General features: G+C 46.2%; 1 protein-coding gene and 1 long non-coding RNA gene across 4 annotated transcripts; one reads left to right on the top strand and one right to left on the bottom strand.

Annotated features, from left to right (window-relative positions):
* The first annotated feature begins 38476 nt into the window (after positions 1-38476).
* TMEM273 (transmembrane protein 273) lies at positions 38477-71228 on the top strand. 2 transcript variants are annotated; one of them, XM_054035430.1, is made up of 6 exons: positions 38485-39275; positions 45235-45288; positions 46284-46394; positions 49121-49145; positions 66084-66110; positions 70042-71228. In XM_054035430.1, exons 1-6 carry the CDS (start codon positions 39221-39223, stop codon positions 70058-70060), a joined length of 291 nt encoding a protein of 96 aa, XP_053891405.1. In that variant the 5' UTR covers positions 38485-39220; the 3' UTR covers positions 70061-71228. The 2 variants fall into 2 exon arrangements, with proteins under 2 accessions (XP_053891404.1, XP_053891405.1); XM_054035429.1 differs by lacking the exon at positions 70042-71228 and having other exon boundaries at positions 38477-39275; positions 66084-66145.
* On the bottom strand, positions 59042-67023 carry LOC128840894 (uncharacterized). Of its 2 annotated transcripts, XR_008445725.1 has the most exons (5): positions 66854-67023; positions 66027-66117; positions 65763-65916; positions 63168-63270; positions 59042-59510 (listed from the first exon to the last, which is right to left on the bottom strand). It is a non-coding gene; the product is annotated as an uncharacterized LOC128840894 (long non-coding RNA). The 2 variants fall into 2 exon arrangements; XR_008445724.1 differs by lacking the exon at positions 65763-65916.
* Positions 71229-71731: the final 503 nt, after the last annotated feature.

The following is a 71731-nucleotide window of genomic DNA, read 5'->3' as shown; positions in this document are numbered from 1 at the left end:
GCTCTCAGTGTCCCTAGCCTCTCTTCACCAGAAGCTGGGAGTGGATGACGGGATGGATCACTCAATGATTGCCTGTTATGTTCATTCCCTTTGAAGAACCTGGCACTGGCTACTGTCAGAAGACAAAATACTGGGCTAGATGGACCATTGGTCTGACCTAGCATGGCCATTCTTAAGTTTTTATGAAAAAAATAATTATAATATAATAACAAAAATGTTTAGTACAGAAATTCCCCAAGATAACAACCTCTTGAGATAGTGACAATGTAGATAATGACCTTGGAAAATAATGTATTTAAAAATCTTGGCCTACATCCAGTGCAGTTATGCAAACAGCACCACAGCCTTTTAAGGGATGGCATTACAGGCTTAACATTGAACTGAAGGGATTTAAAAATACCAGGCGTCCAAACAAACTGCTGATGTCCTGATGTCCTGAAATGGGTCAGGGTGCAGCAAGCCAAAGGAAATCTCACCTCCTGACCCAGGCATGGGGCTGCCACGGAGCGGGAGGCACAGGCCTCCTTCACAACCCCTGCACAATGGGTGCTTCTGCTAGCTCGCTATGGCCAGGGGTGTTGGGGTAGGGCCACGGAATCCATGCGTATGTAGATGCAAGTGGTTCAACACCCCGTCAATGGGACATGGGGCAGTATCTGCTCCTGCAGCCCACAGCCTGAGATAGTGATGGCAGGAGGTCTGCAGTGCAGCCTGTGAGTCAGATGGGGAGGGTAAACACCAGTCGCACCCATAAAAACTGGTACATGAGCTCTCCTAAGGGAGCAGTGACTCTTATCCTAGCAGCATACAGGGGCAGACATCCAACATTGCACAGTGACACATTTCAGGACACAATCTTTGCAAATCGTTCTCCGTTCACTTCCCTGCCAAGACACTATTCCAGAGCTATCCCCGGCAGGTACTTGGATTTATCCAAGGCATTTTACAGTGGACTGTGTGAAATTTTGATTAAAAATTATATGGAATTAACAGGGCACACATTAGAGGCAGGGCCGGCTCCAGGCACCAGCCCACCAAGCTTGTGCTTGGGGCGGCACCTGGAGGGGGGCGGTGTGGTGCTCCGGCTCCGGCCGCCGGGGAGAGCAGAGCCGCAGCTGGGCTCTCCGGCCTCCCCCCGGCACTCTGGCTGGTCGGGGAGAGCGGCCTGTGGCCGGGCTCGGTGCCCTCCCCTGCCACGCTGTGGGGGGTGGGGACGGCGGCGGGAGGCTTTTTTGCCTGGGGCGGCAAAAAAGCCAGAGCCGGCCCTGATTAGAGGGATTAAAAACTGGTTTACAGATAGATCTTAGTTGTTAAGGGGGCGATATCAGTGAACAGGGCCATTTCTAACAGGGTCCTCCAGGCACAGGCGCCGACTCCAAGGGTGCTCCGGGGCTGGAGCATCCATGGGAAAAAATAATGGGTGCTCAGATAGGAAGAGGTGGGGCAGGGGCCTGGGGAAGGGGAGAAGAGGTGGAGCGGGGACGTGGCCTGAGGCAGAGCAGAGGGTTGAGCACCCGCTGGGCACTCCGGAAGTCGGTGCTTCTGCCTGCAAGGATTGGTGGTGGGTCCAACCTACTTAATGTTTCTATTAAAGATCTAGACAATGATATAAAGTTTTATTGCTAAAGCTTGCAGATGAGACAGAGATTGGTGGGGTAGGAAATAGTAGGGCAGGTTACTGTTATAGAGTAATCTGAATCACCTGGCTAAATAGTCACAATGCAACACAATGTGTTTGAACACAGCCAAATGCGAGGTAATACCTCTGGGAGCAAAAGATGAAGGTTACGCCTACAGGAACGGAGCCTCTGTCTTGGAAAGCAGCGACTCAGAGACAGACTTAGGAGTCAGCAAAGATAGTTGCCTTAACTTGAGCATGCAGTGCAATGGTGTGGCAAAAAGGGCTTATGTGAGCCCTGGAGGTGTAAAGAGGGGTGTAGGTAGTAGAGGTAGGGAGGTGATTTTGCCTCTGTGCACAGCGCTGGTAAGAGCGCTTCTAGAACACTGCGCTAAGTTCTGGTGTCTGCACTTCAAGAAAGTGGTGGAAATATTGGAGAGAGTTCAAAGGAGGTCACAGAAATGATCCAGGGGCTGGAAAACAGCCTTACACTGTGAGGTTAAAGGAGTTCAGCTTATCAGAGAGAAGGTGTGGGTGGGGATCACGATGAGTAGGTCCTGAGACATGGGGAAGAGCTCTGAGAGCAGGGGGCTTTGCTACCTTGCTGACAAAGGCAGAATGAGATCCCGCAACTGGAAGCTGAAGTTAGACCAGTTTAACCTTGAAATCAGATGCAATTTCCTAGCCATGCGGGTGATGAAATGTTGCCACAGGTGGGCTCACCTTTGCTGGGAGTTTTGAAGACAGGATTAGATATCGTTCTAAAGATGTGCTTTAGGCCAGTTCCTCTGCGGCCAGTTTGTGTGGGAAGTCAGGCTGGATGGGTGAAACGTTTTCGCAGAAAGCCCTTGTGTGGGGATGTATCATCCCTACACCAACCTAATGAAAAGTTCCATGAGGAGGTAAGGGTCACGATGGGACACTTGCCAGGTAAACAAATCATGGCCTTATGTAAGGCCCCCTGGTGGTCTAGGATTATATAAAATGATCATGGCCTTATGTAAGGCCCCCTGGTGGTCTAGGATTATATAAGATGATCATGGCCTTATGTAAGGCCCCCTGGTGGTCTAGGATTATATAAGATGAGGTAAACAAATCATGGCCTTATGTAAGGAACGGTTGAACCAATCGGTGTGGGGCTATACATGTGATAAACACATGATTCTCCTTCTTGTCCAATTGGTAGATGTGTGATTATAGCCTAATTGTGTTATGTAATGTTAAGAAAAACTATAAAAGAAAGCTTGTAATAAACAGAATCGGATTCAGCTTGCAACCACATTGGTCGTGTACTTTATCTGCTCCGCATGGAACCCCACACCCTTGGGAGACAGATGCACCCACTCCATTAGAGCTGGTTTTTGTCAGGGCTTGATGTGCTCAGGGCACGCCGACTGGATCGGGCCCTGCAAACAAGATAGGTGGGAGGAGCCTTAGTTTGAGAACCGCACTGGACAAGAGCAGTTCTGCGTCATGAAAACTTAGGCGTGTTGCACATGCCCACTGGTGGAAATTTATGCATCCTGGGGACTTTACTGTCAGATATTTAGTCAGCTATGGGGTTTAGGCAGCAGCTGAATGGGGGTTTGAGGATCTCAGGAGAGCCTGCATGTCAGACTTAGGCACCTAAAGTGGCAGGTAGGTGCCCAAGTCCCTCTGTGCATCTAGCTCTTAGACTCCTAAATCACTTATGCACATTTGAAAATGTCACCTTCAATGTTTTTGTCTATCTGTCTAGCTGTTAATTGTTTTAAAGAAAACAACCTGAACTCTGAATTTCCTTCCGTTTATGGGTTTAATTCACGGCCTTAACAACAGTAGAAGGCAGGTTTTTGTGGTCAAATATATTTCCACATTAATAATTTTCAGAACATTACATGTAGCACAGAAAGAAAAGAATAAATTAACAGAAGAAGCTGGTATGGCACACTAGAGAATTTAAGTGCCATTTTATTACATATACCGTAGAGTTAAAGTTTTAATTTTCTTTTAAAAGATAGCAATGTATCATTTTCACCCACTGTGTTTAAAAAGAGATAGGAAAAGTGATTTGTTCTTTGTCTTAAAAGCAGAGTAAAGGGAAAAACAAACCATGCTCGAGTGACATTAACCAAACCCCTGTGATTGCACAGTAATAATAAAATAATTATTTTCGATATTATTAATTACTGCCCTTATATGGCACTTTTCTCCCACAGAGGAAGCACTTCCTCTAAGGATCTTGAAGCACTTTCCAATTCTGATGAACTATCCTCACAATTCCCCTGTGAGCTATTATCAGCTCTATTTTACAGATGGGGAAACTAAGGCACGGAGAGTTTGATGGCTTGATTTTCATAGGTGCCGAGCACCTGCTGTTCCCATTAAGTGGTTTGGCCAAGGTCACATAGCTAGTCATTGGTAGATCCAAGAATAGAATCCAACAGTGCTGACTCCCAGCCCCCCTGATCTAAGCAGTAGATCACAATGCGTCAGTATATATATCTAAGTGTAGCAGCACATATACACCCAGTGCAAGTACAGTACAAGCTGCTGCTTCTTCGTATGTTTCACGTGGGCTGCTGTGCAGGCAGTGGGGAGCTTTTAAAAGGGAGTCATTCAAAGGCATTTTCTCTTTACGAGCTGCAGACACTTGCCTCTTAGCAGAGATGGTCAAACCCATGCTGAGGATCTCAGTGGCTAGAAACCCAGCACAGTTTCCAAATGATTCTTCAGTCAAGCTGCTCCCCCCCCGCCTTATGTTGCAGACTGGCAGGGCTATAATTGGAGGTGGGCATGGTAGATATTTTTCCAAGAGCCTCCGGTGGAATAAGTTCAGAGTGTGTTGTCATGATGGACACCCACATGTGTGCCCTAGCAGAGGGGAGGTCAGCCATCGCTCATTAATACACAGAGACTCTTACAATCTAGTTACAGCATATGCTTTGTAACACATGTTCCCCACTTTCTCCCGGTAAGCGGGTACATTTAATAATGCCTGCATTAGCTCTCACAACAATCGGTAGCGCAAAGCCGTTCTCTGGAAGCGCTTATGCTGTGTGGAAATGCCATGCTGTGTGTAGCTTTCTATCAAACACCCAACGGCTGAGGATTTCACTCTGACAGTTCAGTTCCAGTAGAAGAAGTCTGCTCTGCCACCTCCACACCGATTATTTATTATTTATCCAGCACTGTAAATGTACATGGCTCCTGCAGTGCAGTTCTGCTCAGAAGAGTGACTCTGTCAAAATGGCACTGGGGGGGCTCAATGTTTGTCAGCTCTCAGCAAGTCCAGATTAGAGCCGCAGAGTGTTTCCGACTCTTGTGGTTTTATGGTGAGGCTCGTGAGCTTTGGTGTTTCTCAGAACCTCAGCTCCTGGAGTCACATGATTATGCAAAAATCTGAGCTTTCCTTTAAAAGGACAAATACATTTACCCCTTTTGATTGCAGAGAAGAGCCTGAAACTGACTATGCCCCAAAGGCTCAGAAACCCAAAGTGAATCAAAAGAACCCAAAATGTATTTTTTTAAAATAATCATGATTTTTAAGGAGCTGTTTCTGAGCAGACCAGGATTCCAGGGATTGACTTTGTACCTCTGTGGTGAGGGAATGCCTATCCACTGAGCAGGTGCCCCTTGAAAGCAAGGATGGTCTTGTGCTTAAGGCACTGGCTGGCAACTCAAGCAATCTGAATTCAATTCTTGTCTCTGCTATAGACTCAAATAAAGGATCCTCAATCTGAGAAGCTGCGCTAGAGGGACAGCCCAGTTACCTCCCTTACTTGAAGACTGAGTGTTTGTTGCTCTTTTGCTCATGGACCATATTGTAGGGTGTCTGAAAGCAAGTCGGCCCTAAAATGGGTGGAATCTAGCTAGACCTGAGGTAGGGAGATCTCTGGTTAGAGGTTGCCTCCTTGGCCTCAAACACCTAAACCATCCTCGGTTTCCCTCTGTGGCAAGGTGTGATCAGCTGACTCACCATTCTATGCACTTTGGATGTGACCTCACATGGGGTAAATTGATGAGGTAGTTTAAGTACTAGGTAATTAACTAATTAGCTGGGTGATTCCACTCATCAGCTGGAAACAGTTAAGAGGCAGGAGGAGACATTAGGAGGAGGTGGGCTGGAAGGAAGGGTCAGAGAGGCCAGATTGCCCATCCTGTGCCTTGGTAGTGTACGGGGAGACTTTGGCAAACCAGTAAAGTGCCTAAAACCACTATGGCTTATTGTTAAAAAGCAACCTAGTCAGCAAGCTGTAAATTGGCCATTCAGCAATCTCAGCTTGACTAAGGCAGGAGGGGAGGGGGTTTTTGGTGCCACGGAAAGGGTAGTTTGACCCCACATCCTTCCTGATAAAAATTGTGTTGAAGTTGCTGATACATGCATTTTAAAAGAGCAGTAATGTCTATTGGGGTCTCAGAGCGGCAGACTCTGGAAAAAACCCACACCTGGTTAATCAATAATCAGAAGGAACCTCTTGCTTGAAATGGCTTACTTAACAAGCAACAGAGGGTCCTGTGGCACCTTTAAGACTAACAGAAGTATTGGGAGCATAAGCTTTCGTGGGTAAGAACCTCACTTCTTCAGATGCAAGGTTTCTTTAAGGGACATGTCATTCTATTACTAATGTATAAATAAGGGGGAAAAGCTTGAGATAGTTGGACTCGTTTGGGGACTCTTTTGGACTCTCCCTCTGGATACATCTTGCGGTCGCCACCAGCAGACAGAAGATTTGGCCACCAGAAGCCTGCTGCTGTGTCACTCGAAAACCACACTTAGCTTTGGTAATTATCAAGGATTGGGGGTGTTTTACTAATCTTGTTGCGGACGAGTGTAAGTGCTTGAGACTAGTAAAGTTTAGCTTTAAGTGAAAGCACTCTTGTGTTGTCCTGTTTGTGCCAGCCATCTATTGGTCGGACGGCCGTGTCTCCCCAGATTTATTTCCTGACACCTCCTCGCACAGAGTAAAGTTACCAAGAGCTTTGGGTTAAAAGAACCCCAGGTAACAGTAGCAGGTAAAGACTTGAGGGAAAGGCCTTATGCTGTGGGTAATGAACATTTATAAAGCTCCTCAAATAAAGTCCATGGGGTTGAACTTGCCACTGGTGTGTGTGTGTGTGTGTGTACTGTTTGCAGAAATAATCCAGGGTGAGGGAGCCCTGCCCAGTGACAAGTGGGGGGGCTTGTCTGGGATATCCCAGTCTCCGGTGTTGGAGAAGGGAGCTGATGAGAAGGTTTGGTGGACTGGGCAGCATGGAGGAACTGGTGTGCTGGGTAGCAGATTAGCAGGAGGAGTAACAGAAACCTCTTCAAGAGTTTCTGCAGACTCGGTGACAAGAGAGGCAGTCCTAGTTATCCTGGCGGGCAGAACAACCACAGAACCTCCAGTGATTTATTTCAGGCCAGGTGCAGGTGCCACAATAGCTCTTGGAGAAGCTGGTGAGTCCCCTGGCAGGGGGTGAGAACCGGGTGGTGGGCACAGTTCTGTGTAAAATGGGCCTGACAGACAATTCTGGTGCCTTTTTATTAACAGTTGAGAGGGAGGCATCATGAGTGGGATGGGAGAAGAGGGCATGGGGCCTCCGATTGGCTCTCTACTGTTTGGGTGAAACCCACACCTCTGATCAGGTACTGAGTGATATGCACATAGCTGATTATGATATTATAGAAGCTCCCATCCTAGATCGAATGGGGCTGCCTATAGAAAGGTCTAGACAGAAGCTTTGAGTGGCAAGGTGGTCAGAGGAGATGTAACTGAGGGCCTTTGCCCAAAAAATATCAGATGGGGCAACTAGGCAGCTGAAGCCAGATGACTGAGGTATCAGGGAGGTCATGGACTCTACCATTTTGGAGCAACTGTTACAGAGTCTCCCCAAGGTCACTAGGGCTTGGGTGAGGAGACACCAACTTCTCACCTTAGAAGCAGCCATGGAAACTCATGGAGGCAGAAGTCCCTAACAATCACTGGTCTATTGCAAGGACACAACCCAGGAAGGAAAGGTGGAGGATCACAGATGGTCAGGCCATAGGAAAAGCGAGAGGGTAAGGAGGAGACCCCACCCATACACTGACAAATTATATGTGACCAGTGTGGGGGTGCAGGGCACCTGGGGGTGAAGGGTCTGGCCAGGAGCTAGAATGAGGGAGGGGGCTCAGGGTTGGGGCAGGAGGTTTGGGTGTGGGGCACTTACCTGGGCAGCTCCCATTTGGTGCAAGGGGTGCAGGTGGGAATGTGTGTGTGTGTGTGTGCAGGAGCTCCCATTTGGTGCTCAGGGTGGGGATGAGGATGTGGGGGGTGCAAGAGTCAGGATGTGGGGGGGTGCATGAGGTGTGGGGGGCTGGGTATGTGGGGGGTGTGCAAGAGTCAGGGCAGAGGGCTGGGGGCATGTGAGGGGGGTGCAGGTGTCAGGGTGGGGGGGCTGGGTATGTGTGGGGGTGCCAGAGTTAGGGCTGGGGTCGTGGGGGGGGGTGAAGGGGTCAAGCAGAGGTCTGGGTGTGTATGAGGGGGGTACAGGGCTCAGAGCAGGGGCCTGGGGTGTGTGCAGGGCACAGGGATCAGGGCACGGGCCTGGGGGGTGTGCGGGGCTGCGGAGCTCAGGGCAGAGGGCTGAGTGTATGTGAGGGGGGGAAGGCGGGGGAGGGGCCGGCAACTTGCTGCGCTCAGCCGGGCACTCCGGCCAGGGAGTGTGGACCCCGTGGCTTGCCGCGCCAGGAGAGTGGGGCCATTTGCCCACCCCTGCATCAGGGTGTGCCTGGGCACACCCCATGCGCATGCCTATGCTTCTGCCCCCTGCCCCCGCCGGGGGAGCGGATGGCGGAGAAGAGCAGGCCGGGCCGGATTTTTAATGGCACACTGCTCCAGCAGGCAGTTTTGATCTCCTTGACTCTCCTTCTCAACTTCAGAAAGGTAGAGGTGAGAGAAGGTGTCTCAGGGCAGAGTTCCCTCACCCTGGATTCTTACCCCAAACAGTCCTCTCCTCCTATCTGCCAGTGACCGGTTCAACCCCAAGTGTTTTATTTACAATGTGCTTTATATGTGTTAGTTCCTTGCAGCATAAGGCTTTTCCCCAAGTCTTTTACCTACTACCAAGGCACAGAGCAGGGGGACTGAAGATCTGTACGCTTGAGTTTCTCTAGTCCTTCCTTCCAGCCCTCTCCCTCCTACTGTCTCTTCCTGCCTCTCTTTTACCTGTTTCCAGCGGATTAGCTGAATCACCCAGCTAATTAGTTAAACCCTTAGTACTGGAACTACCTCATCAATTTACCTCACGCGGGGACACTGACAAAGTGCACAGAGTGGTGAGTCACCATAGGCTGCACACACATCTCCCCCCATTTTTTTCCTCTACCAGGGTCTTCTCTCCTCCCTCAGGCTCTACTGTTCCTCTGGAGGCTACTGTCCCCTCTCATGAACTAGGCTTCTTTCCCCTGGCTGTCTGGCATTTCTGTGGAGGCCACCTCCACCTTCCATCTGCACAAGGTGGACTCTGGCAGCAGGGTAACCCCCACATCTCCATTTCTGTCCAGCTGTCCTTATGCCAGGGCAACCCTTTCCCCTATGGGACTCCTCCTCTGCTCAGAAAAAGTCTCCCTTTCTGCTCCCTCACCCAGGTTACTTTCAACATCCACATCCGCTTGACCTTGTCCCAGGTCCTTCTGGCCCTCACTATTTTTGCCTCCTCATAGACCTTCTTTATTTGCTAAGTCATGTTCTACATTTACCCCCTTTTCATTCTCCTCTACTCTGGGGTCTTCTCCCAGGCTTTTGGTTTCATGGCTTGTCCGCTGTCTAGTATGTCCCTTTTCTTCATTCTCTAGCCCTCCTTGTGCGCTCTGCCTTATTCTTTGGCACCTCGCCTGTTTTGGTTTTGCCCTTTCTAGCCGCTTAGGCTCACAGGGGTTCTTCCCCTCCCTTAAAGGAAAAGGGTCCCAGTCTGTCACAATCAATACCAGTTGGGGCAAGGTCTTGACCACCCCAACTGGCTTCCATCCAAGTGTGTCCCAAGTCTCCAGAGGTACTCTGGCCACTGGACAAGTTTGCTCCTCCCCATGAGTATATGCCACTCTTAATTTTTCTCTCAGCACCATCCAATAGGGCTTCACCCAGTCTTTCCTGACAAACGAGGTTCATCCCTTGCCTGCACCCCAGTCTCACAGAGACAGTAGGTGTCTGTTTTGCCTGCCCCCAGCCCTGTGCGCAGTGCACTCCCACCGTCAGCTCAGTGCAGAGAGAGGAAGAGAATGGGCCAGAACCAGGGAGAAGGTAGGTACCCACTGTATGTGGGCAGGGCCAGGACCCCAGACCAACAACGTGCTGAGTGGGTCCGGCAGCCTGGATCCCGGCTGGCAGGAGCCAGTGGATGGAACCCTGAGCGGCAGTGGGCTGAGACGCTCAGCCCACTGCTGGTCTGGGGTCCCAGCCGCCGGCCCCGCACAGCCTGCTGCCGGTGTGGGATTCTGGCTGCCAGACCCTTGCCAGCCGGGGTCCTGGCTGCCGGCCCCGCTCAGCCCGCTGCTGGCCTACATGAACAGAACCCCAGACCAGCAGCGGGCTGAGCAGGCCGGCGGCATAAGATCAACCTTTTTTTATTTAATTTTAAATAAGCTTCTTAAACATTTTGAAAACCTTGTTTATTTTACAATACAGCACTAGTTTAGTTATATAATATATAGACTTCTAGAGAGAGACCGTCTAAAAAACATTAAAATGTATTACTGGCATACGAAACCTTAAATTAGAGTGTATAAATGAAGACCCGGCACACCACTTCTGAAAGGTTGCCGACCCCTGGTCTATACTGGAAGAGTCTGGTTCTGAAACTAGACTGCTTTAAATTATGTTGTGCAACTTCTGCAGTTAGCTCTGTGTCACACCAACTCCACAAGGAAAAGGAGAGTGCCTTTCACAAGGACTCAATCTCAGACCTTAAGCAGGTGCTAAGTTACCATTTCTCTAGCTAACATCCTTCAGCATGAAAGATCCACAAACTATTTACAAACTGCATACAAGACTCTTTTCACTCACCACTAAATATGCAGACGTTCACTAGGTGGAACACAGATGCTATTTAATAGTGCACAGCATCGCTACATGACAGAGTTAGGATGGGAAGTGCAGAATATTCATTGAAACTAGTAACAAATGAATTTGGCCACATTTCTACCCTTGCAAAAACTGCCAAGAGACCTTTGATGGCCATGACTCTCTGTCTTGTATCTTAGCTGGAAGATGACTCCCCTAAGGAGACAGTGACCCTAAAGCCACCTGGGGCATAGTTACCGCACTGAGTCAGAGGGGAGAGCCCCATCTACTGAATAACCAACACCACTTCCAGCAGTGGTTGGGCTTTTCCTCGAAGGTCCCCCATCCAAGTACTCTCCAGGTCCAACCATCCCTCCTTTACAAAATCCTAGCCCAAAGTGATACAACTGCAGAATCCCAGATGTGCTGGGGGGCAACAACTCAACAGGGGGTGACAAACGTCTTACTGTCTCTGATTGTCTTTTGCTCAATGTTTCTACTAGAGAGAGCTGTGAGCTGGACCCCCGTCCATTGGGACCTGGTGGAAGAACTTTGGGATGCCTGGCTGGTAGGCCTGTGCTGGGAATACTAGGGCATATGTTTCTGGGAGTCGCTGATAGCTGACTGGGAGCTGGTCTATTTGCTGCTGATAGTGGGTAACAAATTATGAATTCTTGTAATATGAATTACTGTCTTAATGCCACAGCATACGTATGTCCAGAGAAATGTGCATACTCTTCATAAAGGTTGATACTGTAAATAAATGAAATATTAATCACCATCATCGTCAAAACCGTGGAGTGATCCATCTTTATATTATTTGGATGAGGCTGTGTGATTAGTTCGACCCTGACATTTTGGGAAATGATGAGAGCTATATAGCAGGTTGGAAGCTCTAGAGCAAGTGAGATTGTGATTTTAATGCATATTAATGGCCCAAATGGGAGTGGGGGGAAAGGAAGTTTGTGTGAGTCCCTTATAGAGACAGAATGCTAAATAAGAGGATTCCAGCTGTGCAACAGGAAAGTTAAAATGGTTTGTTTGGATCATTAATATTGCAATGAAAACTAATTAAACCTAGAGCTACAAGGAGGAGCTCATCAGAGCTTTGAGCAGAGGCATTTGGAGGCCTCCAGTTTTAACGGTTTCTTTTATTCCACGTGTGATAGCAAAGCCCGTTGAATAGCTAGAGGCTGGGATGACCTGAGGATCTTAAGCAGGGGGTCTCAAACTCAATTTACCTTAGGGCCAGGGCCAGTCCTCAAATCCTCCCAGCGGGCCAATAATGTCACTGAAGATGGTGTTCAGAAAAGAAAACGTTTATATTGTATTTTTTATTTCGAATTTCTTAGAAATAATAAAACTGTCATACAACTGTATACAATTCTTTGTCTGCCAGAGAGTTTTTAGTGTTTGCCAGTCACCTGTCAGTTTGTTGATGTTTTGCCTCAGTGACTGAGCAGTTGAAAGCTTCAGGATTGCAGCAAGGTGTGCATCAGATAGTTGTGTTCGGTATTTAGACTTGATTATAGTCATTGTGGAAAAAAGTGATGCTGCTTCCATGGCTGACTCTGCCCGGCAACTAATGATGCTGCCTCCATGGCTGACTCTGCCCAGCGACTAGTGATGGTATCTCTGGCCCTCTTCCCCAGCCAATGGGAGCTGCAGCGGGCAGCGCCTGCAGCAGACATTGCCAGCAGCAGGCTGCTGTGGGGAGGTTCTTGGGCCGCAGATGACCCGCGGGATGGGACTTTGAGACCCCTGATCTTAAGGGAGTTAGGTGCCCAGCTCCTGTTGGAATTCAGTAGACGTTGGGTGCCTAGCTCTCCTGAGCTCCTTTGAAAATCCCAGGCACACGCTATGAAGCTTTCTAAACATTGATCCAAGCCCCCCTTACTGGGTCTCTGCTCTGACTCTTAACACAGCTGACAGGTCAGATTTATAATCTCTGTCTGTAGCCTTAGTGTGCACTTTGGTGCACGATCCTGAATGTTCTATATGCACTGCTTCCTTTGATGCCTCCTCCCCGCCTCACTTGGCCAAGGGAACATGTGGCTTCATCTTAACTTCATCTTAACTCCCTGCAGCTAAAGCTCTCCGAAGGCTGGGAGAGAAGCACCTTCCAAGAAATTTCTATCTCCTCTGTCTGCCTCCCTCTTTGACTTGGTCTTTCCATTGGACTCTACTGTCTATACTCTTGATGTGAATCTCAACCCTGTATTTTCTGGCTCCCACCTCATCATATCGCCACCTTAGCAACATAACCCACGAGTGCCACTGCCTCCACTCCGCCATACTGGTGTCCTCGTCCAGGCATTCATCTCCTCTTGCCCTAACTACTGCAGCTCCCTTCCCAATGGCTTCCCCACATCCCAGCCCATAGCACCCTGCTGCCCACCTTCACATAAATACAAGGAAGCATCACCCACCGATCTCACCATCAGACTTTCACTTCAGGAGCCAGTTCAAAATCACCTTCACTGTTCAATGAACCCTCCAGCCACTGCGTAAATCTTCTCTCTCCTTCCCTTCTCACCCATCTAGCTAAGGTCTCCTGTGTATCTCCTCCCACAATCCACCTTAGCCTTTTCCTCTGCAGCTATCTAGAGGAACCTTCCTACATCTCTCGCCCACAGTGGGTCTCCTGGTATTTTCAGATCCCATCTGAACATATCTCTGTTCCCCCTAGTTGATGTCTCCTACTTGCCCTTGACTTCTCTTTTATTTTATGTTCTGTTTGTACCTGTACTGTTTAACTTTGTGAAGGGGAGTTTTCTGAGGAGAACCTAGTGTGGCCATGCCCTGCCTACTGTGGAAAACAGAGGTGCAAGGAAAGAACCAGAGGCTGCCCAAAGTGTACTTAAAAGCATGATGTCCATGCACCAAAATGGGGAGAGGAAGACAACCTCTCCCCCAGCTCTAATAGTGAAGATCTTAAGAAATGTCTTTGCAGCAATGCTTAACCCTGCAAGGTGCGGAGGGCCCTTGGCTCCCATTGAGGTCATATTGCACTGAAGCGCATTCACCAGCTTGTGGGACCAAGTATGTTGTGCATCACTTGGCCAGTGCAAGCAGCAGCTAGGAAAAAGCACTGCCACGCAGGCATCTAGGAGATAACAGATGCTGCCTGCCTGGTTAGCATCTTGTTATGATTCAGGTTGAACTATCTTGCAAAGGCTGCCAGGCAGAATCCAGAGCTGCATGCTATACACACCAAATCACCCAATAGCAGGGGGCTCCTGGACATGCTCTGAGAGGAGCTCTTTTCCTGCCTCTTGGCAGTGGCTGCTGCTGGCATTGCAGGATACCAGTAACACATGGGCTGAGCTATTCTTTGTTTTTTTCCACTGCTGATACCCACATTCGTGGAGGTGATCTCAGTCACAGCCCACACAGTCTCCTAGGTCCACCCAGCCCATCTGAGACCTCATTCTTCAGGGAGGGGCTCAGGTTACAGTGTGCCTGCAGAGAGAACCTACATGAGACAAGAGTGTACTTGGGATTGCCCTTGGATATAGGACACCTGACCTAAATTTAGATGTCTGGATTTAAATTGACCCATGCCTTCATAAACCATTAACATTCATCCTGAGAAATCCAACAGAAGTTTATTGCCTTTGTTCCCACCCCTATCCCAGGGAGAGGGAGCCAGATAATGCGGTGACAGCAGACTCTTCTTGCTCTAAATATACTGGGATTCTAAGAAGCTACATTCCTGTTTTCCATTTGCTTTTCTCGCTTGCTCCTCTGATCCAAAGCCCTTCAACACCATAGTTTTGGGATGACAAATACCTGCCTAAGCTTGATTGAGTGGAATAACCTCGCTTCCCCTTTTCTGGGGTAGCTCACGTGATGTGAAGATCACTTAGTTTAAAAACAGCCTTTGTATATGTGTCATTCTGTGTTACCTTCTCATCAGGCAGCAGCACTTTTGAAATAGCCCCATATTGCCTCCTCACCAGCATAGCTCATATATGCCTTGCCAAGGAATCGGTAACACATGAAGAGGAGCAGGCGAACAAGAGACACATTGCTGTGCTCATCTGAAATTGAAATTGATGGAGATATCCCATCTCCTAGAACTGGAAGGGACCTTGAAAGGTCATCGAGTCCAGCCCCCTGCCTTCACTAGCAGACCAAGTACTGATTTTGCCCCAGATCCTCAAGTGGCCCCCTCAAGGATTGAACTCACAACCCTGCGTTTAGCAGGCCAATGCTCAAACCACTGAGCTATCCCTCCCCCTGCTCATTTCCTTTTTACCTCCCACTGCAGTTTGTATAGAGCCCTGAACATCAGGGAGGCTTTGTGTATACCCCTCTCCACCTTGAACTTGGTGTGTGACACAAGCCTTGAAATGTGGAAGAAACAGCCAAAATGTGGAATACCTAGGTAATGTTGCGTGTTGCACAGCAACTGACAAATTGTACTGGTTTTTAAGGCTATATTCCTGCAATCTGCCATGTAGGAGGGCAGGGTGAGGAGCGGGGGACTGTGTCCAAGTGGCTAGGGGGATGGAGGGTTTGAGATGGGGGTCCCTGCCAGGGCTTCTTTTGAGGCACCAGAGCGAGGTTGGGTTAGCAGATTAGGGGGTCCCTATGCACTGCCCCCATACAAGTAATTCAGGCTGCCCACAGCCAGGCGTTAATAATACAAACAAAGCTGGACACTGTGGCTGTCACTAGGTTATGGATAGTGATGGTTTGATGAGCAAGTAACTGCAGTGAGACAGAGGTTACGGTCATCACCCACTATTGTCACTGGCTCCAAAGGCTTGACCAGTGGCCAACAATACAGGTCACATTTTCAAACCTGGGTGTCTGAGTTAGGTATGTTTAAGCACTGAGATTCTTATGGAGGAACCTAAAATGGGTGTTTAGATCCTTAAATGAGCACACAGGAGTATGTAGGTGGCTAAATATGGATTGAGGTCTCTAATTCTAGGCATGCATAGTTGAATGTTGGCCTTCTCCTGCCTAGCCTACCCACCCACAGGGCTGGGAAACAGAGCAGAATCCCTGCTGTCCCACCACCAATTCCCCCAGCCAAACAGCAGGGCCAGAAATGAGGAGCAGCAGGAGTGTATCTGAATGAATGGCGTGCTGGTGAAAGGTGCTTCTGGAAAATGCCATCCTCCATTTAGCCACAGAACAGCAGCAAAACAAGTTCCCACTCAATATGCCTCAGCCCTACCCTGTAGGAAGCACCTCTGGGCTCCAAGGCTCAGTTAGGGTGGACCTTTCACCCGCTGATGAGACAGCTGACAAGGGGACTGGCTAGCCTGAGTAGCAGTGGTGGTTATTGTCATGTACACATCTGTCTCATTGGGAACCAGACTGAGAGGCCATCTTTATTTTCCATAGGCCCCTGAACAACCCTCGTCTTGTACCATAATGGAAGTAGCATTGTGGGGCTGGGAAGGAGACGGAGAGAGGAGTATTTCAGTGCAGAGAACAAAGGGAAAAATAAGGAGAATGAGCATGAGGGAAACCAAAGGACCCCATACTTGTTGCATCTGATTGAAACATCTTATTCCAAAGAAGTCAGATTGTCCCCTCAGGCAGCTGCATTCAGGTCTCATTGACACCAGTGGGAGATGAGCTCTACTGCTGAGGGGACGATGGGCCTCAGGTATGTTAGACTATTTGACTATTGTGTCAGCTTGGCTAAATGCGTGTTTCTTTCCCCAGTGGGCTTGTGTAACCCATGCCTGCTTGGTGTGGCACTCTGTCCCCCTCTAGTGGCCTGTAGCCAGTTAGAGATTGAGCCTGCTATATCCTTGGCTAAGAGTCATGTGGCTGTTAGCTCACGCAGTAGAGGCTCGTACACTAAACTTCAGAAATTCCAGGGTCTATCCCAGCTGATGGCATTACACTTGCTCCAAGGTGAAACATGTACAGCCCCCTCCTGAGAGGTTCTTAGGAGATGATGAATTCCCTCAACCTCCACTGATGTGAAGGTTTGAAAAGGAGCTCAGACCCATGGGCAGAATGCCTGCTTCTCAGGACAAGGCAGTGTATTTTAGAACACATGCAAGCTTTTGTGTATGAGAATGAATGATTGTTTTATTTTTACTTGGTGTTTATGGAGGAAGCCTAATGGCTTCTAGTGCTTTTCTGTGTTCGTTAACTGTAAAAGGAGAAAACCCACAATTCTAATCTCATAGCGGAGTGATTGGCTTGCTTATGCCTATTAGCTCCCTTAAAAGATGCAATAATCTGCTTTGTCTCAGGAGAAACTCCAGTTTATGTATGCTTAGTCTTAAGGCAAATGTTAATTAGCATCAAAATAAGATGCAGTTAAATCTAATCCAATGTCACCAGCGGAGCTCAAATTAAACAAAACAAGTGGCAATTATTTTTAAGCAGAACTAATAATTTGTTAACTGCCTCTGTTTTTAGGTGAATTCAAAAACTTCACTTCAGTAGTAGGAGTTGGAGGGGAAGGTGAAATGTGATCTTTTATTTAAAGAGAGAAATTAATGTGATGTGATTTGCATGATCTCCTTTACTGTCCACTGGGATGTTTCCAATAAAGGAAATTTTTGCCATCTTTAGCTAGCATTTTAAATCAATTTGTTTTCTTACCATTGTATATGTAACAACTAGAACTGGTTGAAAATGCTATATTTTTACATGCAAAATTTTGACTTCTTAGCAAAAAGTCAAAAAATGAAATATTTTTTATTCAGAAATGCTGCCACGGTGACTCATGAGAGTTGTAGTTTGGGTCCTGCATGACCCAATCTCTCTACTGGCTCGGCTTCCTGGCTACAATGCATCTCCCATGACACATCACTATTGGTCTCCCCTCATGAGAGTTGCTTGCAATCATGCATCATGGGAGTAGTAGTCAAGCATGGGAACCCAGCCCAAAGGACAGAATTGGGTCATGAGGCACACAAACTACAACTCCCATGAGGCACTGCATTGACATTTCCAAATTTAAACTTTTTGGTTTTCAGATGTTCATTTCTGACAAATTCAAAATTTTCCACCGAAGGAAGAAATTTTTCATGGAAAATTGGGTTTGTCAAACCCAAATTTACATTGAAAAACAATTTTGGCAGCAAATTTTCAAGTAGCCCACCTTAACTTTCCATCAGCGTGGCTATTTACATTTATAGTGTCCTAAACAATGGCTAAAGACTGAAGCCAAGATCTTGAATTAGGCTCCTAAATAAGTTGGATGATTTTTCAAAAGTGATAAGCAAAGAGCACCATTTTAGGTTAGGAAATGGAGAATACTGTGTCCCCTGACACACTCCAGAGGGAATTTTAGGTAGGCAACCCACCCAATTCTGATCCCCTCTGAACTCAGGAGCTATGTTTGTTCAAGAATCCAAATGTGCATCCAGACTAGAATTTCATTATTTCTATAGTAGGCCAAAGTAACCCTCCAAATTAATTAGGGGACCAGCCAGCATCTATTTTAAGAGATGCCCCTTATTTGGTGCATATTTTTCTGTGATCTATATCCAACAAAGAGCTACCGGGAAATATTGGTTCGGATTACAAATATGTTTTAAATGCAATAATAATTCACAGATAAAAAACTTTATTAGACTGGAGTGAAATTAGAAAGTCCATATCATTCATTAAAGATATGCAAGCCTTACAAGACTATTGTAACAAACAAGCACTAAACACCCAGGAATTCTGTGTTAACATTAAATTTAAGAATATTTATATGTATGGAAACAAACAGTTAGATCACCCAAACAGCTTTAACTCGGTCCCTGGACAGATGTGCTGAGGGGGAAAAAGAAACAAAAAAAACCAACAACTCTGAGACAGCTTTATCCATCTATTACAAACATGGGTGACTACAAGAAGCAGAGTTCTTTACTTGTAATAATATAGTAGTCATATAAGTCTAGCTTTTTTTTTAATCTAACACAGTCTACAGACAAAGACTTACTCTTATCAATTCCTGATCAAAAAGCACACAGAAGAACATCATTTCCTATTCCTGTGCTAAAAGCCTGATGTGATGCCCACTGAAGTTACCAGGAAGTCAGTGAGTGTTGGATCAGACTCTGAGACTCGATATGCTACTACTGACACCAGTATCAGTAAATACAGGGCTAGTATGAAGTGGCAAAAAACTCTGTGAAAATAGAGTTAAGGTTGCCCATTGATAGCTCATACCCTTCCAGAATGTCAAGTTCAGCAAAACACAAGCTCTCGAAAACAAACAAAAACTGAGTTAAGATACACACCCACATAACCTTAACTCTGCTCCTCTGGAGCTAGCAGTAGGCACTGGGAATTATCCATATGCACTGCAGCTGCAGTCAGTGTGTGAGCTGTAGCTGTATTGGATGGTGGAGGCAGTCGGTGGGTCAGGTTGACAGAGGTATGTTTGTGAGCTGAAGATACAGGGATTAGTTTAGGAGCATCACAGAGCTGTGACTGTGACATGAGGAGATCAGGGTTTGCCCTCCACCCCATGTGTGGAGGTAAAGGAAAGGGGAATATGTGCCTCTTGAGAAGCCAGTCTGCATCATTTTATTGCAAAATTGCGGAGGTTGTCTCAGTAGCAAGGCATGGGGTGGTGGGGGAGGGCTTGTCAGTGGTGAGGTGTGGGATATGAGAGCAGTCTGTGGGCTTTTGGCGAGGAAAGGAAAGCCTAGGTTTAGCTGGTATTGTGTGCAGTGGTTGTCACATTTCACAGGTGTGGTGTTCTGTCAGAAGAGTGGGCTGTGTCCGAGTGTAGAGCCGGCGCAGCTGGCTCCTTTCCTTTACAGTGGAAAGGCAAAGTGCAAGTTGGTGTCTTATGGATGCGTTGGACATTGCTCAGAGATCTCAGAGTTAACGTAACATGGGCATTTACCTAAACTATGTATTTCCGGGCTTTCCAAAGCTTGAGTTGTGCTGAGCTCGGTGTTCTGGAAGAACACAAGCTATACCTGGGCTACCTTCTCTCTGTGTTACCGAGGTTTTTTGCCGTCAAATTTCCTATTTTTTTTTAACAGAAAGAAAACTCATTGGTAGCAATTAGTGATCGTTGGGGAGTTGTAGATAGCATGCAGGCCAGTTGGACTAATAACCCTGGCCCTACATGCATGCCACCCTGCAGCTCCGTGCCCCAACGACCCCAGTGTCAGCAGCGCGATCTTGGTGCATGGTCCCAGCATGCCTGTTCTAAGCAGACCACCCTAGAGAGATAGGGGCCCCCAGAGTTTAGCACACACACAAATGTAGAGAGAGAGGGACTCAAAGCTTGGCACACACACAGAAGGGGAGAATGTGGTGCTGACAGGTGCCCCTGCCCCTATTCTTATGCCATGTCTCCTTCCCAGTGTCCCTCCCCGTCCCGAGCCCCGCAGCCCTCTCACCTCCCCTATCGCCCATCCCCATTTACCCCCTCCCCTCTATGCTGCCCAAGTCCCTTTCACCCTATTCTCCCTCTCCTCTAAAAAGCCCTGTCTGAAGGCACTCAAATGTCAGTTTTTTTAACCAAAATACTACTATTCCATCCCCCACCCCACACACACATCAATAACTTCCAGCCCTGAGACAGATTTTAGCAATATGCCTACTGACTTTTCCAGATGTCTGCTGAAGGCAGAACTTGAACTGGTACCAGTTGGATGGGTGAGATTCATAGGAATACTGCTTTTCTCCTCTACTGGTGTGAAGCTTTGAAAGATCAAAATCCTGCTAACTCTTTTGTCTGTGTATGTCCAGTGTAACCGTTCGGCAGGTGAGCCTGAGAACTGCTTGGCACATGCCTAAATGGAGAAACAAACTATCTTTAAAAAAAATTTTTTAATTTGATTGAACCCTTAAGTGCTGGAGACCCTGGTACAAGGATCCGAGCCCTGGTTTGATCACAATCTGTGTGCAAAAGAGTACTGTCAGAATCCGTGAATTATAAGAAAAAAACTGGGGGTTTTGGGAGGCTGGATCTCTTGAATTCCTTGGCCAAATTGCCAGAATTCGGATGACTGACCCTACCTGAGCCCCGATAAGGCCCACCAAAACTCAAGGCAATCCAAGTAACCATATGGATTTTATAGCACTGTGAACGGATGAGCTTTAAACAGAAAGCTGGTCTTAACTTTAGCTATACCAGAGCTACCACTCTGCAATCATATCTAAGGATATTATCCTTAGAGATTCTAAGGTTTTCAGAAGGAGGCTGGCTAGCCATCTGTCTTGGATAGTTCAGCAACAACAAATCCTGCATCTTGGCAGGGGTTAGAGTAGATGACCCTTGTGGTCCCTTCTAACCATATAGTTCTATGATACAAATCTATTAGGTCTAGCTCATGGAATTTTAGCATTTACATGAAAAGAGCAAAGACTAAATGTGGTGACAAAGCATCACTTTTACAACTGCCACCCGACGTCCGAGTCTGTCCAAACTCGACAAGATCAGTGTCTTCTACAGACTTATGATTTCAGCTTCCTTGGATAGCAGATTCCTCATAAACCCTGTAGGGAGGAAAAAAGATGCCAATGGGAAGATGCCAGTGGCACAGTCTCTATGTCAATAGACTGGCTTTTACAAGTCGAAGATACCCACAGTCATAGTCTGTGCCCTTCCTAAAGCCCTTTGAAAGAATCTTTGAGCCTAAATTAACATACCCTACAATGCAGGGCCAGATCGTGAAAGCACTTAGGCTCAGATCTACGAAAGAATTTAGACACTTAGCTCTCCCTGAAATCAATGGTTGTTAGGCATCTCAATACGTTTGAGAATCTGGGCCTCAATCACTGAGTAAGGGCCCATTCAGGATCAGGCTCTAATAGGAAAGAAAACAAGAAGTAAAGAAAACAAGGAGGCTGGTGTTAGGGCAGTGCAGAGTTAAGGTTCCTCAGGTGCCCTAACTATGCATTTCCAGGCTTTCAGTGGTTTGAATTTCCTTTCAATGTAACCTGAATTTCCTGGGTTTTTAGTGCTCATTGTAGTTATCAAAGCAATGTTCCTGTGAGGCTTTTCCCCTGAAGTTACTGATGTGAACCTCAACCTGAACTCCAATTGAATCAAATTTTATGTCTGGGATTTTATCTAGGTTGTACCTGATTATACAGAGGACATCTGTACAGTGCTTTCACTGTGTGTCTCTCGTAAGTACCTTTGATGGGAAGCCCCGTTGCCTTGTCCCTTTTATTTTATGTCCCCCCCTCATTTTGCTCAGATTCCTCACTCACTGCCTGTTAGGAGTAAACACTCAGCTTTGTTTAGAAGCTACCTCGGAGCTTTTCAAGTTACCATTAGATACTTCAGAGCTATTTTAGGACACAGCTGGGTCTATCAGAAACTAGCAACAATGACATAGCCTGGCTGCCTGGGATGTTTCTTTCATGTTGTAGGCAAAACCTACATAGAAAACATCCCATTGATACTGCGTCAGCATTGGCACTTTATCAGCTCAGAGAGGGTGGCAAATCCAGTGCCATCTGCTAATCAGGGGGTCACCCCACCCTAGGCTCACTCCCCTGATTATGAACAGCTTGGCATCTTCCCCAAGGACAGTTGGTTTTGCAGCTCTGCTCTTTTATAAACTCTGTGGGATTGGAGTTCCTTGCTCCAGTCTCCCAGCCCCTTCTAAGAAGATTCTAGTATCACCCCAAACACAGCTGTGTTGCTATTGTGAGTTGTAGTGCTTTGGAAAGTGGTTTCTAATAAGGGGCACCCTCCTCCTCCATCCCTGGCTCAGCTGGCTTTGGGCACTGACAAATTCAGCATGAGTCCTGTGGAAAAGTAGCATGTGGTCATATAAGTGAAGACTGTATCATAATGAATATACATAGAGGGATATAATTAAAGCGGCACAGGCAACTTTAAATCTGGCATTCCCAACACCCAAGAGCTTGACTTTGCAAAGTTATTTTAAAGTTGTGTTTTGCATGTAATTTACTATTTTTTTAAAAAGAAAGAAACAGGTGTAACCAGATTTTGTTACGTGCCCTTGTATTAGCCTCTCATCACGCATTACCAGCAGAGTGTGAACTCTGAATTTTCAGCACGGTAGCCACGTGAGCTAAAGGAGGAACTATTTTAGCAATCAGCATCAGAAAGCTGTTTTCCTGTGTGAACCAACCACTAGAGACGGATGCATGAGGCACTGAAACAGTGGGTTACCAATGCGGGAGTAGCCCCAGTTTACAGAAAGCCTATCCAAGGACAAAGATATGGCAGGCTCTTTCTGCAAGACAATGTGGCTAGGGGATTCAGGTTCTATTTTACCTTGCAGAGCTTCTCTGTCAGGGATGAGATGTTGCTCAGTAATATGGGTTGTGATGAAGCATAGAATTATTAACAGAAGGAATGAGTCTAAAACACACAGTTTCCTGGTTCCCAGGGCAGTGTGTTACTCTAGGCCAGTGGTTCCCAAACTTTAACAGCCCGCGAACCTCTTTCACTAAATTGTGAAATCTCGTGAACCCCCTCCTAAAAATGAATATTTTCAGGGATTTAAGTTTAAATTTCCTCAGTGTGATGGATGCCCCAACTGCCGGGCCCTGGAATCTATGAACCTCTGAAAAATATTTTTAATTTAAACTTTTTTTAATGAACATAGAAAAACCAGAAACCAAAGATGTTTCTGTAAAATGTTTTTTTGGCTTTTATTTTTAAAAAAATGGTTTCTAATAAAAATAAATTCATTTTTGGTTTTCAAAAATCAGAAAATGTTTCATGAAAACAGATTTTGAAAATGGACCATTTTTCCGTTTCAGTTTTTTGTAAATTTTTCTTGGGGGGAATTTTGAAAAATGTGAAAAAAATTCAAAACTTTCTGTGAAAAATGCTTGGTATTTTTCACCCACCTCTAGTTTCTGGTGAGGTTGTGGCTGGTGGTAACAAGGAGGGCCGTGGTTCTGGCTTTAGATGAGATTTGGCAAATTCCTGGGGCTCGGGCTGGGGTTCGGGCTGCCGGCTCCCCCGCTGACGGGGGCAGGGCTCAGGCTGCCAGCCCCAATTGCCCGGCCCCGCTCTCCCTGGGGCTCAGGTTGCCAGCCCCCCACAGAGCGCTGGGGATCAGGCTGCCAGTCCCAACTGCCTGGCCCTGCTCTCCCTGGGGCTCGGGCTGCCAGTCCCCCACAGAGCACTGGGGATCAGGCTGCCAGTCCCAACTGACCGGCCCCGCTCTCCCTGGGGCTCGGGTTGGGGTTCAGGCTGCTGGCTCCCCCGCTGACGGTGGCAGGGCTCGGGCTGCTAGCCCCAACTGCCCGGCTCCACTCTCCCTGGGGCTCGGGCTGCCAGCCCCGCTCGGAGCGCTGGGGTTTGGGCTGCCGGCTCCCCAGCTGACGGGGGCAGGGCTCAGGCTGCCGGCCCCAACTGCCTGGCCTCGTTCTCCCTGGGGCTCGGGCTGGGGTTCAGGCTGCCGGCTCCCCCGCTCACGGTGGCAGGGCTCGGGCTGCTAGCCCCAACTGCCCGGCTCCACTCTCCCTGGGGCTCGGGGTGTCTGCCCTGCAACTGGGTCCCACCTGCTGTCTCCAATGCCCAGGGTCCTCTGTCCGCCATTAGTGAAATTTTTCTGACAAACCCCTGTAACATTCTGCGAACCCCTGTAATGTTCTGCGAACCCCAGTTTGGGAACCACTGCTCTAGGACAAAGGTGGAATACAGGAGAAGTGGGAATCACCACCATTGTCATTAGGGTACTGTCTGTATCCCACCTGGAGTTTGAGCTCTCCATGAAATGCTGAAGCGAGACACCAGGAGGCAGTACGTTTGCAGTGCTATCGAATCTTGGGGTGTCTGCTGCCAAACAGGCTGTATGACACAAGATGGGAGAGGGTGACTTTTCAACCACTTATATATTGGCCAAATCTGAACAGATTTTCGTGGGAATGGCAAAAGGCACATGCCCTGAGCTCAGGACCCTCACCCCTCTGCCAAATTTCACAGTCCTGCTGCAATCCACGCAGACATTAGAGCTCTTCCAAGAAAGTAGCCAAGAATTTTGCAAACTGGAAAATATTAGGCAACTTAGATATAGAGGTAACTGTCCCTCCCACTAAACTGCTTGACTGCTGCCTGGAGAAGGAGTAGGAGAATTACTGATTCTGTTAGTGGAAGAGGTAAGAATAGAACACGATTGCATAACACTTAAGCTAGCATCCCTTACTGTATGCCAAAGGGCTATTTAGTGTGCAAATGTAGCAGGAAAAGGAGAGTAAGGGTGAAGATTTCCTTCAGTCTGTATCCAGTTAGAAGCTTTAAAACTCGGGGTAGTAATGAAACAGTGCAGGAGGCTGACTGGGATCTGAGCATATATGTAAGGTGAGCTGGCAAGAGACTGAACTCTTGGTATGTATTAAACAGCATATAGTGAATTCTACTATGCATGCACGGCTAGGGAATTTGCACAGAACAGTACCTGGCCACCGGAAATGTTATACATGTCGTTCCCTCCCAAAGGATTTCCATTCCATCCAAGTTTGAGGTGTTGTGGATTATCCAGCTAACTAAGTATTATTCATGCACTTAACGTGGTAGTCGGAGATGCACGATTTCTAAAAATAATGGGCAGGCATTTTGCTTTTGGAAACATTTCTCAGGGTTTTTTTTTTAGCTGTTGCATAACTTTAATCAATTTGCTCAAGGGATGCTAAATGTGGTATATTTACTAGGTACCAAGGAATGGTGGGACAAGTACTGATCTACTGCTATGCTGGGTGAATACAAGAAAATCCATTTGCTAGGGAAGAAACTAACTGGGAGGTATGCCACATTGCAGCAAAGATGATAGCTTTACTGAGGAATTCTGCTCGGTTTATAAGCTCTGCGGGAATAGAGACTCTAACAGAGTTCAGCCAGGGCATGCACTGCTTCTGCACTTTCTCTTATACCCTGTGGACATGTCCCTGGAGGCTTTCTGCTCTCTCTCTTATGCCTTGTTTGGTCTGTGATTACATTTAACTGTAGGATTCCTCATATAAAAGTCAAGAACATGAGTTTTTACAAGGCAGGGGATCTTCATACTGAAAGGGAGAGCTAGAGAGTCACAGGAATGGGAATGAGTCAGAGAGAGAGAAGATGGCTGATTTGGAGACTCATACATTGAGAGCTTTCCCTTATCATTCCTTTAGGGGTAAGAGAAGGGAGGTGCTGAATAATTGGTGGGGTGGTATTTTCCTTTGTTAATGCATCCGACATCTGTTACTTGGTTGCCCTGCTAAGAGGTGGAATCTTGCACAGTTGTCCGAGCAGCTCAGAGCCTGACAGAGGAGATTGAGAAAATAGCAGAGGAAGAGCAGCTGTGAATTCTCAAACATAATTCCAGATGTCTGGTGCAGAAGAAGCCTGATTTTTGACATAACCAGCCTGAACATGTTTCCTTCCATTTGTTCCACCGTGTGATGTGACACAGGGCAGCTCTTGTACACACCCAGCTCATTGTGGGCTTGTTGAAAGTACATAAGTAGTCACAAATGACATCCTGGGTTCCCTAGCTTTCCTTCCTTGATGACTGGCTTTCTTGCTCTGACCCCAAGGGCAGAGTATGCCCTAAGGACCTGACTGTTAGTGAGAGGCTCATTTTCCTGTTGAATACACTGGAACGTAAGGCTGTCTCAGAGTTCCTGGGGGCTTTGTTTCTTCCTCAGCATATCCCCACAGGGACAGAGGATGGTAGCTTGGGTCTTTGACGTTACTCAGGGTAGGACCAAGGGTCTCCTTGTCTAAGGTTACCATTCGTCCGGATTTACCCGGACATGTCCTCCTTTTTGTGCTAAAAATAGCGTCCGGGGGGAATTTGTAAAGCACTCACAATGTCCGGGATTTCCCCCTCCCCCGGCACAGCAGAGCGAGCGGCTGGGAGGGCTGCAGGAAAGTCCCGGGCTGGACTCCGGAGCAGCTGGAGAGGAGCTCCGCCCTGCATTCTGAGCAAGTGTCTCAGCACAAAGTGCAGCCCTCCCCTTTTGCAACTGGGAGCGCTTTCTGCGATGCAGAGTAGCAAAACGGGAGCGAGAGCACTTTGTGCTGATACAAGGGCAGCTCTCCCCTGCAACCCGGTCCGGACCAGGGACCGGGTTTTGTTGTGCAGGGCCAGGGACAGGGTTTTGTTGTGCTGGGGAGCTCAGCCACGTGTCCGGCTCGCACAGAGCCCAACACCCTGTTCTGAGCAGCAGGGTAAGGGGGGGCAGGAGAAGGGGCAGGGAGGTTCTGGAGGGGGCAGTCAAGAAACGGGGGGGGGGCTTTTTGGGGGGAGTGGAGAAAGTTTTGGGCAGTCAGGGTACAGGTAGGGGGTAGGGTCCTGGTGGGCAGTTGGGGGGGGGTCTTAGGAGGGGGCAGTTAGGGGACAAGGAACAGGGAGTCTTAGGTAGGGGGTGGGGTTCTGGAGGGCAGTTAGGAGCAGGGGTCCCAGGAGGGGGCAGTCAGGGGACAAGGAGCGGGGGGGGTAGGGGGCTGGGAGTTCTGGGGGGGAGCTGTCAGGGGGCAGGGGTGGGGAGAGGGATCGGAGCAGTCAGGGGACAGGGAGCAGAGGGGTTTAGATGGGTTGGGAGTTCTGGGGGGGGCTGTCAGGGGGCAGGAGTGCGGAGAGGGATCGGAGCAGTCAGGGGACAGGGAGCAGAGGGGTTTAGATGGGTTGGGAGTTCTGGGGGGGGCTGTCAGGGGGTGGGGAGTGGTTGGATGGGGCGTGGGAGTCCCAGGGGTCTGTCTGGGGGTGGGGGTGTGGATAAAGGTTGGGGCAGTCAGGGGACAAGAGGCAGGGAGGCTTAGATAGTCCTGGGGGGCAGTTAGGGGCAGGGGTCCCAGGAGGGGGTAGTCAGGGGACAAGGAACGGGGGGAGGGTTGGGAGGTCAGGGGGGGTGGGAAGTGGGAGGGGCAGGGGCGGGGCTAGGGCGGGGCTCCTCCCGTCCTCTTTTTTGCTCGCTGAAATATGGTAACCCTACCTTGTCCCCCTTTCCCTCCTCCTCCGCCCTCCCCCCCCCCCCGCTTGCCTCCAGCAAGAGGGAAACCTGCTTGTGCTCAACTGGGTGTCCGCTCCTCCGTTGGAACTGCCAGCCTGTTCCCCACCACCAATCTCCTCTGGGCTATGCAAGCCCTTACTTTGCCTTGCAGGTTAACAGACAGTCCCAGTCCCTGAGCCCCATTTTAGAGTCCAGCCCCTTGTCCGCAGAAAACTCACAGTAACACCAGGGCTGCTGTCCCAAGGATGCTTCAACTCCATGTCCACTCCTTGTGTAATACCACAGAACTGAGATAGTACAATACTTGTAGGGTGACCAGATGTCCCGATTTTATAGGGACAGTCACGATTTTTGGGTCTCTTTCTTATATAGGCTCCTATTACCCCCCACCCCTGTCCCGATTTTTCACACTTGCTGTCTGGTCACCCTAAATACTTGTACCATCAGAATCAAGAGCCAATGGGAACAACAGGGTTACATAGAAATGAAAATCATATCATGATTTTAGGATACCTGCTGACAGCCTAAACAAGTTTATCTCGCCCCAAATGTCCTTTGCAGTGTATCAGTCATGGTTGGTTGTGATTCTGTTTTCATAAGTGTAATTGCACTGCCCAGTTACTTCCTGGGTGCAGGATGGAGGGCTGTGTTCCTTGCCTTCTCTTATAGTCCCCAAAATTCATTGTCTGTCCCCAGAGACAGCTTATTCTCTCCTGTTCTGCCTCCCTGCGGATTTCAGGTCCCCCCATAGACTTCCTATTTAAATGGAGCTTCCATGGTTTGCTTACAAACAATGCTTAATTTACAAGTTGACAGACAGATGACTACACATCTTTTGTCTGGCAGAAAACCTGTTTGTCAACTCTGCCTTGATACAGACTTTGGGACATGTTTTCAGTGTACGTACCTAAGTCCTACAAGAATCTATACATACACTTCACAATTACATTAATGATCAGCGTGACCCTGGCTTTAATTTAAGACCTCACATGATATTCTTCATTGAAACAGAACATATATATCAGGATATTCTTGTAACCTGCTTAACTGTTGACATTGAAAAAAGAAGAACAGGAGTACTTGTGGCACCTTAGAGACTAACAAATTTATTAGAGCATAAGCTTTCGTGGACTACAGCCCACTTCTTCGGATGCATATAGAATGGAACATATAATGAGGAGATATATATAAACACATACAGAGAGCATAAACAGGTGGGAGTTGTCTTACCAACTCTGAGAGGCCAATTAATTAAGAGAAAAAAAACTTTTGAAGTGATAATCAAGCTAGCCGAGTACAGACAGTGTGATAAGAAGTGTGAGAGTACTTACAAGGGGAGATAGAGTCAATGTTTGTAATGGCTCAGCCATTCCCAGTCCTTATTCAAACCGGAGTTGATTGTGTCTAGTTTGCATATCAATTCTAGCTCTGCAGATCTCTATCAAGCATTCTTAAAACTACAATACCCACCTGCTGAAGTGAAAAAACAGATTGACAGAGCCAGACGAGTACCCAGAAGTCACCTCCTACAAGACAGGCCCAACAAAGAAAATAACAGAACACCACTAGCTGTCACCTTCAGCCCCCAACTAAAACCTCTCCAGCGCATCATCAGAGATCTACAACCTATCCTGAAAGATGATCCTTTACTCTCACAGATCTTGGGAGACAGACCTGTCCTCGCTTACAGACAACCCCCCAACCTAAAGCAAATACTCACCAGCAACCACACATCACTGAACAAAACCACTAACCCAGGAACCTATCCTTGTAACAAAACCCGATGCCAACTCTGTCCACATATCTATTCAAGTGACATCATCATAGGACCTAATCACATCAGCCATACCATCAGGGGCTCGTTCACCTGCACATCTACCAATGTGATATATGCCATCATGTGCCAGCAATGCCCCTCTGCCATGTACATTGGCCAAACCGGACAGTCTCTACGCAAAAGAATTAATGGACACAAATCTGACATCAGGAATCAAAATACTCAAAAACCAGTGGGAGAACACTTTAACCTGTCTGGTCATTCAGTGACAGACCTGCGGGTGGCTATATTACAACAGAAAAACTTCAAAAACAGACTCCAAAGAGAGACTGCAGAGCTAGAATTGATATGCAAACTAGACACAATCAACTCCGGTTTGAATAAGGACTGGGAATGGCTGAGCCATTACAAACGTTGACTCTATCTCCCCTTGTAAGTACTCTCACACTTCTTATCACACTGTCTGTACTCGGCTAGCTTGATTATCACTTCAAAAGTTTTTTTTCTCTTAATTAATTGGCCTCTCAGAGTTGGTAAGACAACTCCCACCTGTTTATGCTCTCTGTATGTGTGTATATATATCTCCTCATTATATGTTCCATTCTATATGCATCCGAAGAAGTGGGCTGTAGTCCACGAAAGCTTATGCTCTAATAAATTTGTTAGTCTCTAAGGTGCCATAAGTACTCCTGTTCTTCTTTTTGCGGATACAGACTAACACGGCTGTTACTCTGAATGTTGACATTGAGGAGTCCTTAGGGTCACAGGGTCCTTCCTCCTCCTATGGAAATCTTTCCAGCTCTCTAATTTTTGTTGCCTCTCTGTGACTCCCTTCTATTCCTGTTATGCCCTCTCTGAGATGGAATCACCAGAAATGAACATGAGTGAGAGCATCCTATTGATTTATATAATGGTACTATACGATTTTCAGCATTGTTTCCTGTCCCATTCTTTATACCTCTTAACGTTTTGTTGGGTTTATTGACTGCTGCTGTGGGTTGAGCAGATGTTTTCATTGAGCTGTCCACGATGATAGAATCATAGAACTGGAAGGGACCTCGAGAGGTCATCTAGTCCAGTCCCTTGCACTAAAGGCAGGACTAAGTATTATCTAGACCATTCCTGACAGGTGTTTGTCCAACCTGCTCTTAAAAATCCCCAATGATGGAGATTCCACAACCTCCCTAGGCAATTTATTCCAGTGCTTAACCACTCTGACAGGAAGTTTTTCTTAATGTCCAACCTAAACCGTCCTTGCTGCAATTTAAGCCCATTGCTTCTTGTCCTAACCTCAGAGGTTAAGAAGAACAATTTTTCTCCCTCCTCCTGGTAACAACCTTTTATGTACACCTCTACCCCGATATAACGCCATCCTCAGGAGCCAAAAAAATCTTACTGCGTTATAGGTGAAACCGTGTTATACTGAACTTGCTTTGATCCACCAGTGTGCGCAGCCCCGCCCCCCCGGAGTGCTGCTTTACCACGTTATATCCGAATTCATGTTATATCGGGTCACGTTATCTCAGGGTAGAGGTGTACTTGGAAACTGTTATCATGTCCCCTCTCGGTCTTCTCTTCTCCAGACTAAATAAACCCAGTTTTTTCAATCTTCCCTCATAGGTCATGTTTTCTAGACCTTTAATCATTTTTGTTGCTCTTCTCTGGACTTTCTCCAATTTTTCCACATCTTTCCTGAAATGTGGCACCCAGAACTGGACACAATACTCCAGTTGAGGCCTAATATGCGTGGAGTAGCGGAAGAATTACTTCTCGTGTCTTGCTTACAATACTCCTGCTAATACATCCCAGAATGATGTTTGCTTTTTTTGCAACAGTGTTACACTGTTGACTCATATTTAGCTTGTGATTTAGCTTACTATGACCCCCCCTCCCCTTTCCGCAGTATTCCTTCCTAGGCAGTCATTTTCCATTTTGTATGTGTGCAACTGATTGTTCCTTCCTAAGTGGAGTACTTTGCATTTGTCCTTATTGAATTTCATCCTATTTACTTCAGACCATTTCTCCAGTTTGTCCAGATCATTTAGAATTTTAATCCTATCCTCTAAAGCACTTGCAACCCCTCCCAGGTTGGTATTGTCTGCAAACTTTATAAGTGTACTCTCTATGCCATTATCTGATGCCCAAGTCTTTCCCCTGAGTTGTTCCAGTTAATTAAAAACCTAGTAAGGCATGTGAGTAGTTCAAAATATTCCTTCCAATGTACACTACCTTGTCAACAAACAAATTCATCGACCTTCATGCTGCCCATTTGCATTGATTACATTAGGTCTCTCTGAAGTATCTCAGTCTCCTTTTGTCTTGACCAACCTGAATAATTTTGTACCATCTTATAAGATCATTAACAAATACCTGTCTTAGTAGAGAACCTTCTGGCCAAACACCATCAACTTTTTGTGATGTTGAAAACTGACCATTTACGCCTACTCTGTTTTCTGTTTCTTGGCCAGTTTCTACTCTGTGACAGAATATTACCTCTCTGCCCACCAATGCTTAGTTTCCAAAATAGCCTTTGGTGAGGGATTTTAGAAAAGGCTTTAAGAAAGTCCAAATAAATTATATCTACTTCTCCTTTATCCATTATTTTGAGGACATACTCAAAACATTCTCATTGATTGGAGAAACTCAACTTTCCTTTACAGAAGCTATACCAATTGTCCACATAATATGTTTATATAGGTGTATTTTAATCCTGTCTTTAATTATCGTTTCAACCAATTTACCTGCTAGTGAAATAAGGCTCCCTGATTGGTCATTCCTGGGGTCAGCCCTTGCTGTACTAAACTTTTTAAAAAGGTGCATTTGTTACTCTCCAGTAACTTGGCATTGTTGTTGATTTTAAGGAGAGCTTTTTTTGTTAGCAGCTCAGACGTATAGGGTAGGATTATCAAAAACACTCTGCCTTGCCTAACTCTTCTAACCCATTTAAGTTAATGGTAAAAGAGACTTCAAAGAGAGAAGAGAGAAGTCAACAATGACTACTTGAAAACCCCACCTTTCATTCTTAATTTCCTTTGGAGCTCTTGTGTTTAACCATGTAGTCTTGGTGTTTTATTGCTATTTAATGTATCAATTTGTAGCAGTACTTGCTCATCTAATACCTCAGTCTCCGACAGTATCTCATTTTTATTACCTGAGAAGGAGTAGGCATCTCCCCCAACATCCTCTGTGATAAACACTGATGCAAAGAAATTATTTATCTTCCCTGAAATGTCCTTGTTCTCCTTAATTCCCCCCTTTATCCACTGGTAGTTCAGCAATTCTCTTTCAATGTGTAAATCAAGAGCATCTCCACTGAGGTCAATGGAGTTACACTGGTGACAGTGAACGGTGAATGCACCCTTGTATGGCTAGTCCTTCTGTAGGCCTTTACTGGGGTCCAATCTCCCAGCCCTCTCTCAGCAAGCATTCCCAGCAGCTTCAATGGGAACTCTCAGGTGAGTAGAAGCTGCCATGTTGGGCCCCTGATTTGGTGCAAAAACATTCTGCACAATTTGATTTCATTTCCCTCTTGTTTTGCAACTTTTGGATGGATTCAGTTGGCTCAGGGAGACATTTTCCCATAGCCTCTGGTGGAAGGGAAGAGGAGCATTATAGCATGCCTCTAATTACAGCCACCATGACAGTTCATATGCTGCGGCAATAAAAAGAACTATAAACCTACCTAATCATTAAAGTAAAGCAAACAGCTCCTCACTGTATCATCATGCCCAGGTACTAGAGTTGCTAATAAACCAGGAAGAGCATTGGGGCATTGAAGGAGCATCTATCCTATCTCCACAGTTTCTTAAACAACTTTAGAGGCATATTTTTATTAAGGAGATGCAAGGCAGATGATCTTAAACCTCGAGAAGAGTGTGCGTAATAATTGTGTGCTCCTCTAATGCTCTCTAAAGACCTATTCAGAGTCCATTCTGAAAGACAATAATCTATCAAGAAGTTCTGCAAACTTCCTCCTAATGAACACATGCCAATTTGAGACCAAGAATTCTGGCCTCGGAGGACAAAATAACCACTGCTCTTAGTCTCTGGGTGTTTTGCTACTTTATTTCAGAGCGATTCAAAATCTAATTAAATTTCTAAACTCTAATGAAATTACAGAAGAAAAATCATTTAGGATGATATTATACACAATTACTCACGGCTGAAAATTACAGTTAGCCTCTTTCACCAGGATAGAGTCTCCAGAGAAACCCTTGTTATTCATATCACATAAATCTGACACTACTCCCACTATTCACAGGTCAAAGGTAACAGTGGAATTAATTAAACATATATATCCTGCCCAGTAGCCGGATGGTGGGGAGTGGGTAATGGAGCAGAGGGCTGAGCAATAATGACTGTGGTTAGAGTCCACATTTCCCAGATCGGTCAATAATCAGGGTAAATCCACTGTATGTAAGAGCTTATTAAACATGGCTCATTCTGATCAATGCTCCTCCTTCGTGGAGGTATGCCATGAATGAGAGTTGGAGCAGCACTGAAGTATCTAGGTTGAGTGGTGTGTGGTCATTTTCTTGAGCTGTCTGAAGCATTTTTGTATGAATTAGTAAAAGAAAAACCTCAAAAGGATTCAGATAAAGACGCAGTTTAAATTTGTTTCTCTGAAATACTGCAACATGGAAAGCTGGGCTAGAAATGATAACTCTTCGTATTTATAGAGCCCTTTTCATCTGAGGAGCTCAATGGGCTTTGACTGCCTGGGTTTCCTTGCACAGCAGCAGCGTGAGCTAGGTAAGGATTGAGATTTTCTTAGAGGGTCTGATACTTCCTGCCTCAAGCTGGGCCGGAAATACAGTGAGATCAGCCTCTCTCGTGGTATTTTAGTGCTTCTACTTCTGGACCCAGCCAGAACCACGATGAAAAATTAGGGGGGAAAATAGTCAACCAATCTTGTGTGAGTCTTAAATAAACAGACGGACTCAATGCAAGTTTTGGATCACATTTTATTTTAACCAAATCATTTTGCCCATTCTTAGCTATGATAAGGCTGCATCCACAGATGCTCTCTTAAGCAATTGTGAGTTTCAAAATGTAATTCACTAGCTAGGGAGAGGCGCTTCATGACGTGGCAGTCCAGAATGTGTCTGATCAATGCTTGTTCTCAATAGCTGTTTTTTAAGCAATTGCCATCCAGGATCAGAGCCGTGGTCCGTCTAGTCCAGTGCCCTCTCTCTGACAGTGGCCAGCAGCAGATGCTTCAAGAGGCAGGTGTAAAATCCACCCCCCATAAACATCTTTTACATAAGAACTTACTCTCATGAGCCTGATTTTCCTGCATCTCAGTAACTGCTGCTACCTCTAAGCTTTGCATTTGGAAATTTTTACCTCGTGTCACTCCTCCCACTGCTCCTTTATTCCAAGCACCCTATCCTGAGCAGCGGGGTGCTTGCTGATAAGTATGGTAGGTGCTTTTCAAAGGCTACTTCGGGAAAACTGTCATCACAGCTTCACTCCAGACTTGTTTTAACAAGCTCTTACTTTACTAACTACAAGTAAACCCGTGAACGAACTCAGCTGCTGTTTATCTAGAGCAGTGGTTCTCAAACGTATATGATCGCACCCCCCACCTTGTGTCTGTAGTAGTTTATGCCATCCCTCTCCCACCACACAGGTACATATACTGATTAAAAAAATGACATGCAACTCTGAATCAATGCCTTACTGTTTTTAATGTTTTGTCAAATAGCGCCAACGATCCATTGTAGCAAATGGCTTAACATACAGATGGCAACGATTTACAATGCTATGCTAGCTTAACAGAAATCAATCAAAATGCACAGAGCCATCTGGAGTCAAATGCACAGAGCCATCTGAGGATCTGATAGGGCAGGACGAATCAGCTTTGCTAGATATTCATAGCTGTGGGTAAAATGTGCACAATAAGGTCTTCCCGCCCCCCAGCTTCTCACTCCTTCCCCCGCCCCGAATATGTTCCTGCCTGCTCCTGCTGGGCCCGCCCCCCAGTTTGAGAACCTCTGATCTAGAGGTGGCCTCTTACCCTCTTGAGCACAGGAAAGTCTTACTACACATCCCCAATTCAGGCTCCCTTCGCTGAAGCTGCTGGATCCTATTGGGCCACAGAGGCCCGTTGGCAGTTCATTGCTCTGTGTCAGGCCTTGCCAGGCCTGAAACACTCACTACACCTGACACACTGGTGTCATAATCTGTATCTAAAAGGTGTCTTGCAAGGTATCATATACACAAACCAGTGACACGTTGGTCCCAAAAATCACTATGTGGGGTGCGTACAAAGGGTTGTAACTATGTGCTAGAATTGTTTGTTTGACAAGCAGTGCATAATCCAGTCTGCCCTAAACAGAGGAATGTGGATTTCCTTGTCTGACCAGCCTGGTCCTCAGGAAGAGACCATGAAGGTGTATTTACATATAAAAAGTAAACAAAGCTCAGAAGCATGGTAGAAGACAGCATGGCGTCTCCACCCCCGCAGGACAGAAAAACTTGTCTGGGCTTACTTTTTGAAGAATACATTTCAAAGGTTAACTGGACTATAAAGAGAGGGGGAAAGAAACTGAGCACTAGGAGTTCTGTGAAGGGTCTTGGCTAAATAAAACTGCTGCCATGCTGCAAGAATAACTGGTGGGAAAGTTTTTTGAACAAAGGACTCTAGTCTGCTAAGTTAGACTGAAGTTTTAGATGCATATTCTTCCTTTTGTTTGTTGGTAACCATTTCTATCTTTAGTCCTTAGCCTGAATATCCTACATTCTTTTATTAATAAACGTACTTTACCTCTACTAGAAACCAGCTCAGAGCTTTGATTTGAAATAGAGTGTTTGTTAACCCCAGTTTGGGCAATAAGCTGCTGTGTAACGTCTCCTTGAGAGAGCAGTGGAGTGGATAGGTGTTGTAAGAACCCCAACTCCACCCACACCCCATTCTGAATCTTAACTGTGCATGTCTCTTCATTACTGGAATCCATTCGGAAAGGGAATTAAGATGCATCTGCCTATCTCTCTATCTGTGCTCTAGGACCTGGGCCTATCTGGTACTCAATTGTTTTGATAAGAGCTATTTTAGGACAAGTTGCAGAACCCATAAAACATCCAGGCTAGGAAAGGATGAGAGCAAATCTTAGTACTGAAATCAGATTTTCCATCCCCCACAACTCCACCCCACGTATCTGGCACTGCCTGACACTCATCCATCAACTGTGTTAGAGGAATTTCTCCTGGCGTGGAATTAAGTGACAGACAAATCTCAAACTGTTTGGAGTCTGGGTTCAAGCCATGGGACTGTCTGAATGACCAGATGCTTCTTCCAACCCCAAGACGCTTAAAGTCTGTTGAGAGCAGGGTGTCTGGTGGCACTGCTCTGCAGTATGAAACAAAAAGGCATGAGATTTCTTTATCTGGGATGCTCCTCAGTCTGTAGAGTCAAGAAAACTGAGAGATGACTTGATTACGGAGTATAAGTAACATCACAGGGAGAAAATATGAGGTGCTAAAGGGGTCTTTAACCTAGTAGAGAAAGGCACAGCAAGAACCAATGGCTGGATGTTAAAGAAAGATGAATTAAAATGAGAAATAAGGCATACATTTTACAGTGAAGGTGATTAATCGCTGGAACAAACTCCTAAGGGATGTGGTGGAGTTTCCATTTCTTGATGCCTTCAAATCAAGACTTTCTGGAAGATTTGTGTTAGTCAAACACAATTATTGGGTGAGATTCTCTGGCCTGTGGTATCTCTGTGAGCTTTGACAAAAAATGGACATATCTTAAACCAGGGACAGACTCTCCTGCCTGACTTTAAGATCTTGTCTACATGCAAAAGTTGCAGTGGGTTAATTAAAATCAGTTTTGAATCTGAATTAGTCAAACCATTACAAAGCCCCAGTTTGAATCCTCTTATCTGGATTTAAAATGGGTCATGTCAGACATGCTTGTGTCTCTATATTTGTTAGAGGAAACTGATTAAAAAAATTAAAAAACAAAACAAACAACATAAACCAACCCTACCCAAACAAAATATGCCATTGCACACACAATTCTCCCCCGAGGGAAAGCATGAAAGAGAATGAACCCTGGGTGACAGACATTAGGAACCTCACTTAATACATGAGTGGAGGGTGCTCAGGTACTACAGTGAAGTGACCAGGATAAGAACTTGTACAGGATGGAATAAAGTCCAGGTTTAAATCCATTTACGAGCATCCACACTTGTTATGTTAAACTGGTGCAAAACCCAGCTTTAGTTAAATGAGTGCAACTTTTTGTGTAAACCAGGCCTACGTGACGCCACACCCTAGAGATCAAGATAGGCCTTGTTTCCTGCCTGCATAAACAGGTTCTAGCTCTCCTCTATTCTATTCACTGTACCTGCTGCAGCACAGAAAGCCCTGAGATTCTTGGAGTGGGCCCGAGGGATTTCCCCAAAAGTCTGTGGTTAGGCGGAAATGCTCTGGAGCCCAGAAGAGCCCAGGTGAGGGAAGGTGAAGAAAAGAGAATACTCCTGGTCCTGTATGAATCCTGATCCTGTCATTAGGACATTGGACATAGGAAAAACTTCCTAACTGGCCGGGTGGTTAAGCACTGGAATAAATTGCCTAGGGAGGTTGTGGAATCTCCATCACTGGAAATTTTTAAGAGTATGTTAGACCTGTTAGGGATGGTCTAGATCAGGGGTCTCAAACTCAAATCACCACGAGGGCCACATGAGAACTAGTACATTGGCCCAAGGGCCACATCACTGACACCTTTTCATATAAAGGTACAAAAGCCCCCACCATTCCACCCCTTCCATGAGGCCCTGCCCCTACCCCGCCTCTTCCCACCCCTTCTGCACCCCCATTCCAACCCCTTCCCCAAAAGTCCCCACCCCAACTCCACCCCCTCCCTGCCCCTATTCCAACCCTGTCCCCAAATCACTGCCCCGGCCCCACCTCTTCTCTGCCTCCTCCCCTGAGCACACAGCTCCCCGCTCCTCCCCCATCCCTCCTCGAAAGCATTAAGCACCACCAAACAGCTGTTTGGCGGCAGGAAGCACCTGGAGGTAGGCAGAGGAGCGGGGACGCAGTGCGCTGCGGGGGTTGGTGGGTGAGGGGAGCTTGGCAGCTGCAGGAAATAACTCCAGGGGCGACAGGGGGGTGCAGGGAGCTTGGCGGTCCACAGCAAATAACTCTGCGGGCCGCGTGTTTGAGACCCCTGGTCTAGATAATAATTAGTCCTGTCCTGAGTGCAGGGGACTGGACTAGATGACCTCTCAAGGTCCTTTCCAGTCCTATGATTCTATGCTTCTTATTGGTAGACACAGGCACTGTGGGTTTCCTTTCCAGGCATTGGCTTGGATTGGTGTTTTGTTAGCCCATACAGGGTTTCCCTGGTGTCCTAAAAGGCCAGTATACCTCACCAAGGGGCCAAACCAAAACCCACAGCCAGACTTTGGGAGGGGTTAGGATCTGGATGTAAATCTAGTGGCTCAGACTTGTCTCTTTAAAGAATATATGAAATAGTTAAATTTGAGCTCCAAATATTTGGCAGCGTTCAGGGAGTTTCTGGTAGATGGTTATTATTAAATCTGAACCAGGGCAACCCCACATGACAGCGTCACACCCCTCTAGATTTAAAGGACTATTGCAAAGACCATTTCACTATTGTTAGTGTTTGCAGTTCAGTCATTGCTTCGAGGAAAAATCTGTTGATACGTCAGGTTATGCTAAATAAGCAAGAGTTCTGTATTGGCCTGAAGCTGTTTGCAATGCACCATTTGCATGCCACTTTCAAGCAGGGACATTATTGCTACCTTTTAAATCCAAAAAAGGGAACTGATATATTTGCAAACACACAGATACTCAGGATGTGGCTGCTGTTTCCTATCACAAACACGTGATCTGAGTTGGTTGTTGTTTTTCCACACTGCAAAAGAAAGAAATCCAGCAAGTTTAGGTGAAATTGTTGGGTCACTGAAAGGTACAATGATCTTCCTGACAAGCTGGATTCCTGTCCTAACTACGTTTCTGCTTCTCTTATGTAAGTGATCCAATGTGTTTCCTTTCCCTTTCTTTCCACAGGCTAAATATTTAAGCTATGGGGTGCTGCTGTACTGTTTATTTCTTGATCGTGCTGGTGCTGTTTATTTCTCAGCCAGATTGTGTGTGTGCTGGGTTTTAAAGTTTATTTCTGTGCAAAATGGAAAGGGAATATTTATCGAGGGGGTGATGTTACTTCACTGAGCTTTCTAGACAGAGTTTCATAGCCGGAGTGCAGCAGATATATGAGGGATCGGACATGACAAAACAAAAGGCACAGTTCAGTTACATACCTGCTTCTCTGCTGGTGAGATAGCTGGTGGCTGCAGACCGTTCTCCTAGGGATTTCACTTACAGTGTAATTAAAAAGCAATAGTCTATGTGCATTCTGTGTGCAAGCCCCTTTCTTACCTCTCCATATACCTTGCTTAGCAATTCACATGCCCACTTTTGACATGCAGAACATAAAGTTTTCTGGGTGTTCTCAGAGCATCTGCCAGCATCAGACACATTTGCTCTCACAGCAGCCCTCTCATGAGACGGGCTAGGATTATCCAGCCCCATTTTACACATGGGGACACTGAGGCACATTGCGGGGACATGTGAGGAAGAGCCCTACTAAGGGCAGAGCAGAGCCTGCAGCTCATGCAAAAACACTCAGCCAATATGCAGATTAGTCTCGTTTCTATTGATTTACGGGATTGGGGAGTCATCTGCTGCTACTGGGGGCAGCAGCCCTTGCAGGGGAACACGCCCCAGCCCTCCTTCTCAATGGGAGTAATCACAGGAAACTCATTAGCCTCAGAGAGTTACCCCAGTGCAACTTGCAGCAGTCCTACATGTACACAGAGCATTCTAATTCAACTGCCCTCCACACAGCACTGCACTGTGACTTGCTCCATTGCAATGGCACCATGCAGCATTGTAAGTCCTTCGGAGAAGATGCAAGGGGCGTTAACAGGGTGTATGTGTGTTACTTGTACTGCTGTAGCCAATGCCACATCTCTCCAGTGCAGATAAAGCTAGGGAGGGGCCCAGATTCCTGTCTCTGGGTAGGTGTTAACATATGGCCCATAATGATGAAGGAGGAAGGACTCAGTTTGCCTGGACATCAATAGTGCCTGACTCATGAACCAACCCATTGGTCTAGTTGTTGTATTCTTGGTGTGCAAATGCCATGGTACCTTGCCCAAATATTTTCCTTTTTCTAATAGCTCAGGAATTATTTCCATCCCCCCTGGATTTCTCTCTCCCCTTCATCTCCAGGGATAGTCTATATTTGTCTCCAGAGTTGTCTGCCCACTCAAGGTTTGCTGTTTGCCTTTCCCCGCACCACTCAATCTTCCAGGCCTCTGCCTCTCTCTCCCCTTCTACCCACTTGCTTTCCCCAGCATTAACAGCATTGACCACATGCCAGTGGTGGTCTGAGATGGTGGACTGAGATGCCAGGAGGCCATCTGTTGTTTGCTGGAATGCAGTGAAGAATGGGAGGGAGGGAGAGATCTGAAAAGGTAAAGAGGGAAAAGTTCTCAAGGGACTAGAAAACAACAGGAGAAAAGAGGCTGGAGAAAGTGCTGATTGCTGTGAGAGGTGAGGCATCATATTGATACAATTCACGGCCAGATGATGACGTGGGAACAATTGACATGGTTTATTTTTCACATTATTGTTCAGCACTGAGATGTGAGGGATGAACTATTGATGTTTCCTCCAGCGCCAGTCCGCACATCACAGTGCACCACGGAGCCCTAGTTTTCTCTACACCTTGGCCCAGGGACACACGTACACAGTGAAATTCACCAGCAGAGCTGTACACAAGGGGCCATTTCACATTGCAGAAGTTCACAGTGGGGGCATTTAGCTATGATTCTGTTCTCTGTATTCTGCCCCTTTATATTTAAGGTCTGCTGGGATGGGGAGAGCACTCACAGTGGAGGTTCTTACAGACAGAGATGCTCTGGTCCCCTCATAGAGACATTACATTCGTTCTTTCTTTCTTTGTTGTTTTCTTTAATCTAAAATGCAATCCATCTAGACTGGAAATTCAGGTCTCACTCTTTGTGCTCATGACATAGTCAAACCTTTTCCTTTTCTTTCAAGTTGGATGGTTTCACACGAATGTCAGGCTGGATTTCAGGTTCAAACAAGAACGTAGAGCAACAATCAGTTAAAGCTGCTGAGTTAAACCCTTATAAGACAGATTGTGAGTTCCTTGGGGCAGGGACTATCTTTCTATTCTGCTTGTTCTGGTTTTCTAAGCACAAGGGGCTCCTGATCAATGACAGGGGCTCCTGGGTACCACCACAATACAAATAAATAAATAATTTGCATTATTGTGCAAATTGCATATTGCACGTGAGTTGGGTAGTGAAGGGAACAGGACCAGCGACTATCAGTTGGCCCAAGGTTGCTTGAAAATGTTCCAGTGGTTGCTCAAAACCAGAGATAGTTCTGTAAAGTTGCAAAGTTATGATCAAGATCTAACTATTTCCAAAATTATGGGGGATTCAGATCTGGGAGTTATGTGTGGCACATTATAGGGATGGCAGCCAGTCGTAAAGCTGGATCTGGACTTCTCCAGAATTTGGGGGGTATTCAAAGCTATTCCCTCCGTTCTATCCCATTTCTGCTGAGAAGATGCAAACATTTCAACAAACCAAAGCTGATTTTGTGGGTTGCAACAAACATGCGAGCAATACATGGTTTCAGACGTGGGCTCCATGACGCAGCTCTTGTCACGTGGAAGAAAACAACCCGATTGTTTTATATTTAAGTGAAATTAAACTCAGAAGCAAATGGTATTTAAACAGCACCCACTAGCTATTATTAAATCTTCATCAAATCTATATGGAAGCGTATGAATTGAAAGCATCATCCCAATTCCTATGGGCTTCCAGAGGCCTCCGTCCCTCCCTTTTTAAAAAGAAACTAATAATTAAATCTCTATATATTAAACTGACCTACATGAAATATGCCATGTAAAATATGATTCCTGCCATAAAACACATAATCCACCACCAGTTTAATTCCATTAGAAAGCAGACATGAAGGTCTCTGTATTATGATCATTAGGATAATAAAAGTAATACAATATTACTTTTATTATGTTTGAATTTAAAACATTCTTCATATGAGCAGAAAGAATAATTAAGGGGATGGGTAGAAGGAAGGCTTTTTTTATATTTATAATGAAATAAGTTCACATGCTGAAGCAAAGCGAATTAAGTTAGTTCTTTGGTTTCTAAATTAAAACCTAAGTGTTCCACACCCTTTCCTCCCTTAGAGCCTTTCAACATCATTTTAATTTCCTTTTTTGTAACTGGGACACTGGTCATGCAGTGTTTTCCACTCTTGCGGGTTTATCATAGGTGTTTTTCATGAAGCCTCAGCTCCTGGAGTCATGTGACTACAATAGGAAAACAAATAATTTTTTAAAAGTAAGTTTACAGCCCTCCTGAGTTCAGAATAAAGTTTTAAAATGTAAACACTGAGGGCTCAAAAAGAATCTGACATTTATATGACATAAAATCTCGTGATTTTTAAAGCCAATCTCAAGATTTTCTGAAGCCTTAATATGCAGGGCTAGATTTGTTCCAGCATAAATCCATTGTCAATCACTGAGATTAATCCAGGCCTCCAGGTCTGGAGCCCTTCCTCTGTTATTAGCATCTCGGTAAAGGAGACAAGAGTTGCACCCTTCGCAAAACACAGTGAGGAGGAATGATTCCTTATGTGCACTTTTTAAAATCTGCATAAAAATCCCATCTCAGTGTCTGTGTGCCTGACGCCGTCAGGTGCCACTGCTGTCATTCTGAGCAGCGCTAGTTGGAAATGTTCTAGCAAAAATAGCCTTTTTTCCTAAACCAAAGTTTTTGCAGAAAATTTTCATTTCATTAGAAATTTTCAATGAAAGACCAAAATCTGGAGGGGCAGGGGGAAATTGTGAACTTTTTTTTTAGTGGGAAATGTTAATTTTTTTCCCCTTTGAAATTGTCCATGCAAAACAGTGGATATTTTCTGTTTTGCAAAAGCTGATAGTTCAGAATGTAGGCCACACATGGCTTTGTGGGAAAGGATGGATCTGCCTTTCCCAAGATGTTTTAATAGTCATCAGATTTGGCATCTCTCTTTTGTTTCCAGTGGGAATGACGACATTAGGGTTACCATACGTCCTCTTTTTCCCGGACATGTCCGGCTTTTCAGCAATCAAACCCCCGTCCGGGGGGAATTGCTGAAAAGCCACACATGTCCGGGAAAATGGCCAGCACTTCCTCTCCCCCTGTGGCTCTGCTCCACTCCTCCTCTCTCAGATTTACAGAGCCAAGCTGCCCGAGCAAGCGCTACTGGCTTCAGGCAGCACCCCCCCCCCGCCTCCGGACCCCGAGCCCCCAGCCAGGCACTTCTCCTACCTGGCTCCAGCTGAGCTGCTCCCACGGTGCAAGGTCCCGAGGCAGGGGGGGTGCTGCCTGAAGCCGGTAACGCTGGCTCCTGCAGCTCTGCTCTGTAAGTCTGAGGGGGCGGAGCCGAGCAGCTCAGTTGGAGCCGGGGGAAGGGACGTGTCCAGCCAGCTCTGGGTCCTGAGGTAGGGGAGGGCTGCCAGAAGCCAGCAGCTCGGCTCTTACAGTCTGAGCTGGGAGGAGCAGCTCAGGTGGAGCCCAGGTAGGAGAAGTGCCTGAAGCCGGTAGCACTAGGGCAGCTTGGCTCTTAAACAGAGCCGAAGAGTCAGGGAGCAGCAAAGCTGGGAGTACCATGCGCCGCTGATTGCACAGGTGGGGGGCAGCGCTGGGGGAGCTGCTCCGGGGAGTCGCCAAAAAGCACTGACTGTGGTGGGGGAGGAGGGGAGGGCAGTGTGAGAAAGGCAGGAGTGTGCAGAGGGATCAGAGCTCTGGCTGCGATGGGCATCGGGCTGCCTTGCCTGCAAGTGGATCAGAGCTCCTGGGGCTGGGGTGTGCTGTATGGCACTCAGCTCCCCATTTGTGATGAGACACAGCAGTGTGGTGGATCACTGCGAAATACCTGCCCAATCAGAGCTGCGGGGGCAGGGCTTGCAGGGGCTGGCTCCGACAGCTCCCATTGGAGCTTTTCCCAGCCAATGGGAGCCTCTGAGCTTGGCTTGTGGCGGGCCAAGCACGTGGAGACCCTGGCTGCCCCTGATCCTAGGAGCAAACACAATGCCAAAACGAAAATACAAAGTTCACTACATATAAAGAATTACGTTTTAGAATTAAAGAATTAAATAGCTCAAAATGTCCGGGATTTTACCGGGCAGGGAGGAGAACTGGGTGCTCCAAGGCATCTGGGGAGCTGGGAAACAGAACAGTGTGAGCTGCGTGTCCTGACCGCTCCCAAAAACTGAGGGCCGGGGCAGATCCTCCACTGAGCAGCTTCATTAAAGTCATGGGAGTCTATACTAGTGGAGTGCCTGACTTTAGAATTGGTGCAGCTGTTGCGTGTGGCTGGGAGGGAGGAGGGGGAATGTGGGGTGCTCAGGGGAGGGGGCGGAGACTTTGGGGAAGGGGTTGGAATGGGGACAGGGAAGGGGCGGAGTTGGGCGGGGCCGGGGGTGGGGAAAGGGGTGGGACCGGGGGAGGGGAAGGGGCGGAGTTGGGGCGGGGCCGGGGCCCCATGGAGTGTCCTCTTTTTTCAATGTTCAAATATGGTAACCCTAGACGACATTTCAGACTTGTCTCCCATGCGAGTAGCCTACAGACTTGTAGAATGGAAAGGCTGATGCCAGTTCCTCAGGGATGTCCCCATTAAATATCATTCTGATAATCTCTGCTCAACAAGGCCTTAGATCCATTTATAAACCCTATGTACGGCTATTAATTGATCACATGCTTATATGTTGTAGCCTAGCATGATTCGTTCCAGCTCTATTTATCAGGTAAGTAGAGTCACTAGCAGGATACAGTACATTCTCCTATATATTCTGACAGGTCAAATCACTTTTATTTCAGATTTCTGGAGAGCAAAGGTCTCTGCCTCTGGAACATCTGAGGAGGAGGCAATAGGTGAGTCCATCTCAGGATGTTACCGTCTGTCCAGAGGTGGGAGCCAGGAACTAAGAAAATGCAGTAACAGCAACAACTATATTTCAAGGATTTTAGACTTTTTGTTTTAATTAGAGTAACGGGAATGCAGACTGGAACCCCAAAGACTATGAACAGGGGCAGTATGCAGTCTGTGAACCTGATCTTTAAACAGAGTAGAACCAGTATGTGCTTCGTAAGTCACATCTAAAAATGCTGCTCTCTCCCTTCAGCAAAAATTCTAATAGCAGAGTTGTTGAGTTGGGGGCTCATGGCTCCAAACCTTCCTGACTTTTACAAAGCCACTTACTAGTATCCCAGGAAATATTATTATAATTAAAACTGAAATACAATTGAGAACAGAAAGACATGACGCACAGTGATGCCATAGCCTGGCTTTTTAAATTACTATTAATATTAATGTAGCAGCTAGGCCCCAAACCAGCTTGATGTCCCATTATGTTATGTGCTGTACAAAATACACAGTTACAGACAGTCCCTGCCCCAAAGACCTTACAATCCAAATAGACAAGGTCACATGGAATGCCAATGGCAGAGTCAGGAACAGCACCATTGTCTCCTGAAGTACAAGCCACCAGCCTCATCTCTAGCCCACGCGGGCTCTTCTACTGACCCCATGTCTGACTGAAGGTTGTTCATTTATTCACTGGTTCACAAAGTTCAGCAACCTGACATGGGTCCCCCAATCACCAGTTCCAATGAGCACAGTTCTACTGTGGGAGTGGGAGGTGTGAATTAGCACTGCGGGTGTGCGGCTGAGGAGGGTCACTATATAGCCCTACACATTCAACTTATTCTAAAGTGGGAGAATTAATGCGGTCGCCATTTGCCAAGAATAGGGCTCAGGTTAATTTTGGAATCTTTGTCCTATGTCCCCCCACCACACTCCCAAAAGACCAAATATTTTATTATTTAATAATGTGTTTTCAGTGATTTATTTTCATTTCTTCTTGCAGACCCCAAGTATGTTATCATAGGAGTTACCCTGGGAGTCTTCCTAGCAATTGGTTTTTTAGCACTAAAGATCTGCATGATCAAAAGGCAATTGACTGACAATGACTTTGTAGGTAAGAGAAACATACTCTTGCTTTCTGACTAGGGAAATTCTTCTCACCCATCAACAGAGCAAATCTAAACTCCATTACTCTGCTCCCTTGGTCAGAGTAGATCTGTGTATAGTAAGAGCAGAGTATCTGCTGGGTGGAGCTGCAAAGGGAATTGTGTTTGAAAAGGGGTGTGAATTTCAGATTTGAAATCCTTGGTATCCATAGACCCCCATGTTTGAATCATGACATGGTCAACTCAGCTTTCCAAGGAAAAGAAATCACATTCCATATTGTATAAGCACCTTTTGGAGGAGACTTTTTTTTAAAAAGGGCTCTATCTGCTCTGCATGTATATTAAAGATCCCATGGCATGTTAGCTATGAGTAGGGGCCTGCACAAGCATCCTGACCAGAATTTCCACTTCCCCCACTGTACTGATTCCAGCCTTCCTACTCAGAAGGCACTGTCTGATTCCTGTAACTTCCATCAAGGTATATGTCTGGCAAAACTCCCACTGACTTCTAATGAGAGCAGGAACAGGACCTTGGCTTGTAAGATGCTGTTGGGTTCTCTGGGATGCCAGTTGCTGCAGGAATGCATGCTTTTACTGGCTGCATTATTTAGGGCAGAGAAAAGCTCTGTGGTCTGACTTCATAGCTCTTGGGACCCACACTTCCTTGGTTTCAGACCACACGGCTTCATAGGGCGCCCAGAATGTTGAGTTCAAACCCAAAATCTTAAAGTGAAACTGAGCTGAAACTGTCCCCTTTCATGTGAATATACAGCACTTTAAAAGAGAGCATAATTTGCCCCACTCACTTCCCTGTGGGGAGATGTTGACCCATTGACTTCCCTGGGGGCAGACTGTGGCTCATTGGCATACATCCTCTGCACAGAGCACCTCTCAACCCGGATTCCAAAACACTTTACAAACTAAAACACAGAGTAAAGAAAAAGATAATTTCTCCCACTGTTGAAATGCAATCAGCTCTGGTGCAGGACTTGATAATAGCACACAGCAACACTCCACAGCAGTTGAGAGCAAGGAATAAGGAGGAATACCAAACCCTGCTACAACTATAGTGAGAGATGAGGCGGCAGAAAATATTTACTTAGATTGAAATTTTTCCAGAATACCAGTTTTAACAGCCCTACTCTTGCAAAAAGACCTGTGGGATTTTTAAGAAGTACAAGATCTCAGGAGCTCAGTTTTACTTGTCAGCACCTCCAATAGCCAGAGCATGGGTTAGAGGGGATTTTTCTTGGAAGTCTTATGTCCCAAGCACTGCAGAGCTGGGTCTCAACCAGTATCCCAGATCCAGATACCCTAGAGCTGAGGGAATCCTTGGAAAAAACCTTCTCAGCCTCATAGCCTGAAAACTTGTGTTGTCTTGAATTACAAAATATTGATCTTTAATACCTTTCCCAAGCCACCTTCTATTAAAAAAAGGCATCTTGAATTGCATTATAGCACAAAATGGAGTCATGATGCAATTTCTTGTAACATGATCATGGAAAAACAGATAAAAGGCCCCGCCTCTGATGGAAATGTAATTATTGTGTGGCCCTGGACCCAAGCAGGTACTCTCTTCGATGACATTTTTGTGATTAATTCCACGTGGACATTTACATGCCCAGTAGCAGGTGAAGCACAATTTGTCAGTCATGCAGGGAACTGATGCTAATCTAGCCTCTGTTTAGATGAAGGGAAATTTTAAGCAGGTAGCCAGTTTGTGCCATGAAAACCATGCCACGTATTAAAAAGGAAAATATTGTGAAAGACCTTGGAATGTTCACAGAGAGAAAGAATGAGAGCATGGCTGTGTATTTGCTTGGCCATCCATAGCCTGCATTTGAAAACATTTGCTTCTGTGGTTGGAACACGGTGGTAATCCTCATGCAATCAACAGAAGTAAAGGCTTTGCCAACGTGGCAGCCACCTAAGCCTGTTAGGTCAATAGCACTGCAGGACAAGTAGCTCCAACACCAGTCCCACCACCTACCTCAGTACAGGGGCTTAACGCAAGTGGTTTTCAACCTTTTTTCATTTGCGGACCCCTAAAACATTTCGAATGACGGTGCGGATCCTTTGGAAATCTTAGACACAGTCTGCGGTCCACCCCCCACAGGTTGAAGACCACAACTGTATGATAATGACAACCTTTTGCGGACTCCTTAGACATAGTCTGTGGTCCCCCAGGGGTCCGCGGACCACAGGTTGAAAACCACTGGTTTAGTGGCATCACCTTCAGAGTGGCAATAGACGGTCTGAAACCACAGGGTCAGATCCTGCTAGGGTCTCACCCCTTTCTTCTAAGGTAGGTAACTTGATTCTATGCTATTTAGTGTAAATATGGGTCTTTTAAAGGAGAACTTAACTCTGTATAGACACTGAAGATTTGCTGTTAAGGGGGAGGCCTAAATTTCTCTTATTGCTGCTATATAACAGCTTTAAAAAATCACGTCCATTCCTCCTAATTCCCTGATCATCACGTATTTGTTCTCAGAATTGTTTTTCACTGCATTTGGGGCTGATAAGCTGTGATATTAGCTCATGCGCAGTCTTGATGAAGCAGAATATCAAATGTTCCAAATTAAAGGGTTCAGAAAGAATTTGGAATTTTATAATATATTATAGTTTATATGGGGCTTGATCCTGCTATTCATTGTGAGACAACAGTCCCTTTGATGTCAGTTCTATCCCTGGTATCTCACATAACCACCTTTTCTTACTGCTCTCTCTTCAGATTCAGACAACAGAGTGGATAAAAGGTAAGGGTCATTGCTGTCAGCAGTTTCTATAGTGTTTTGGCATGCAAAATGTAAAGTTCAAATTCCCCTCTTCCTACATGTATTACTGCGACGGTGCTTTAGATAGAAATATATAAAGGATACAAACCTGCATGTAAATCACTAAGGGTGAGATTTCCAAAGGCATTTAGTAGAGTTGTACTGAGAATGGAAATTCCATTTTGCTGAGAATTTTTTCAGTCCAATTAGGAACAAAATCCCAAAATTTCAAAATTCTGCAAAAAAAAATATATTAAAAAAAACAGAATATAAATGATTTTTCCCTATGATATTATAATATATAATATAACACAAAATACTAAAATTCAAACCAAACTTTTGAAAGGCAAAATAAAAATGTTTTGCTTTGAAAATGTTGAAATGGGACTTTCCCCCCCTTTTTTCTCCAAAACAAAATTTCAGCAAAATTGACACAGTTTTGTGAATCATTTTTATTTTAATGGAACTTCATTCTACCACAGAAAATTTTCTGACCAGCTCTATTTAGTCACCTAAAGATGCAGATAGATGCCTAGTGGGAATTACATATGAGCCTGAACAGGTTGGGTGCCTGACTGCTATGGAAACAATTGAGAGAGACAAGGTAGGTGAGATAATATATTTTATTGGACCAACTTCTGTTGGTGGAAGGGACGAGCTTTCGAGCTTCACAGAGCTCTTCTTCAAGTCTGAAGAAGGTAACCTGAATGTCACAGCAAAATACAAGGTTGGACAGATTGTTAAACAGAAGGGGTTCACACATATTGGAAGAGACCACTTACAATGGAGTGAGCAATTAAGGGCTAGCAAGCAGCGGGATGTGTTACAAATTGTTGGAATGAGCCATACAACCATAAAACTCTGTTAAGTCCACGGTTTTGAGTGTCCAGCAGAGTTATGAATTGAAGCTCATCTTGTGAAGATGTTGTGCAGGTTTCCTTTGAGGATGAGAACTGAGAGGTCAGCTATGGAGTGGTCGCTTTGTGAGAAGTGATCACCCACAAGTGATAAGGATGTTTTTGTCTTCTATAATTTTTCTGTGCGAGTTCACTGGAGAGCATAGTGATTGTCTGGTTTCATCCATGTTATTGGGGCATTTAGTGCACTGGATGAGGTACACCCTACTCTGGGGATGGGGGGCGTTGGCTGGCACCAGAGTTGGCTATGCTAGCTTTATGCCAGTAAGGTGTTGCCTTCCACAAGGGGTATTCTCTGCTGACCATTTACAGCTTGAATCCACCTCACAACCATAACAATCCTTCAATGGCTGGGGTAGGCATGACCTGATTGGTGTTTTTTAGTGTTTAGCTGCTGCAGTGCAACGTTATGGACCCAGTCCTGGGAGGCATTGATCTCCTATTGCCTTGAACGTGAGTCAGCGGAACTCAGTACCTCGCCAGAGTGCTCAGCACCTAATCAGTTTATTAAGGATTAACATGACTCAGCCTATCTACCCATATTCTGTACCCAACAGCAATTCAGTTATAAGCACTGGCCAAAATACCCACAAGAGGATCAAGCCTGGGAGGTGCCGTCCCATCACAGCATCCTCCAGCGGTAGGGTGACCAGACAGCAAGTGTGAAAAATCGGGACAGGGGTGGGGGGTAACAGGAGACTATATAAGAAAAAGACCCCAAAACTGGGACTGTCCCTATAAAATCGGGACATCTGGTCTCCCTATCCAGAGGGGTAAGGAAAAGCTCTGACAAAGAGCCCCTAGAAAACCTGGCTGTTTTATACACAAGTGATGTCACTGCCAGTTACTGGACCTTAGCTAAAGCTAAGAGTTTTACGGTGGAATCCTGCCCTCTGGTTTTGTTAAGACAAGATACATGGCTGGGCCCCTTTCTTCTCAAGGTTTCCTTCTTCTCTCATTTTACCATATTCCTTTCTAACTCCTAAACTATACATTTCTTTATAATAAACTAAACAAAACAATTATTTACTGCACCTGGGGCCCAATTAACTATATTTTCTTTATTTCTATTACCTCAACCCAAACCTTAAATCAGATAACACTGGTATTTCCAGGGTCACTACAAGTTTAGCACAAACAATGCCTCTTTCTTGTGATCTCATTCTTTTTGGTTGCATGCTTTAGGCCTATAACTCATGTTAAGATCCAAACTCAACTGAAAACCATAGTTCATCCAGAGCTAATGTGCACATATGTTCCTTCTTCTGAATAGGAACAAGTGTAGCCGGCCTTTCCTATGCCACCAGAAAGAGCAGCACACATGTCAGAGATTCAGTGACTTAGCCTGACCCCGCCAGAATATGGGACAAAGCCTCTGAACTGCCTGGGAGAATCTTTGTTAATCACTTCTGGGCAAGTAGAGTTCAAAAAGTTATCAACTATCAGAGTTTTCTCAAATTTAATCAAATATTTTCTGTACACACACATGCATGACATATGGGGGAGTTTCTCCCTGCAGGCTGGAAGGATGAGGCATGTTCAGTTACAAACTGAATAGGTGAGAGTCACACAGCTCAGCTTCCTATCCTGACTGTCCCAGAGTTCAAGGCTGTTACGATCCAGGCTTTTGTTTCCTCACATTATGGAAGCAGGGTCCGGTCACATTTCCCAGCATTTTGGGATGCGGGAGTTTCAGATCTGGGGTCGGTCACTAACCTAGCTTGCATGTCCAGTTCCCTCAGCTGGAAATGAGGACAATGACCTTGCTCCTTATAAAGTGCTCTGAGACCTACAGGTGAAAAGTGTCATATGAGAGTTAAATAGTGTCACTGAGGCCCTGGCCTGGCTGTGAGGCTACAAACAAAGAGAAGGAGGCAGTTGTGATAATGGTTTTGTCATGACCATTGCCAACTAGATTGAGGCCACCAAACCAGTATCAGATGGTTGCTGCACCACACTACCCGATCTATATCAGTATGTCATAGCATTTTGCATAATTAATATTCACTCAACTGTATATATTATCCAAAGTGTGCTGAGTGTTGAAGAGGAAATAATTCTGATGGCTAGATACCACTGGGGAAAGCCTGGATTTTAAATGTCAAATATAAAATCAATTTCACACTTTTCTTCTCTGCCTTCTGCACCAGTCTCACAAAACAAAACAAAAAACCTCTCTCAACCTCTTTTCTCCTTATTGGAGCATATCCAAACAATATGAGAGCTCTTTCACTGGAGCTGGCAGGTGTGATTTACAGCTCAAGTGCAGTGTGAGTGGCAGGGGGGGACTAGCTGCTCTGAGCATATGCCTAGGGTTTCAGCTGAAACTGTACTCAGGACAGCTGGTCCCTCCTGCTCCATGTCTATTTTTAGCATCCTAGCTCAATCACAGCTAGTACGGGTATGTCTCCTTGAGCTGGAAATGATACCTTCCGGCTCCAGTGCCGACATACCCTAAGAGGAGAGGGGATGGGGAGGGAGCATATGGATTTATCTCCTGCTTTTTATCTGGACTGCCTGCAGGGATCTTTAGTCGCCAGGAAACTGTCCCAGATGGAGTCAGTTTTTTCTGGGGTTTGCCCTTTGCACGACCCAGTGTGCAGGTATCTGCTGTAAGTCGAGCAAAGTCTTTAGGACCACGTTAATTCAGGTCTTAATGCCATCCCAGAAGCTTGAAACAATTGGGCACGTCCCAAACACATAGGCAAGTGTAGCTCCTCCATCCTCACACCTCCAACATAGATCTTCGGAGGCAGCTTTAATTTTGTAAAGTCTTTGTGGTGACCAATACCCCCTAAAGAGGATATTTTTGTTGAATGAGACATAAAGAGAGGTCCAAGGTCATTTCTTTTTCTGATTGCTGTATTCCCCTATGGGGGTGAGATATTGATTGCCGGTTCTTTGGTCTATTTTGGCCTCATTGCAACTATATGAACTCTTTGATGTGTTATTAGGCTGTCACACAGCATAGCTGCCAGTCTGGGGAAATAGTATAGCTCTCTGCAAAACTGGAGGAGTTCAGGCACTTTGGACAGCGCAGGTGCTTCCAGGCCAAATTCTGAGATGACAGATCTGAATGTGTTGCCATACTGCAGTACTTGGCATGTTGTATTGGGGTTGTGGAGAGGTCAGTCGTGTAATCCGGACTTCAGTTATTAAGTGGGATATATATTGCATGCCACATTCCATCCAGTTTTCCACTTTATCTTCCCCCCAGTTTTTAGCATGGGATTCCCCCAGACTGGGAACTCTATGCAAGAAGAAGGTGGAATTTGGGTGGCATACTAAATTGGCCCATCACTGATGGCCTGTATGAATGGCGGGGATTAGATCATTATAGTATCTACAGTATCCAGGGCCTAATCTAGCTGCTTGCGGTAAAAGGAAGGGCAGCTACTTCTTGACACTCACCTGTGTAGGCGTTTTATTTGAGATAGCGTATGCCCATCGCATGGCCCAGCTTATTATAAAGGCATGATGGGACAGCCACAGATTTGGGAATCTAATTGCCCTAGTTCAACTGGTAGCTGAAGTCTCTTAAAGGAAATGTGTGGGTGGTTCCCCATTCTCCATACATTAGTTTTAAGGAGATCCCTGATTTTCTGAAAATAGGGTTGGGGTATTTGGTGTGGGAGACCCCTGAGCACATATATTAATCTGGGTAGTGCATCCATTTTACCGTGTTTATTTTTCCTCAGAGGTTGAGGAGTATAGTTTCCCATTTACTCTGGTCATTGATGACTTGTGTAATAATCAGGTCTAAACGGATTTGAGTTATTTGCTTTAAATCTCTGAGGATTAGGATTCCTAGATATTTTAATGCCATCGGCTGCCATTGGAAACCTCACTGACTAAGCAAGGCCCTGTATGCCTATTAGCTAATCCTAACACCTTGGATTGTATATCCATGGGTGGCAGGTGAAGCTTCCCCTGGGGGAGGCTAGCTCTCTGTTCCACCTCTTCATTCCCAGCTCTGCCTGCACTCCACCCCTGCTCCACCCACTCCCTGTTTAGCCCCTCCCCACCGTCTCTTCCCATGTACCTCCTCACCACCCACCCGCCCGCCCGCTGCTCACCTCCTTACTCCCCTGCCAGACCCCCGTGCCTGCCACGAGAGTCCATGCCCGCCGCTCGCCTCCTCACTCCCCTGCCAGACCCCCCAGCCCACAGCTCGCCTCCTCACTCCTCTGGCCTATTATACCCACCACCCATCTGGACAAGCCCCTGAACCTTTCAATGAATTCTAATAATTTGGTTATGGACCTTTGTAGGTTAGAGAGTAGAACCAGTGCAGTATCCGAATACAACATAATTTTTTGTTCTATATGCCCAGTCTTAATACTAATTATATCCACACAGCCCTGGCTTGTGCATGCCAACAGTTCCAGGGCTGTGTCGAAGAGCAACCGGGATAGCGGGCAACCTGTAATATGAATAGTTCTGAAATTTAGTTACTGGTGATCACCCAGCTGGAGGGGTAAGTGTAGAGCAGTGGTTCTCAACTTTTCCTGATGACTATACTCCTTTCAGGAGGCTGATTTGCCTTGTGTGCCCCAAGTTTCACCTTACTTAGAAACTACTTGCTTACAAAATCAGACATAAAAATACGAAAGGGTCACAGCACGCTATTACTGACAAAGTGCTGACTTTCTCATTTTCCCCATATAATTATGAAATAAATCAATTGGAATATAAATATTGTACTTACATTTCAGTGTGATACTTGGGCCTGTTTTTCACTTGTGAGTCTTGTCTGAAGCCTGAGCCTCAGGCGTCAGGGCTGAAACAGGTAACTTAGCTTCATGGCTATGTTCCCTCTAAGGTGCGCACCTGTGCAGCCACGCAGGAGGCCACCAAGGGCTGCATATTTAATTAGCAGAGCCGCACAGGTGTGCACACTGCACTCAGGGGTGTGGTCACAGGTGGGCCTAGAAGATGGCAGTGGGGTGAGGTGGGGAATAGGTGGTAGCTGGGGACAGTGGGGTGAGGTGGGAGTGATGATGGGGATGCTTGGGGTATGCAGGGCTGCAGCAACTCCCCCAGCCCTGGGGCTGCAGCGCAGCGAGGAGAAACGCCTCTCCCCCCCAGCCCTGGGGCTACGCGGGGTGAGACACCTCTCTCTCCCAGCTTCGGGGCTGCGGTGGGGAGAAACGTCTCTCCCCTGGCCCCAGCCCCAGAGCGACTGAAAGAGATGCTCTCCCTCAGCCCAGGCACTGCTGAGGGAGAGAGTGCTGCGGGGAGTCTTCTCTCCCCGCTGCAGCCCTGGAGTAGCTTGCACCCCAAACCCTTCATCTCCGGCCCCACCCCAGAGCCCGCACCCCCAGCTGGAGCCCTCATCCTCCCCTACCCTAACCCTCTGACCCAGCCCTGAGCCCCCTCCCAAACTCTAACCCCTTGGCCCCAACCTTGCCACACATCACATATGGTGCACATAATAAAATTAATCCGCGCATGGATGGGAAAAATTAGAGGGAACATTGCTTCACAGGGCCCCCAGTGATGTGGGACCCTGGGCAGTTGCCCTGCTTTCCATCCCCTAATGCCAGCCCTGCACTTGCAACCCCCCAAACCCATCCTGTGACCTCCTGGGGGCTGCAATCCGCAGGTTGAGAAACACTGATCTAGATGAGTTGAGTACCCCCTGGAAGACCTCTGCATATCCCCAGGGGTACGTGTACTCCTGGTTGAGAACCACTGATGTAGAGCAGCTTAATCCAACTGATAAAGTGTCCCCAAATCTGTGTTCAGCCTAATTTTTCTTTTAATTCCAACCCACTACTACTTATTATGCCTCACAGAAAATAATTTCTCTCACTCCCTGGACCATATTCTTAACTGGGGGAAATTAGAATTCCATTAAAGTCCATGGATCTACACCAATTTACACCAGCCAAAGTATTTAGTTCACTTCCACTCCTCCTGAAAGTCAATCATTCCAGCCCCTTGAACTTATTTGTAGAATTCATCTGAATTTCCCACAATATGTCAACATCTTTCGGGTATTATAGTTTCCAGAATCAAGTACCACATCCCTGGTACAGAAGCACTAGATAAGCAGTGAGAGAGACATGCCTTAAAGTGTATGCGGCCCAAAATCACACTGGCAGTTCATTAGGAAGTAACTAACAGCATTTACCCCTTTATTTACACAGGTACATATCATTATTTAAGCAGTAAATTCATATGAGATGCCTGTAAACACGATGGGTATGGGATATTTACTAATACTTTGAAAGCCTAAAAGGTTTTATGCATCATGCTGTCAGTTAACAAAACAGTCATTTCGGTGTCAACTGACAATTATTAGGTGTCATTTAAAAAAAAAATTAATAGCTCACATCAGTTTCAAATGCCATCTTGGTGTAAGCTTGGTAAATTATAATGCCTAAAATATCATGCAAGTTTAATGCATTAATAAAAATGTCTGGGCACATTTAATGTTGGCAGTATTTTGAGTTAACTACAGTACATGGCAGACAGATTTATTCTGACAGAAAGAGACAAAGAAAGAGACAGATAGAGGCAAGGAGAAGGACAGAGGGACAGATTATTTACATAGAAAGAAAATATACGTATTTTAAAACCTTTGCAATAGCCAGCAGGAATTTGTTGACTCAACAAATCCTGAACAACACATACACCGCCCTCCCCCCCATACAGCTCATTGTATCAATCATCAATCACCAATGTAAATCACTCAGTATGAGATCGTATTTTAAATGCAGTGCACAAGTCATTGGGATATTTGAGGAAGGAGGCAAGGAACTTGGCAGCTGCATAATCCAACTGCCAAGCCCGGCAAGGATTTTTTTTCTTTTCTTTTCTGCTACTAGGAATAGCCTCTGAATGTTATCTGTTTTTCCATCTCGTTTCTTCCAAGGTAACTGCTGCCTTTGCTAGGACCTGTGGCATTGCCAGTAAGGCTGGTGAGATACAGCTTGCTCTTGTGAGTTATGGCGTTGCAGCATGTTTACCATTCCTTTGACTAACACATGAGCATGTGGAATTCATTTGAGTATGTATCATATACCTACTACTGGATGGGAATCAGAACTGCTCACTTCTGTGTCATAGTCCCTATAGCACTAACAGCTAATGGAGATTCTTTGTCCTGTAGGCCAAGTGGTAGAGGATTGTGCTTTTGTGACCATGGAGTGCAGCATATCTGTCTATTCATTTTAGGCACATGTAATGCACCAAATCCCCTAGTATCCTGTTTCTCCGAACCTAGCATAGTCAGAATGGTTAAGTCCTTGGCTACCACATATTTCTTATAGTACTGTAAATAAAAACAAGCTCCAAGGAAAAGCAAATCCCCCTTGAAATAGATGCAAGAGATAATTCAACAGCAAAAAGCATACCATTCTCTATATAACACTACAACATACATAATTTACTCTATTGCAATGTACATACTCTGCTTATATCAAGGGTGGACAAAGCACCACCTACAGGTCAAATGTGATCCATGGAGTTCTACAAAGTGGCTCATGGTCACCTACATTTCTAACATGGAGGTGCTGTCTCTAGAAGACATGTCCCACAATGCTACCTGCCATCGTAATCCAATTAGCCTCCACTTAAATCAAGATGCCATGTTGGGATCTGTTTTCTCCATGAGTTGAAACTTCCTCTAGCATTTGATTTAATATGGCACAGAAAGATGGTTCTGACTCTTGGCCAGTATCCCACACTCTGTGAAAGACACTGGGCTTTGCAATGCATGCCTTGACTAATATACTGTACAAACTATTCACACACAGCAGTATACATTCCATCTATACCCAAGTGAGGGCTAAAATCTCAGCAGCTATATCATCCATTGAAATCGTATCTGTTTAAGAGGCTGACACATACTATACTGTAAACAAGTTCTCAGAGAAGAGCACTCGGAATAGCTAGATACCAAAAATACACCTACAGAGGAATTTTCTTTCTCTCAAAGTTCATTCCCGTGATGTGGGGCGGGTGGTGAATGAGATTTTACACTAGGGTGACCAGACAGCAAATGTGAAAAATCGGGACAGGGGTTGGAGGGTAACAGGAGTCTATATAAGATAAAGACCCAAAAATCGGCACTGTCCCTATAAAATCGGGACATCTGGTCACCCTATTTTACACAAAGAGAGCAAGATGGGGCCAGGAATTTGCTGTTATTTCAACACACACTATAGCTGTTTTGTGGATTTTAACGTTTTCAGCTGAATGTCCTCTTCTCTGTGGAGACTGCCAATGTGAGGGTAATGCCCATTGTGATGGGGACACCTTTCCATAAGGAAATGGATTGAAGTCATTTCACACAGGCCACTGAATAGTCAGCAGCTAGAAACTGCTTACAACCACTATCCACCTCAGCTGCATTTGAAGCAGTGAAATTATGGAGGCATCGGTAGCAACACCAAAGTTCAGGCTGCGTTGAGATTTCCACTGAAAGCAGGATTTATAATTCCTCCATTTCACAATTGACGAGTGAATTTACTTTCCATGTGTAGCAGATAAATTCTTCAGAGGCCAACTGAATTTTCCATCAGATTTTCCATCAGACTCTCTCTCTCTCTCACACACACACACACACACACTCATTACATTTGAAAAGTGGCTTATTTCTTAAATATTGAGTTATCCCCTTTATTCCTTTATTTGTCACTGGCACCATCCCCTTCTCTGGATGGACACCACTCTGCTGAGGGGACCTGACCGCCGGATCCCATGCACTTCTAAGCCCCCTGGGTCTGGTTAGAGCCAGGCCACTGTTCCTAGCTCTGGGTCTTTGGCACACTCCCAGCACCAATGCCATGTCCGCCACCTTTCCTTGGGATATGGGGCTCCACAGCCCAGACTCTTGAATTCCCCAAATCAGTGCCCCAGCCTTCCTGAGCCCCCAGTCACTGAGAGCTCTACCTTACTATGAGCGCTCTGAGCTTCTTAACTAACCCCTTCAAGGACAACGTGTCAGGCAAGTAAGGAACACATGTCACTTTTACTTTCAGGAAAGCACAAGAGAGTTACAGATCTTTGCAAAACAACCAACAGTCCCAAGGCACACTTCCCCCGTCCGATCTGACCCCTTCTGTGAGTCAAAGGTCTGGTCAGCTTTTCAGGCAGAGTCCCTCTTACTCTCTCTCTCTCTCTCTCTCTCTCCCTCCCTCCCTCCCTCCAGCTGGGCTTCTGACATGTGGTGGAGGACAGCCCCCACATTTTCAGAGAGCATCCCCTCTCTCTGGGGCTGTTTGCCATGTGCCCAGACTGCAAAATTCGGCATGCGAGTCCGACATGAAGGAATCCTGTGTCCCCTGAGGCGGGCCAGTCCTCACGTGTCATTCAAAGTTGATGGCTCTTTCATCATCCCTTCTTGGCAATGCAGCGTGTGGAACAGACTGACCTTCTCAAGGTCACACTGAGAGTCCCACACAGAATGACACGTAGCACTCTAAATGGAAGGCAAAAAAACAAATGAAGTTCACAGTTTGGATCAGCCATGTCACAATCATCATCTAACTTAATTCCCCACTGGAACTGCCCCGATCAATCAGCTATCGGCTGGCTCTCCTCACACACATCCCTGCCATTCCTGAGAGCAAGGAGGCAGGGGGCAGGCTAGAGTGCAGGCAGACTGCTGTAGGACTGTGGGAGGGCAGAGAAGATGCTCTGGAGAAGAAATCAAGAGACCACAAGTCCTGCCCTGATTTTCCTGTCCAAAGGCACCCTGTGGTTTGCTGCTCCAGCCCTGCGCTCTGAAAATCCACAGGAAGCTCATCAGGTCCCTGATGGCAGGGGTAGTTAACGGCTGCCGGCCTCCTCCCACCCTACCATTCATTCTCCTCCCTGGCCCCAGCAGCCCTGTTCATCCCCTTGAGCGCACGTGACTTTCTCACTTCCCCACTGTAACCTCCACATCCTGGCTCACCCCCCATAAGGAGCACTTGAAATATTGCTACTTCACTGCATACCGACTGAGCTACCCTCCCCATTCCAGCCTCAACTCTCCTCCAGCACATCCCACTGCTCACATGGCTTCCCCACTCTCATGGTTACAGGACTAGCTGCACCTCTGTCCTCTCTAGTCTCACTGAGTGCATCCTCTCAGCTGTCAAGCCTCGTGTCTTTACTCCTCACGCAATTCTCCCACTCTTAGACCGGGCCCTGGACTACAGCACCTGTGTATCAGCTGTGTTCTGGCACCTGCAGTGCTTCCCTCTGGGGGGGTCTGTGACCAGTGGTCTTCTACAGAGGAACCTCAGACTTCTTAAAAACCAGACTAGTAGGAGGTCAAGCCAGAATCCTCAGTGCCAAGGACTCTGCCACTGTCCCTTAATCATGGTCAAGTGTTTGCTGAAGAATGGCTTACCCTGAGCCATTCTTTTGCTTCCTTCTTGTTTCTCCTCACAGCCCCATTAAATTAAACCCCTGTATTCACTCAGTAAACATCCCAATAACTAGTGCAACATACAGTATTCATAAGTTATTGCCACACAGCTCCATGTAAGTCAGTGGCTCTCAAACTTTTTTACTTGTGACCCCTTTCATATAACAAGTCACTGAGTGCGACCGCTCCCCCTCCCATAAATTAAAAATACTTTTAAATATATTTAACACCATTATAAACGCTGGAGTCAAAGTGGAGTCTGGGGTGGAGGTTGACAGCTTGCAACCCCCGATGTAGTAACCTCGGGACCCCCAAGGGGTCCCGACCCCCAGTTTGAGAACCCCCAAAGTAAGTCATCCCCTCCCCTCCTGTTGGCCTCTAAAGGGGACAGGTGAGGGACTTGGCTCTGTCAAACCACAGGTTGCCCTGCAGTGAGGAGCTCCGCTCTGCCAAACCATAGGAAGTTGGACAGAGCAAAGGTCCCCTCTGATGAGCCATAGGCTGCTCTACAGAAAGGGGCTTCTCTACAGCTTCTCCCCACAAGGCCTTCTCCTGTTCCGCAGGGCCGAAGGGCTGCTTTTCCCCCATCAGAAGGTTTGTGAAATACAAAATGTGAATCCCCTGTGGTCTGCTTCAGCTACAAGACTCCCCTTCTGCCTACCTGTCCCCATACGTTAGCCCCTATCAAACATAGGGGGCAGGCGAGGAGAAGAGTTACTGCCCATTGAGGCAGAGCATGAGAGCTTGCACTTCTGCTAATGAGGAGACACATTCTGTGTCTGACAAACTTCCTTTGCCCTGCAAGAGGGAAGTCCTGCTCTGATGAGCCTAATTCCGTATTGAGCGCTGGGGGAATTGGAGGGAGGCCATGTGTGGTGGCATAAGTAATTTTCTAATACAGACTCTCTGAACATACATACCAGAAATTAAGCTGAATGCATAATACTCCTTAGCCCAGTCAAGTGCCACATAATGCATGTCACCGTGAAAAAACATATTTAGTAGAAAACTAGAGAACCATCAAAAGGACTCCATATATAAAAAATAAATGTGCAAATGCAGTCAGAACTAACTACCCAACCCATTCACATATATATATTGCAGAAACAAACAAAAATTAAATATCCCTGCTATACAGAGGCCATGTTGCCTAGTGGCTAGAGAACTGGACTGGGACTCAGGAGAGCTGTATTCTAGTCCTGGTTCTCACTCTGGCCTGCTGAGTGACTTTGGGGGAAAAAATAATCACAGTGCCTCAGTTTCCCAATCTGTAAAATGGGGATATACCACTTAGCTTCTTTGTAAAATGCTTTGACATCTACTGATGAAAAGTACTGTATACGAGATAGGTATTATTATTATTATTTATTTATTACATCACACACTTTAATGAGGACACCAAGATTTTCACTGACCTGGGAAACATGAGGGTTTAAACAGAATTATGACAACAATTCATAGTCAAATCTAGTTGTTCAGGTCATCTGGTCGTAGGTTCCTCCAGCACCACCACAGAATGCACTAACTCAGGGGTTCTCAAACTTTTGTACTGGTGACCCCTTTCACATAGCAAGCCTCTGAGTGCGACCCCCCCCTTATCAATTAAAAACACTTTTTAAAGTATTTAATACCATTATAAATGCTGGAGGCAAAGCGGGATTTGGGGTGGAGGCTGACAGCTCGCGACCCCCCATGTAATAGCCTTGTGACCCCGAGGGGTCCCAACCCCCAGTTTGAGAACCCTGCACTAATTACTCCTGCACTTTTCCTAATGTCGCCATTGTGTTGCTGCCACCTTTCTTTCTGTGGATGCTAGTACTTCTCCAGCTAACCTCTTCCAGATCCTTTCCAACAGCACAATTCAGACTCTATTCCAGCATTGCTGTCAAATGTCTCTCTCTCTCCCCCTACTTTATCCATTACCTCTTATCTGCTCTGGCTCCATATGAGGGAGGACATGATACAACCTGAAAATATATCAGGCCAGATCCTCAGCTGTGTCAGTCAGCATAGTTCTATTGGCTTCACCAAGGAGGATCATTACTAAGCATGCAGCCCATAGTAAGTGGCAGTGCATAGAGGATCCCTGGGAGGCACTGTGCCTCAAAGATGCACAACTCCTTGTGGGGCTCCCTGCTTGTATGGGAGATGGACAGAGTAATTTGTTATACCCCGTTGAAGGATGCAGCATACTTCACTCATGTGGCCAGCCAGTTCCACTGGCTAGCATGGGTGGGTGGCAGAGCCATGGTTCCACCTAATCTTTGCCTCTCCTTGCACCTTGGGAGAGCATCCGGGCTGCCACTCCTCTGCGCCTTTGGCTGCTGGGGTTGCAGTTGTGTCTGGATCTTACACAGCTGCAAAGGTGAGAAGAATCCTTATTCCTTCCTACTGCGCTGCACAGCCACGTAAGGGCTATCATGATGTAGCCCTAGATCACTAATCCTGGGATTAGCCCAAACATTTGCTGAGTCAGAAGAAGAAAATACATTTTGTCAAACTGAGAAGAACAAGATGGTCCTGGGGGTAACTGCTTAGAACAGATGTCCGAATATGACAAAGACTCTTGGGTACCACTGATTTCAGCAACAGAGCAGGAGCTCTTCACTTCCCTGGAGCTGCCACGGTACAAACATGCCAAATACTTGTCGAGGAACATCCAACCACATGCTCTTAAAAGACACATAAATTTAAAAACAAAACAAAATGAAAAATACTCACGATTGCAACTCCCACACCTGAACACGGCTCATTTTCGGCAAGCCACAGATTCATAGCATCATTGATGTTAAGGCCAGAAGGGGTAATCATCTAGTTTGGACTCCTGCATAAGACAGGCCATAGAACCTTACCCAATGATTCCTGAATCAAGCACATAACTTCTGGAAGAGTTTATACATAGCTTAAGAAAAAGGCACTATTGTTTCAAACTGACTCTGAATAGACTTTTTTAGTTACTTCTCAGCTAATGAGTGCCTGTATATCCTCCTATACTAGCCTGTATTGGAGTGACGGCAAGAAAATTGTTACATTCAAATACCCACTACCTAGAGCAGTGTGGAAGAAACCATCAACCTCCGACCACCAACCCATTTATTATTGCCCCATTAAAAAACAGGTAGCTCAAATGCATTTTGTATCATTGCAATCATCAAACATCCAGGAAATCATCAGTTAAGACATTAACCTGCACAGCACCTCATTTCACATACTTGATTTGCCAGTCATATTACCCCAAGACACACAGAGTCCATCTCCTATAGCAAATGCTTTGTCAAATCTAGAATCACTCATAATGCATACATCCAATTCCTGACAGCCACACTCCTATCCTAACTTGTAACTCAGATGTCATGCTTTCTCTTGTACAAATACTACCATTACTATGTATTTAACTCTGACCACACTAAATGTGTTGAGAGAGTGCAACACATAGAGTGACCACTGATGTATTCTGTTAGCCAGCGAGAATAATCCCAACGTGTTTTATCTTACATGGGGAAATACATCCATTTGCAATATGTCCCATTCTACATTCAGCTGATAGATTTTGGTGCCATAATCAAAAGAAAGTTGTGTTCATTTTTTTAAATGACTATGGTCTTAATCCTGCAAACACTTGCATAGCTTTAATCACATGCTTACGGCTCCATAACTTCAGTGGGACTAGCTATGTAAGTAAAGTCAGACAGGCGTATAACTGTTCGCAAGACCGGTGGCTTTGCTTGGTTCATAGAGTCTATTTCAGAGAAAAAAGGCTACTTTAATTTGATTTAGTTTAATTTAATTTATATCACAGGGGTGGCCAAACTTACTGACCCTCCAAGCCACATAGGCCAATCTTCAGAAGTTTGAGAGCCGGGGTACGCCTGCCGGGGCTCAGGGCTTCAGCCCCACGGGAGGCACCTGCTGGGGCTTGGGGCTTCAGTTACACTAATATGACTGCACACAGAGTCCTGGGCATTATTCCCAGATCTGCTCTGGACTTTTGTGACGTGGGGCAAGTCACTTATCTCTGTAAAAAAGCAAATAATACCTTACAGGTCATTCTGGGCAACTGTGGGGCGTAACTCATGCTTATAAAGCACTTGGATGAAAGGTGCTATAGAAATGCAAAGCATTATGGGCCATATTCTGCCATCGTGCTCAAGTTGAGTAGACCCTTGTTCCGTGAATCTCACTGAAATCGAGGGACTGTTTATGGAGTAAATACTAGAAGTGTGGAGTTTGCAAACAGGGGCAAATGTAGCCTCCCAGTTCAGTGGCTGCACCATCCCCTCCCCCCCCCCCACACTTCTCACCCCCCTGCTAGCTTGAGGCTTCCTGCGGCACTCTCCATCATTTGGGGGGCCCTCTCAAATGGGGAGCTTGGGGCAAACTACCCCTTTCTCCCTCCCATTCCACAGTGGGCAGCCCTGCCTGTGTGAGTGCGCATCCAGGCCTGATTTCTGTGGGCACACTTGCACCCAGGGATCATGGCTAGAGCTGCCACTGGTTTGCATGTAGAAAAAGGACACAAAGGGCCTGATTCTCTTCTCATTCCAGTCTACACTGGTGTAACTAGGATTGCCAACACTGTATTTCAGAAATACTGGACAGTTTTCTTAGCACAACTCTGCTCCTCACCCCCCTTGTTGGCTCATGTCTGTTCCACTTCATGGTCCTCAGCACCGAGATGAGTCCTTACACGGAGCCCTCCCAGAAGCCTTTGCCTCCCCCTCCCAGGTCCCTACTCTTTACCCGTCCCCGCTGGTGAACCTCAGATCCATCCCGCTTCCCAGAGCACCAGCACAATTTCGGCAGGTTGAGAACCCGGACCCAACACACAGAGCAGGGCCTGGGGTACCGCCCTGGCTGCACTCCCAGCCATGTGAGAGTGGGACATGTGCGGTATTGCTGCCAGACCTTGCATGCGTGCAGCTTATGTTCTGGGGTTTTTTTCACTGGGACCAGTGTTCCCTTAGTGGAGCCCAGTGAAAAAATAAATGGCACATTTTCACCAGCAATCAGCAAGGCTGTACGAAAACGAGCCAGGAGGCAATCCTCGTTGAAATAGGGGATCAAAGGCATCCCGAACTGATTAAATAACATTTTGCCTGTCTCGTACTTAAATAAGTGACAGCTCTTATAATACGGGCCTATGGGCAACTCTAGGTAAAACTATTGGCCTCCAGTGGAGTTACTCCCAGTTTACACTGGTGTAGGTGAGAGGAGAATCAGAGTCCTTAAGAAAAAACTGAGACCTAATGAGTTGTATTGAATTTCTCTGCTCTTGCAAAATCTATGTTTCTAAAATATAGTTTGGCTAAAAATTACTTTGAGGGAGGAAAAAAGGCCTGTGAAAGGCCAACTGCTGAAGAAACATTTCCTGCTTGCCAAGGCTCTTAGCAGCTCCTTTTCTGCAGCTGTCTGAATGCTTTAGTCCTGAAGGAAAAGAACTCTGCCGAATTTTAGTTCCCAGGAACTGACACTAGGGGGAGTAAAACAGAATAAAAGATTAGAGAGAAGCAAAGAAACCATGGAAGAGTTAAAGGAAGAAAAGAATCAGTGTTTTGATGGGTTGATTCTTTGAGTGAGCACCTTTGGATGGCTGCTCCTGTACTCACGCTCCCTGTTTCATTCTTTTACACATTGCAGGTCACACGTGGAATCCGCTGCGATAAGGTATGTTCTACAGAAGGGGCCAGGTTAGGGTTACCATATTTCAGCAAGCAAAAAAGAGGACGGGAGGAGCCCCGCCCCCGTCCTGCCCTAGCCCCGCCCCTCCCACTTCCCGCCCCCCTCAGAACCTCCAACCCTCCCCCCGTTCCTTGTCCCCTGACTGCCCCCTCCTGGGACCCCTGCCCCCATCCTAACTGGCCCCCAGGACCCTACCCCCTACCTGTACCTTGATTGCCCCAACCCTTATCCACCCACCACCCCCAGACAGACCCCTGGAACTCCCACGCCCCATCCAACCACTCCCCACCCCCTGACAGCCCCCCCCCAGAACTCCCAACCCTCCCTGCTCCTTGTCCCCTGACAGCCCCCCCCAGAACTACCGACCCATCTAAACCCCTCTGCTCCCTGTCCCCTGACTGCTCCGATCCCTCTCCCCACCCCTGCCTCCTGACAGCCCCCCCCCGAACTCCCAAACACCCCCCCCGCTCCTTGTCCCCTGACTGCCCCCTCCTGGGACCCCTGCTCCTAACTGCCCTCCAGAACCCCACCCCCTACCTAAGCCTCCCTGTTCCTTGTCCCCTAACTGCCCCCTCCTAAGACTCCCCCCCAAACTGCCCCCCAGGACCCTACCCCCTACCTGTATCCTGACTGCCCAAAACCTTCTCCACCCCCCCAAAAAGCCCCTCCCAACCCTCCCCCCCCCCATCTCTTGACTGCCCCCTCCAAAATCTCCCTGGCCCTCTTACCCTGCCGCTCAGAACATGGTGTTGGGCTCTGTGCGGAGCCAGACACGTGGCTGCGCTCCCCAGCGCAACACACAACCCGGTCCCTGCCCCTGCCCCTGCACAGTGCTGCCGGAGCAGGGCGCTGGGCTGCAGGGGAGGAGGAGCTGCCGAGGCCCGATGCAAATGGCCCGGCAGGCTGGCTCAGAATGGGGGGGGGGAGGGAGGAGGAGCTCTACAGCTGCTCCGGAGTCCAGCCCGGCAAGCTGCAGGGGAAGGGCTCTGGCTGCCAGAGCCCCATGCGAGTGGCTGACTTTCCTGCAGCCCTCCCAGCCGCGCCTCGCTCTGCATGCGGGGGAAATCCCGGACATTTTTAGTGATTTACAAATTCCCCCCCGGACGCTATTTTTAACACAAAAAGGAGGACATGTCCGGGTAAATCCGGACGAATGGTAACCCTAGGCCAGGTGGGAAGAGATCAAGGTCTTCCTCCAATCTGATGCAGCAGGAATGGGGTGGGGGGTAACACAGAGTCTTTGGTGGCAGCCTGGAGTCAGATATAAAGAAGCTGGGGAGTATTTCTAAAACTGCATCCAGGTATGTAACAAAGAAGATTAAACGTGGCCACATACAAAACAATGAAGGAGGGCTGTGAGACCCAGGTCCAGCAATTGTAAGGCCAGGTTTACAATGCAGTGTGGACACTCGTGTGGGCTTGGAAACATCGAGTCCACTACTCCAGGTCCCACAGACCCAGGTTTACAATGCAGTGTAGACATGCCCTTGGCAATCCTGGACAAATCACTTTACCTTTCTGTGCTTCAGGCTCCCTACCTCTAAAAAAGTAGTAATAATACCTACCTCACAGGAGTATCGCGAGGCTATTTCTTTTAATGTTGGTAAAATGCTTTCAGATCCTTGGGTGGAAGGTGACAGAGAAGCCTAAAGTGATTTTATTATGAAGTGCCATTCTCTGATATGTATCAGTTAGATGTCAGACCCATAACATAAATTTGCTAATGTAAATTTCCTCTGGGACAATTCCTTTGCCCACCAATTGTATGTGGATTTTGAATGACCGTTGGGGAAATTGGAATCCGTAAAAGTAAAATACTGAAGGTAAACCTCTGATGCACACACAATCCTGCTTCCCTGTGTGTTAAGTTACTTAAAGGGAAATTATATCTTTATGCTATAGGTCAGTATTGTGAAATGATTAAGAAGCACAACCAATTTTATAAAATTCAATCAAAATAGCAATGAAAAAGTAGATTTCCAAAGCCACCCCTTGTGAGTGGGAAAAACTTCTGGGAAAAATCCAGAAAGCCCCTCACCTTATCTTCCTTCCAATCCCTCCCTTCAGATCAGCTGTGCCTCCTACAGACCACTACCAGTTGAAAATGGTTTGGCTAGGTAGCGAGTTGAGATCCCCTGCTTAGGGTAAAACAGCTTGTGCTCCCTTTCCTTCTGTTCTGTCTCATTTACTTTTTGCACTTTGTCATAAACTAGGCCCTTATCCTGCAAACACTTATGCATGAGCTAGATTGCAAGGGCAATTCCATTTAAGTAAGTGACACTGTTCACATGCATAAGTGTTTGCAGATGCAAGGCCCTACATTGTTAGCTTTTTGTGGCATGACTGTCTTTTACTGTGTCTGTACAGTCAGTGCAATGGGGTCCTGATCCTTGGCCGATGCCCCTAAGAAATACTATAGTACAAAATTAAAACTAATACTATAAACAAATGTTGCTATCTTTTATTACCAGAATGCATGTTGGAATCCATGTCTTTGCACAGAAATATAAATGTGAAAAACAGAACTATCCCAGATTTTGTTTAAATGAGCTCCTTAGTCATTTCTGCACCAGAAATTATAAAGCTCTTTTATGTTTGAAAAGCAGAACAGGATTCCTTGAAGCAATAAAAATAACACATCTATAGCATTTTGCATCTTCAAAGCATTCTACAAACATCAGCTATGCCTCACAACCCCTGTGAGAAAGGTGGATCAGTATTATCATCTGCAGTTCACACAAAGAGAAACGGGTGAAGCAACTTGATGAAACCACACATCAAGTGAGTTTCACAGCTGGGGTTATGTCACATGATTTCCTGACTCCCCTGCCAACACTGTGCTCAGTCCTCCAGGCTGCTTGCTGTCAGGGACTCTGCATGCTGTTAGCTGACCCCTTCTTGCAGGGGAAGATGCATCTGCAGTCATTTCTACAACTAGATCCACAGGTTGGAAATACATATTTGTGCATCACAGTCAATTTGGTAAAAACAGGGCAGCTGTAAAGACACAGAGATGTCCTGCCAAACAAAAGTTAACTGTGAGGATCTTTATGACTGTAGAAATGGTCAAATAATATTAGAATAATGCAAGGGTTCTCAAACTGGTGGTCATGAGGTTATTACATGGTGGTCACTGGCTGTCAGCCCCACACATGGCAGGTCTCTGGCTCTAAAGAAAGGGTGTCAAAATAGAAGTTTGCCCAAGGTGCAATTTTCCCTAAGGCCAGTCCTGGGATTGAGACAACATTAGAGAGCTTGATTGTTCAGCAGCTGAAGAACTGCATTAAACCGCAGACCAATCAACATACTGAAAGCAGCCAGACTCACAGGCAGGGGTGATCCTGGAGAAGGCTTGCAGGGGCTATAGCCACCCCAAAATTTGACTTAGTGCACACATAGCCACCCCTCCCAGCACAAAGCACAAACATTTTGCAGAAGTAAGGGTGGCGTGGTATGACATTGCCACCTTTACTTCTGCATTTCTGTGCTGCTGCTGGCAGTGGCGCTGCCTTCAAATCTGGGCACCCAGCCAGCAGCCACCACTCTCTGGCCGCCCAGCTCTGAAGGCAGTGCCTGCCATCAGCAGCAGCGCAGAAGTAAGGGTGGCAATGGGGCGCTAAATCTGCTGTGAACAGTGATATTGACAATGTTTCTTCGTCCCCCGCCCCCCAGTATTAAACAGTAACTATTTAACTCAAGAGGCTTGCTGTGTGAAAGTGGTCGCCAATACAAAAAGTTTGAGAACCAACTGGCATAATGGATTAGAATGACTTTCCTGCCATTTAAAAAAAATATTTTTTTTATTTACTAAATAACATTTCTCCAGTTCTAACTTTAGTATGTTACCCTAGATCACTGCTGCCAAAGGGAGAGAAATAAAGTCATGTTTATCTAGGCTATTTTTTCTTTTTTTCAGAGAAGAAGTCAATTTATAAGAACAGCAAAATACAACGGACCTCTAGCCATTTTGGAATGGGGTACATTCAGACTGGACATTTAACTACTGCTGTACCTGATCTCTGCATCAATGAAAGACCTTTGTCCACAGGGCTGTCTCACCAGCCCCAAATTCAATTTTTTGAAAAAGTGAACCGAGTAACTGATTACAGGAAAGGCTTTATAGTGTGCAAACAACCTACAGTTATCTCTGCACTTAACAAGCAGGTGCCTGGGGTGGCCAAGGGAGGGGGCGGCACCTGCGGCAATTCGGGGGAGGCAGGTCCCTCACTCCCTCTAGGAGCGAAGGACCTGCCGCTGAACTGCCGCTGCTGATCGTGACTTTTTTTTTTTCCAATTGCCGCCGCCGATCGTGACTTTTTTTTTTTTGCTTGGGGCAGCAGAAATGCTGGAGCCGGCCCTGGCACTCAAAAAACATTGTGCACTCATATCGTGTGCCTGAAGGGAATGCATGATAGAAATACACATGAGATGGGCTTTGTTCATTAACAGGTCCTGTTTGGGCTATGATAAATATATGATTTTTTTTAAATGAATGGAATCAAAGGTGCCCCAAAACTAGAGATGGGTTCAAGCAATACTGTTCATCTGCATTGACATTGCAAGCACCTCAGAAATGGGGCTGAAGGGAGAGAAAATGGCAAGAGGGGTTGCTCAGCCCATTGCAAATATAGGGGCCATTTGCAAAATGTGGAGTAAGGTTTAGTTTTTGAACACCAGCATGATGCAAAAGCTACGGGTGTTCTGATCTGGGACCTCAATTCTGTACCTGAACTAGAAGTAATGGTAGAGAAAGGGGATTAGTCATGTTCTTTCTTTATTATATGTTAAGTGCCCTTGTTTTCATTTTTTATTTTATTTATTTTTTCCTGGGAATTTATCAGTGTTTATTACCACAACAACAAAAGGAGGTGAAAATCAGTGCAAAAAACTATTAATAATTTTTCTGGGTAAATATTGGGGTCTATTTTGGTAGACAGAAAGATGAGGGGAGGAAAGTATTCAGTAGATTAATGCTTTGAATTCCGATCATCAATGCGGTTTGCTGCAGAACTAAAACAAGAACTCAAAACACAATGCCACAGTGTTTAAGAAAACAATATATCCCTAATCCCCAAATAAAACTTTTCATTTGAATAAACAGTTTATTGTTGTAGATTTAGAACTATTAGCCTATAAATATTTACATTTAATAATTGGGACACACCATGTGCAGCGCATACACTCAACTTCATCCTGTAAGCTGTGAGTCTAAACTTTGTAGCTCTGGCTCATCTCTACAGACACATACATTCTACAATATCATATTTTAATCCTAGGCTTGATTGCTAAATCTGAATTTAGAGCCAGCTTCTGCTCTCAGTTACATCAGTCTGGAGTAATTCAATTGAAATCAGTGGAGTTCTCCAGTTCTGCACTAGAATTTGTCCTTTTACTCAACAGTGTTTTTAGTGGTGGTAGCCTGAAGCCCAAACTGGAAGCACTGTGTCTCAATAAGAAGGACTGACCACTTTTTTATGGGTATGCAGAATCATGGAAATGAAGGCCCCAATTCAGTAATGAACAGGAACAGACTAAGTTGATCCTACATGGTTAAGCAAGAGCTGAATGAGGGTCTTAATGATCAATGCACATTCATTGCTTGGCCA

The sequence above is a fragment of the Malaclemys terrapin genome, chromosome 7 (genome assembly GCF_027887155.1).
Source record: "Malaclemys terrapin pileata isolate rMalTer1 chromosome 7, rMalTer1.hap1, whole genome shotgun sequence".
Lineage (NCBI taxonomy): Eukaryota > Metazoa > Chordata > Testudines > Emydidae > Malaclemys > Malaclemys terrapin.
The sequence above is the reverse complement of the archived record's forward strand: the minus strand, read 5'-3'. Positions and strand labels throughout refer to the sequence as shown.

Bases quoted from the DNA above. Each gene is read 5' to 3' on its own strand.
- TMEM273 (XM_054035429.1), top strand. From the start codon at position 39,221: ATGATCTTCCTGACAAGCTGGATTCCTGTCCTAACTACGTTTCTGCTT. The intron at 45,289-46,283 runs GTGAGTCCATCT...TTCTTCTTGCAG, and splicing joins ATCTGAGGAGGAGGCAATAG to ACCCCAAGTATGTTATCATA. The intron at 46,395-49,120 runs GTAAGAGAAACA...CTCTCTCTTCAG, and splicing joins GACTGACAATGACTTTGTAG to ATTCAGACAACAGAGTGGAT.